The following is a 72,089-nucleotide window of genomic DNA, read 5'->3' as shown; positions in this document are numbered from 1 at the left end:
GGCACATTTTGACTGCTGTGTTGTTCACCAATAGGATTTAGCACCTTCTTATTAAGGCTGCGAATAACCAGGATGTCAGATGCTAGTTCCGGAATGCCGAGGGATGCCAGGACCTTTTCAACAAGCGTTCTGTGCGAATCCTGTAGAGTGGCCGGTAGATTGCGAATGATTATTCCAGGTGAGTGAATCTGTGAGTTCAGACTGGATACTATGGAGGAAATCCCACCCATCGTAGATTTGAGCTGAGTATTTTCAGCGGCGATATCATTGGTACGATTATCCAAGCCAGTAACATCGGTACGTAAAGTAGCGATATTAGGTGCCATATCCTCATTAGCAGCTGTTAAATTTGATACCTCAGAGCGAAGTTCAGTGATATCGTTGACAACACCGTTCAGAGTATCAGAGAGCAATTCAAATCTGGTTGTCATCAGATTTTGAAACGAAGCTAAGTTCGAGTTTATTTGGTCGGAGTTGATTTGAATCTGCCTCATAATGTGATCTAGTGTAATCGATGACATATGAGGATCTTGTACCGGAGCTTCTTGGTGAGATATTTGAGTTTGTATTTGGCATGGACCACATTTGAAACAATTAAACATTTCACTGTCATGTAGATCTAGTTCATACTCGGTCGAGGCACAATTTATATGAAATGTTCCTTTGCAGTTTCCTGTACATACAATGATGTCGTTTTTTGCCAGTCTTCCGCAAACTATGCACCGTTTGTTAGTCATATTCAAAAAACTCACTTGAGCAGTTGATTTAAGCAATGTTAATATCAATTGATACTGTGAGTAATTTTAAGGATAGCTATAGAGATCGATAAAGCAGAGATAATGCTTGCGAGAATCTGGGGTGGCTATGACCAACAGTCAGTAAGAAGGAGAGAAATTTTCAGTCCATGGAAATAGCCCACTTCAGAGAGAGTCGACGCCGAACAATTCACCATGTCTGATATGACATAGATCGATGATGACAATCGATAATGATAACAATATCAATGCCAATTTTAGGTTAAACAACGACAATCCACAGATGATGATCAATTTAAATGCACTGAAAGTCTATATGAAATTAGATAAACACACTGCACAAGGCCACATTAAGTAATAAAATTCGGTGATGAAAGACAATTAAATAGAATAGATCGATAAGCACGAAATTACTCCGATTGAGTAATCAACACTAACCGAAACGCGAACAACTGAAAAGGCGGGATCACGCTCAGTCAGATCAATGTTGTCACAATTTTGTGAAATAATAGGCACACTTGAACTAATTATACACAGATTATTATCACAAAACGTACAGAACACTTGGTTTTTGACTGTTGAACCAAAATTCAAGAAAATTGACTAATAGGTATTTTGTAAATAATACTTTAAAGTGGACGCAAAATATACAGTACTTTCTCAATCCGAGAGAGAGAGAGGGAGAGAGAGAGAGAGACGGTGAGAGATGGAGAAATGGGTAGTGGTAAGGTGACAGAAAAAGTTAGAGAGAAAGGGAGATACAAAGATAGAGAGAAAGGGAGATGCAAAGGTGGAGAGAGAGAGAGAGAGATGGAGTGACAAAGAGAGATATAGAAGCGAAGTGAGAAAAAGATAGCTAGAGAGGGATAGGAAATGATAGAAATATAGAAAGATAGATGGATAGATAGAAGAATAACGAAATGAAGCGAATTGAGAGATAGAGAAAGGGAAAGATAGAGAGAGATGGGAAGAAAGATGAAGAGAGAGACAGAGAGAGAGAGAGAGAGAGAGAGAGAGAGAGAGAGAGAGACGGCGAGAGAGAGAAAGAGACGGTGAGAGATGGTAGGTAGTGGTATGGTGACAGAAAAAGATAGAGAGAAAGGGAAATGCAAAGATGGAGAGAGAAAAATGAAGTGGCGAAAAGAGATAACAAATCGAATTGAGAAAGAGATAGTTAGAGAGGGATAGAAAAAGATAGAAATATAGAAAGATAAATGGATAGATAGATAGAGGAATAACGAAATGAAGCGAATTGAGAGATAGAGAAATGGAAAGATAGAGAGAGATCGAGAGAGAGAGAGATAGAGAGAGAGAGAAAGAGAGAGAGAGAGAGAGAGAGATTGATTGATTGATCTAGTTTATTCAGCGAACGCGCTGTTACATACAAAATTTGTACAAATTTATTCTAACAACTAATTAAATGCAACTATATCTATACTCTATTATTTACATTGTTTGGGTTTGTTCCTTTCGTTTTGATCTCTTCTGCCAGCAGTCTTTTGAAAATTTTTACATTTCTTGCGTTTTTTATTACTTCGGGTAGTTTATTATATATTTGAAATCCTTTGTACGTCAAACACTTTTGACCATTTTTCGTTTTCGCTCGATTCAAGTAAATATCATTCTTTTGTCTTGTATTATATTGATGTTTCTCGCCTACTAGCTCGATTTTATTGGTCATGTACATGGGTGTCAGTCCATTTTTCATTTTATAAATCATTGTGCATACATTGTATTTCAATCTTTGCCTCACTGACTGGAAACCTAATACCTCTTGCATATCTTGCACTCTTGTATATTTATTACATTTTAAAATTGCACGCATTGCTCGATTTTGACATTTCTGTAATTGTTCCATCCAGTAATTGTTCAGATTTAAAAGTATTGTGTTACAGTATTCAAGGTGTGGAGCAATAATAGTTTTATATATTGTTATTAGTGTATATGTACTCACATATTTGTTCAATCGATACATTATATTTACTTTTTTTGCTACTTTTTTTACTATATATGCTGCATATCCTTCAAAGCTTAGGTTTTTATCGATTATCACCCCCAGGTACTTCATTTCTTCAGTTTCTTCAATTTTACCGTTTTCTATTTTAATATCACAACAGTTTTTAGTATACGGTTTTCGTGTATCATGTATCACCATAAATTTAGTTTTCTGCGTATTCAGTCTTAATGCATTATTTTGTAGCCATGTCGCAATTTTTTCTAAATCATAATTTAGTTTATATTCAATTTGGGTCAAGTCTTGTCCATTTACATATTGTAACGGTACGTTTGTGCTTATGCACACCGTCACGCCAAGATTCGAGCAATTCTATAATAAAGAAGAGCGGGCATGAAGGAAAAACAAAAGTAAAATGAAATTAGATTGAAATGACAAATGTTTTATTCAATTTTTAATTGTTTCAAACCAAATTACAAAAATAAAGGCTTTTTATTTGAAATTGAGTTTTTCCGCTTTATTTTAATCGCATGTAAAATTTTATTTCCGGTATCTTTCTTTGTAAAAAGAATAATTTTCGCAGAATTAATTATCATAAACTTCGCATGAATTTACGCTAGCTTTTATTAGAATAATAACAATTAATAGTATCGCTTGCAATAATAATTTTTCAATAATTCTCGCCAACGCTGGCCTTGATAAATTTTTAATTAATTTTGTTTGATAATTCGATCATTTGATAATTTGATAATTGAGCTATAATTGTTAGAAACTCACTTTTTGATTCTATACAATCCAAATTAATTGTTCGAGTGGATTTTTCTGATCGATCTCACTCTTTTGACTCGATATAATTCAAATAAATTGTTTTCAGTGAGTTATTTCGCTTTTTGAAATAATTTAATTGGCTCTAAATGACTCGCAATTGTCTCGTTATGAGAATAAAGAAAACTTGTTTGGTTTTAATGATTTTTAATGAATTTAAAAGAGAATTAATTGAATCGCCACTCAGAAAACAATGACTCATTGATGGAAAAGAATCCACCCAGAGTTCTTGAGACAGAACGAAACCGAACTGTCCCGGCCCCTCTGGCGTGGAAAGGTAGGAGTCCTACCCAAGAATCTTGTGACCGAACGAAATCGAACGGCCACGGCCCTCTTGGATAGAAAAAGGATTGGAAATCTACCAGGAATCTTGAGACAGAACGGAATCGAACTGTCCCGGCCCTCCTGGATAGATCGGAAACTCTCACCTAAGAATCTTGAGTTCAAACGAAATCGAATGAACCCGGCCCTCTTAGCGTGAGAGAGGAAAGGTGTTATTCTGTTTGAATTCTGAGTGGGATAATAGCGATGTTATTTTACTCTTTGTTTTTAGAGCTATTTTTGAAATGAGTGAAAATTCTATGTTTCTTTATTCTCGATTTTATGGCGAGTTCACGCGGCGAGATCCGGAGGCAAGACTGGCTTTTTGTTTTGGCATGCGAGTCGAGCTCTCAGGGATTCGAGACGTGACTGGCTCTTAGCGTGGCGAGATTCGAGACGAGACTAGCCCCTTGAGCTTCCGCGCTCGGGTTTTTATACCCTCTCAAACAAAGGAAATAATAATAATAATACGATGGACTTTGTCCCGTTTCATGATTCGCTCAGTGATTTAATCTTGAACCAGGGACTCCTACTCTAAATTCTCTCATTGGCTCGGTGAGGCCCCGCGTGAGTCCCAATTCGTTGAATTGAGCTAGAGTCACAATGCGCATGTGCAAAAATTCGATATAATTCAATAAAACAGTTTTTTGATCAATTTTAAGACTTTTCTCTATTGTTCTGTTTTATTTTCAATTGATTTTATCCACAAGAACCTTTTTATTTAATTTTATTTCATTATTCGTTCAAAGTTACGTTCTTGCATGTGGCTGTGGAAAGTAGGTCATCGCGCATGCGCACTGTGCACGCTCGATCTTCCAAAAAAAAGTTTTCTTAAAAATTTGAGTAATTTTGACCTGAAATTTACACCCATTTGTTCAAAATATGTTTCTTTAATAGTTCGCATCATTATTTTTAATAAGAAAAAGATTATTTAATTGATATTCAATAAAATAAAGAATTTCATGAATCTAGGGAATTTTGGTGGAACGAAATTAAGTTGGCAGCGCTGAGCGCCTCACTTCCCGAGCGCCGCTCAGCCCCCTGACACTGGCCTCGGTAATCGACTCGAGAAATGTAGCTCTGAATTGTCGCCGAGTTTTGCCGCTTGTAGCGCTGGCAGGCACAAGACCGCTGCAATGGAATGGAGAGGGGATGGGTTTGCCAGTAGGGGCGGTAGGGGCTGTAGGATGTAGGGCAACACAAAAAATATTTTATTTGTTATTTTTGTATGTAATTTATTATTTGTTATGTATTTATTTTTTTTTATATTTAGTACGTTTAGGATTTAGAACCTAGTTTAAAAAAGGGAAGACGGATGAAAGAAGACAAAATATATGAAAACAAATAAATATTTATTTATTTACATTTAAGTGGTATGAAATTTTGAATGTTTTTTGCTGGTTTGGTTATTTTTTTTTTGTTCAGCGTTGATTCTCGTACAATATTGTTGCATCCTTTTCGTGACGAAGTATTTAATTATTTGATACAAAATATCATGAGCATGATCGGGACAAGGGAATGACAGGCTCCGATAATTAAGCACATCGTCAAGAATATTATCAAAAACATGCGGGGAATCACAGTGAGATTGGAAGCTTTTCTCAAGAAATACTAAAAAATGGTATAAACGTGTGTTCGGGTGGACCAGCCCGTCGCGTTGTTGCCAATTACTCAATAGAGCTTCGGGGAGAATTATGCCATTGGCATCTGATCGTAATAATGCGTCTTTGCATTTGAGACACTTAACTGTGTTACAAATTTGTTTTGAAAGGTCAGCAGTTAAGCAGTACATAACGCAACTGGCAACTTCAGGCACACTGTAATCGTGCTCCGATACAGTTTCGAAGTCCCATTCTTCATGCTGCACAATACGTTGCAATTTTTCTTTGATTAAATTTGAGATGTTCACAGAAGTATCAGAATTGTGGTATATCGATTGAAGATCGGCAAGCGTTACCAAAGGCAGGGTAGGGTTTTCTTTTGTAATGGAACAATTTCCCGTTTTTGGAGGTTTGAGAATACTGTACAAAGACAAAATTTTATAAATATTCAAAAACGTTGGCATCGAGGGATGATCATCGCAACCACCCACTTGTCGAGAAGTGCCAAAAAATTTCTGCAATTAACACAAGAAAAACAAAGACACATGCATGGATTAACGTGCAAAGAAAAAAAAAGAACCATAATTGTGGAATCCTGAATCTGATAAGTTTGGATCGCATGCTTTGTTGATAAAAGAAATTGAAAATTCATGTTGTCAAATCTTATAAATACACGAAGCCTGTTAATAAAGGAAGTAATTCATAGGAAATTTCTCGACGAGAGGACTCTGTAAACAAACCTCCAGCGGATCCTGGTTAACTCGACCGGTTAGTACACTGGGAAAATTACAGTGCTGCGTTAAATAATCTACAAGATCTAACATCGATTGCAGTGTAACGCGAAGACCCTCTGCAGTTTGTTTCGTTAAGAAGAGATTCTCCGATATTCGTTCTTTTTCCACGTGGTCCTCCCAAGCGTCCAACTTTCTCAGCGACTCTTGAATGTTCTATCACAATAATGATTTATATTTGATAGAAAATTATATTTATATAAATATAAATTTAGATAAACAACAGTAACATCGCATAGCTAATTATAATGATATCATTTATTACATTTACCTTGTAGTCGATATTGCCTGATTGGACACCGTCGATCAGGTGTTTACGATTTAGAGCGTCAAACATATTGTTGACCCACTCACAAAATGAAGCCGTGGCTTCACAGTTACGAAGTTCCGGTACATACATTTTGAAAAACCGTAGCCCTCCTGCCACTGATTTGCTGAAGACCTGTAAGTCAATAATTAAATCAATTCAGTTGGTTTACTTTTTTTTTTGAAGAAAGTTTGTTTTAGAGTAGACACAGTTGATTGTAAGAATAAAGAGGCTTACTTGAGTTGCCAAGCGCACACGCATTTTTGAAGAGTTGTTCAAATTGACGTGATTAGATGTTAACCTTGGACAAACTAGAGCTTGGCCGGGACCTGCATTTTCGCGGTCTTTTTCATAGAGAAGCTTGATGTGCTCCCACTTGATGAGTGGTTCTGAAGGATCGATCTGAAAAATGTTTACTATAATGAATACAACAAATATATTTATGCAGCTATTTACTTTTAATGCATATAAATATACATACCTGTAAAACTCCTTTATTATGCAAACGGTTTCGTATAGTCTTTACAAGATGAGGAGTATCGGAAAAGACAAATATTTTGCGACCTTCTACTAAAGGATGCTCAAAGTAATTGCGCAGATTCTCTTTTTTCCCACTCACGCCGACTTCAGACCAAAATTTTCTATTCGTGCTGGCTCCATCGCCAACAACTGCGTGTATTTTCGCGCCGATATTTTCAAGCAACACAATTGCTTTTACGATGAGTTGTGCGAGCACTTCGCCTTTTACGGGTCCTCTTGAGGCAAAAACTGCAACAGGCTGACAATTCGAATCGGTTAACGACTGGAACATCAAAACTAGTGCATGGTTCGCTTTTTCCGTGAAATTCGACGATTTGCAACCGTCATTCCCGAAGTCGATTAATCCTTTATATGTGAGGTTTTTCGTGTCAACACTGACGCATTCCCGAACAGAAATTTCGTCGAATAAAAGAATCCCATGTCTTTGTGATTCATCCAGTTTGTTCAATGCCACTTGAAACACCTCGAAAAATTCCTGATCAAAACCACAAGTGGTCTTAATTTTCGATAAATATCTGGAAACAATTAGCGATATTTAGTTCGTATTTATACATGTGAGAAAAAATACGAAAATTATAGTTTTCAATATTTCGAATTTTTTAATTCCATATCTCAATAATGTCAATACATAGTATAACATACCTGCGAACAGTTCTCTTACATGGAAGAGGTAAAATCTCGTTTAATCGCAGAAACTCATACCCTGCTGGTGATCTCATATTCAGGAGCATGCTTAGTAACATCCATTGCTCCGAGTAATCGCGTCCTTTCGAATTGTTATGCTTTGCGGCTTCAATTATTTGAGTCAGCACGTGAAGTTGGTTTTGAGGAATATTTCCATTTTCGATATGTCGCTCAAGATCTTGACTGGTACATGATGCCATTTTCTCGCGAATTTTATGAACCTCCATTTTCAAACTTTTCACTTTTTCCCGTGCAAGACGTTTGGCCTTCACTGCTGAGCGGTATCTCGATTGCGACCTCAATAATAGCCGTTGTTGCTCCTTTAAAGCGATAATTGATTTCTTTCGAATTATTTTTACCTCGCCTTGCATGTACCTGCGAAGATTTGTAGCCAATGATTTTTTTGCTCGGTTACAAAATTCGCACATCTTTGTATTATGCAATAACAGCGAACATCGAGCGTGACGCCAAGTACTAGAAACGTCTTTTTTTAATGTGATACAGTTCAGCTGCTCCGGTGGTTCACCACAACCGCGACATACGTTGAGCCGATGCATCGTTCTCAGTAAAATTTCCAACTGTTCAAGGTCAGTTATATAGCGAGGCAAGTTGAGATCGAGATGATGACTAGGATTGAGCGGTACGCCTAAAACTCGCATTTGGACAGACATTTCTTCTTTCAGTGTGATATCTTTCAATATATGCGTTTCATATATTTCACCAATTTCCTCAGTTTTGTGGGTGAAAAAAAATATGACCTTGGCATGGCCGCAGTCTACAACTTGCTTCATCCATCCGAAAGGAATTAGTATTTTAGCTGCAAGCAGTTTTGTGAAATCCAGAGTACTTATACTTTCCATTTGTGTTGATCTTTCTTCTGCCGGAGCAACGTGGTCCGATTCATTTGATGTACAATGTTGACTGTCAGAAAAAATCTCTTCTGCAGTGGCAGCGATGGAAATAATCTCTTCGATATTTGATTTGTTCTCTCCTTCTGCCAGAGCAATTTGGACAGATTCCTTCGATATGGAATATTGACTGTTAGAAAAAATCTTTTCGGCAATACCAGCGATGGAAAAAATCTCTTCGATATTTGATTTGTTCTCTCCTTCTGCCGGAGCAGCTTGGACAGATTCCTTCGATATGGAATGTTGACTGTTAGAAAAAATCTCTTCGGCAATACCAGCGATGGAAATATCCTCTTCGATATTTGATTTGTTCTCTCCTTCTGCCGGAGCAGCTTGGACAGATTCCTTCGATATGGAATGTTGACTGTTAGAAAAAATCTCTTCGGCAATACCAGCGATGGAAATATCCTCTTCGGAATTTGATTTTTCGCCTTCCTCTTCCTGAGAAACTTCATTGCATTTGTTCCATGGAAACTGCGAGGGTACAGAGCCTTTCTTCAAACGCGGGATTTTGTACTGTGTCTGTAATTATAATTACAATCCCAATTATAATAATGTGAATGAAAAAAAATGAAATAAACCTATCTGAATCTTGCAAAGCAATTATGAGTCACCAATACTTACCACTCCAAGTACTTGACCATCGGAACCAAGTAGTTCGCGTTGCCAAACAATTTGGTCTTTTCGAAAATGTTTTTCGCATACCGCTCTTCCGGCTTTGACCAAATTATCCGTTCTTCTTGTTGCCACTTTCCACAATTTTTCACTTTCGGGATTTCGGGGTAAGGTGAAAAAGTGAACTTTCTCACTATTTGAAACATAACCCGAAGTACATCCCGGCACAATACACGTCGGCATGACAAACTATGCAATATTGTTCGTTTACACTGTTTACCATTACCGATTTTCAGATCACTGCACAAAAAAACGAAAAAACCACTATGCACACCGAATATTCCGAATGCTCCGAAAATCCCGAAAATGCCCGAAAACTAATGGCAAAAATAACCTCGAACGCTCAAGTAGCTCAAATGGCTCAAATGAATTAACAACATGGCTGACCGGCGAAGGGGAAATCGGGGGGGGGGGGGGGGGGGTGAAGTTTCAGACGGTCACATCGGTCACATCACTGCCAACGCCACGTACAGGGCGCTAGCAGAACTAAGAAACAGCATCAAAACGCGAATTGTTTCGTCGTATAGGAAAAACCGGCAAGTGTCAGCCCCCTGGCGCCGCTTCGCGAAGTGACAGTTTTTCATCATGGCCGCCGGTGTAAACACTCGTGCGTGCCATGTCGATAAAAAGATAAAATAAAGAGTTAAAGTCAGTGTATTTCGCTTCAACGCCCCCCAGAACAAAAAGAAATTTTGAGACTCGAAATTGATTTTTGTTCTCAACAGAAAATAACTAAAAAAAATGAAATTTAATTTGGGATAGTGGGAGGACAGGGCGATGATCTTGAAGATGTTTTCTTGAAGATGATGTTCTTAATGTTTTTCAGCTGAGCGTTTCTATTTCTTTCTCTTGCTCTTCCTCCAGGTCGATGATTTCCAGATGTTCTAGTTGTCGAATTTCAGCAGCGATAGGATCAGACGGTTCCAGAAGAGGTTCACCATTGGCCAGACTTTCGATTTCTTCCGGAGAAGCACATTTGATGTCATCCCGGAGACTGAAGGCGTAACTTCCTTCTTTGGCGTATTGATGCTTAACGAGGCTCTCTCCCAAATTGATTTCGAAAGGAGTGATGAATAATTGTACTTCGTGGCCCTCGAGGGTTGGATGCTCCCCGACGATGTTGATTCTTGCTCTTTTGTTGACGAGCTTTCGTTGATAGTGCATGCTGCACGTCATTTCCCATCTTTCTCCATAAAAAGGTTTGATATTGGAGATATAGGCCTTTGTGCAAAATGATGGCACGTTTGCATATTGGTAAGGAAGATTGAGAAGCTCGTAGATAGGGTGCATCAGAGTTACCCCTCGATCTATTAGCAATAGGGTAGCCTCACTATCTTCCACATTGATTAATTTTGCCCGATAAGCGCTATCTTCGTTAATAACAGCGTAAGTGTTGTTAATGGATGGATAGACCCTTGGATAATGGTTCTCCTCGATGATATCGAGGTATAATTCCTCCTCGAAGATGCACAACTCCTCGAATTTTATTGGAGTTGTGTAAGTAAAATTTGTTGGATTTAAAAACTCCAAAATGATAACGTCTAGTTCGCCCTGCCAATACGCTGGCCATGGAGAAGGCATGGAAATTCCAGGTACCACTGTGTGGATCATTTCGTGATAGGAGCTGATGAAAGCTGGTTGAAAGTTTGGCTCGAGGTGTTGCTTGCTGCTTGTCTCGATCCGGACTGAAGAATCGCTGCTCCGCTCGGCTGCTTTTATACTGTTCCGGCGTCCCCCACTCCTGGCTCGACGGTGCTGCCCTCTGGTGGCCCATGATGAGTCGAGTTGGTGGTTTGGGGAAAGGGAAATTACATTTTTCTATCCCTACTCCTACTTTTGAGTACTGCCCTCTTATTGTCCCCCACTTTTATAAAATTTCCCCCTTAAATGTTTCCCTTTATATTTTTTCTTTTCTTTTTGTTCTTTCAGGTAGCGAGGTAAGTATAATTTCTCCCTTTTTCATTAAAATAAAATTTGTTTTTTAGGTTCAGGTGGAAATTTCAGGTAAGTATCGCTTTTTATGTTTCGTTTTATCATAATTTTAATAATAATAATAATAATCCCTTTTTTTTATTTTCAGGTAACGCAGAAAAGAAAAACACCGGAAATTTCGTGTGTAACAGAAACAATAATAACAGTATTTATTCAATGATTTTGTTCAGAAACAGTAACAATAATAGTAAACTTTGTTTTTCTTGTAACAAAAATAATAAATAATTTGTTCTGATTAACACTTTGTCAACAAATGGTGCCTTTTGGGCAACCAAAATAAAGAATTTGTTTAAGAAAATAGTTCGAAATCCTTATTCTATTTTGCCGTTTTGTAAACAATTTTTTATTTGTCGGCGTTTAGCAGCCATGTCTGTTTGGCAAAAATCGATCCCACGCCCCGCAGCCTCATATTCGGCAAAACAGCAAACAAATACCCCACAATCATAAGTATTGGTTTGTTTGGGGATATCCTTCATTAAATTAATTTTCCAAATATTTGGATCGAAAGAGCTCTGTTTTTTATGAGCTGCCTCCATTATTAAATATTCAAAAATAATCGTTGGGTACTCTAGATTGCTTCCCAACAAACTATCAAAATAGTTAATTTTCTTTTTTTTCAAGTCGATCGTTGAGAGGCACCAATGTCCTCCAAGATGGAGGGGGATAAGGATAAGATTAAAATCAAAAATATTAAATTTCTTTGTCCATCTTTGGACTGCTGCAAATCCTCCTGATAATAATCGAGAGAAAAAGAAAGTGCCAAAAGCAAAAGTTTTTTTGTATCTTTTTACAATTAACTCCAAATATCCATTTATGACCTCATCGTTCAGCCATCTTCTTCCATCTAATGTCTTCAAGTCTTCCTCTCGAATCTTCCGACCCTTATTTCCCCTTTTGCTTTCGTTCTTGTTTGAGTCCTCCTTCTTTAACTCTACGTTCTCCGTCTGCTTTGTTTCTACGTTCGCTTCTTCTTTTTTGATGTTTGTTTCTTTTTCCCTTAGCTCGATGTTTTCGTTTTCTCTATTGTTTGATTCTCTCTTAATTTTCTTGAGGTTTTCCTCCTTCTTAATGCTGTCATCGTTCCTTTTCCTTCTTCGTTTTTCGTCTTCATTATCATTTAGCCTTTCGTTTTCCTTTCCCTCGTGTTCCCAATGAAACTCTCCTATCTTCCAATCTGTCCATAGCTTCCCATTTTTTTCGATTTCTCTTTTATATCTCTCTCGTTCTTGTTTTTCCTCTTCCCTTTTTCTTTGTGTCCACTCCTCCGTTGTCACCGGCAATTTGAAAGTCTCGTTTCCGTGGGTGTCTTGGATCGGAGAAAGCATCTTTGGAACGTAGAACTCCTCCTGAATTTTGTTCAGTTTTTTGAAACTTTGAACGAATTCTTCCACCTTTCGCCTATTCGACCTCCTACTTTCATCAATATCGATGCGAATCAGATGCCACATAAATACTTGCGTGGCTTTATTTTTAGACCGCGCAGTCTGCGTTCCAGTCGACTGTTTAGCGCTTTTTATTTTATTTTTCAAAAAGTTTTTCGTTGTCTCACAATGCTCGACCTCTTGTACCGCTTTGGATTCATTCATTTTTTTCCATTCGCCTATTTCTCCTGTTTGCATGGAGAAATGCAGCTTTGGACACATGTCCATCGTTTGCGTGGCCGCATCCATATTTAGCTAGTAAATCATATAATTTCTATTTCAGATTGATCCTTATTATTTAAACAAACATTATTATTACTTTTTACAGCAAAATTTTACCTTATTCCGTCCGTTTCTCGTGTTTTTATTCGAAAAGAATCGCTCCCGCTTGAAAGATACGCGTCGTTCGAAATTTTTGGATGAGAGTATGCAAATTTTCCCTAGATGGGTAGACTCGCATGTAAATACAGGGTTCGCTAGTCGACTTCAGCGACGGTGGCGAACATGGGAACTACATTTCAAGAACTTTTGACCAGATGAAATAAACTTTGTTTTCTCTTGTTTTGATCGTTAATTTAGATTAAATAAATGTGTTTTTTGATAGTATTTATTGTTTTGAGCATAATTATCAAGAGACTCGGTAGAGTCTCGGGACAAGTACATTGACAGCCCTGTCGTCTGCTGGCCCGAGGCTCGCCGAGTATACTTTCTCTGAATAAAACGATTCGCGGTGGAGGGGGTAAAACTGACATGTCATTTTCTAAAATTGCAGAGCTCAGGAGATTTTTTATAAATCAAAAATTGGTTTGGAGACTAATTTTCAAAATCCCTTTCGAATGAGCACGAAACCAACACGATCAGTAGCGTGAATGCTGAGAAAAAACTTTGCACAGGCTCAAGATTATGCAAAAGTTACTAACTCATTTAAGGATTTGCCGTGTCTGTACAGAACACCATCAAAGGCCTCTTGATGCCAGCTATAACCCATTTCTATGGAAGCTCGAGTACCGGGATCCCGGCTACAGAAATAATGAGTTGTGATTGGTCAGGATACTCGCTGTACCGTTCCAGCGGAATAAAGTTTATGAATATATACCTATATATACAATCCCATCAGTCAGCTGTCAGCTTTTGATGTTATAATAATCGGATTTCCGACATTACGAAGTGCGGCGTGAAAAAAAAATATTTTTCATCTAATCAAGTGTTCAATATATATTTATTTTATTCAAAGTAGTGGTATGTGGTGTCATACATGCAGTGTATTACGAAAACCAGATATATAGTGACTTTGGCGTGATATATTGTTCAACCATCTGTCAGTTTTTGATGGCATGATCAAATTAATAGCAACAGCGATCTAAATCATAAAATTTCGGAGAAACAGTGCGAGCTGTATTCAAAATTCTTATACGACTATAAAAAAAAATGTTATGTAAGTTTTGTGAAAACCATGTGGGTTAGTTTACCCTCATCGCAATCGGTTCGCGAGTATTTGTTATATAGGACATATATTAGTATTGGGAAATTTCTCCTTGTATAAATTTTTTGATTTTACGTTTATTTATGACATAATTTTGTTGCAATCCTGGTTCTAGTTCTTCAAACATTTTCAACGGGAGTTATGTGAGAAAAAAGAACTTTCGCTCATTATAACCTCTCAAACGTTCTTTAAAAACAGAAAATTTATGTTGTGTAATTACATTATAGAAAAAATTTGCGTGGTTGTATGTGAATGAATGCAAATAAAGTTTGAAAAACTTTGGTCAAGTAAGTGTCTAATTCATTGTATTGTTGTCATATTTTCTTTCATTTCGTTTGGCTGTGTTCACCGGCCCCTTTAATTTTCCAACCTCCTTAGCTTACAGTATATCCATATCAATTTAATTCGAGTGACTTTCGTATTTCTATTCCCTCATATTGATTTCAATAAATTGGAAAATTCATAACAAAAAGTTTTCATGATTGCTTGTTCATACACCCGAGTTTTAGAAAAATCTTTAGGCCATGTAAGTGCATAGATATATTCACTTGAGTTATTGCATAATGAATTTGGAAATTTATTTCAATAAGTCATTGGGTGGTTAATTGTCATGATATCAAAATTCGTATCTTCGAAATGCAATGAACACCTCTAAAGTGCGACAAAGTCATGAAGCGACATGTATGTTGAGTATTTCCAGACCATGTTTGCGATTGGCATCATGGGTTGAAAAATTCATGTGTGCAAGTCTACGTCTGATAATTTTTGGATGTCATCAAATATTTTGTCTGCGTATAACCATGGAGACATACAGAAATACAGCATTTTGCTTGCTTCAACATGCAGCATATCTGTCACTTTGTTTCTTGAATGTGACATAATAAGTTTCAAGAATGTGGTTCATGGAATTTTGAAGTGGTTTGCCCCATAGCACCAAAGTTTGTATTACTGGTATGCAGCAAATATCCATGAACTTTGATATTTCTGTGAAGCGTAGGTGTGCCAATCTTTTCACTTTTTGGTTCCGACTGCAATATATAAACGAAGATACATGAAACAATTTTGAGTTCTGTTCACTTTGAAGTGCGCTGTCTTTTTTCCTCTTAGTTTTGGCATAATGAATTTTATGAATCGGTGGCAATTTTTTCTTTCTGTATCAAAATAGATTGCAGCGGATACTTGCAAACTTTGAAAATTCTGTATATTGACATGCACGCTAGGTATTAGCACTTCCTATTTTTGATTATGAAATATGGATACTTACAATTAATAAAAATTGTAGAAGAATTATAGAATTACGATATGGATTACTAGTAATAAATAACTCAAAATAATGATAAATGATACAAGAAGTCAGCGATGGCCTATTTATGAATGACATAAGAAGTTATGTTTTCAAAATGCAATGGACATATTAATAAATAAGCAATTCTGTTGGTCTTGACGCACTTCATAGTTTATCTTTTGTCCGGTTGAACCTTGGTGGCTACATGCAGAGTTTAAAAATTTTGTGCATCGACGTGGGTGTGTCAACTTTTATCTCTGGGTATGATAATACGAATGAAAAAGATTGCTTCAAAAAGTCCTTGGAAACACGTTTTTTAATGAAATAAAAATTGGTAGCATTAGAATTCAATAAGCATATGTGAAAATTGCGAATTCTGGTGGACTTGGTGAACATTGTATATATTTTTTTCTTTCTCCTTCTATCCAATTTTAAAGAAAATCAATCAAAAAATTCATTTCATTGAAAAATCTTCATATTTTCTTTATTCACAATGATTTCATCAAAACTATTGAAAACAAAATTTATAAATGACGGGGGAAAATTCCACAATGATACAAAATATTGAAAAACCTTACGGAATATGATTTTAATCCCACAAAATTATGGACACATTTGAAATAGTTGAAAAATTGAGGGTATATATCACTTGAAACATTCGAAGAATATCAAACTGTTATAAATTGTACAAAACTTAAAGAAAATCATTGGAGAACTTATTTTAAAATATCACAATAGAAACATTGGTTAACTTTAGAAAATCTTATTTAAGAATATTTTTTGTCGTTTAGAACTGCCATAGAAAAAAGATTTGATATCAAGCCGTAAAAATCCTCACTCGGAGAAAAAAAATTTGGACAATTACATTGATGATCGCCCGTTTTCTTATTACACCACAAAGAATGTAAACAAAACTTCTTAAGTCACACAACGAAAATGATTTCGAACCGTAAGAAAATATCAAATATATTACAATCCTACAGCATTCGTGTATAATACTCTTCACTAGTATACTGATTGTGCGGTATCAGTCTTTTTTCGACGAATCAGATGTTACAAGCCAAAATCATATCTCGGCTTCCAACCTGCTTTCCACTATGTTCTTGGGTTCCTAATTGACAAAACATATTAGAGTACAAGGAAAAAAATTGCCAAAGTCCAAGGATAGACCTGTGACGAAATATTTCCAGTACAATTTTGTTGAAAAATAGGTTTTTTTTCGTGGAAACCAATGTTACAAGCATTAAATCGTAAATAATTCATAGAAATTAAAATTAAAATTATATAGTCGTCAAAACATAAATAAGGAACTTTCGAGAAAAAAGACGTGATATCAAACCATAAACTTCCCCTAGGGAAAAAAAGGTTGGGACAAGTACATTGATGGTGTCGTGTTTGCTGTCAAGAGACTCGGTAGAGTCTCGGGACAAGTACATTGACAGCCCTGTCGTCTGCTGGCATGAGGCTCTCGCCGAGACTATCTTTTCTCTGAATAAAACGATTCGCGGTGGTGGGGGTAAAACTGGCATGTCATTTTCTGGCATTGCGGAGCTCAAGAGATGTTTTGTTAAGCGAAAATTAGTTTGGAGACTAAATTTCAAAATCTCTTTCGAATGAGCCCGAAACCAACACGATCAGTAGCGTAATTGCTGAGAAAAAACTTTGCACAGGCTCAAGATTATGCAAAAGTTACTAACACATTTAGAAATTTGACATGTCTTGTGACGTGACATTTCTGCCCCGCCACTCGTACGGACGTTGTCGACCAGTGGACCGGGTTTACGGCCCCTTTTGACGCCCCTCGACTCGTCGGGCGATGTTCGGAGTGAGACTCAGCACCACGTAGCTCTTAAGTTTAGCTTAGAATGCGCCTATATTACCGACCGAGCGTTAATTACCTTCTGTGACTACCTTTTACCTCTGAGTGCGGGGTGGAGAGAGAATTTTAGTTTGTCTGTTTTTGAGTAATAATGACGTTGCGTTTTGACAGTGGAGTTCGAGATTGGAACGAGTTGGTGTTGTCGCTACCACAGGGGCCTAACAATGAAAACTAGTCGGCTGTCTCTCCGGCTGTTCGAGCCGATCTCGCTCGCAAGAACTCGTCCTCCCACACCGTCTACGAGCACCGAAAAACAATCTCGACCTGCGGGCGGTTGAAATAACACGCTGGCATTGGCCATTTCATGAACGCCGCCCGTGTATTTCCCGCCGTAGCAACCCCGAGTTGCACCGCCCGCACTACCGGAGATTCGGGTGTCAAAGTCCGCGTGAACCGGCGCCTCGTCAGGTTGGATCTGGGGGAGTTTTCCGGAGGTGAGGTGCTGTTTTACCTGGTGGTTATTTTGTGGGCCCACCACGCATCCTAGACGTCAGGAGTCGTGAGGGAGGCCTCCCCTCAGCCTTTCGGAGCTGCCCGCCGGATCCCCAAGAGGAAGGACACCCGGATCACGGTCATCTTGTAGGGAGGAGTGTTTCGAGTGAGCGGGAAAGGTGAGAGCAGTGGAGGAGTCAGTATTCGATCCGATCGTGCAACAAACGTAACAGCAATTACGACTCTGACGCAATCCCCGTTTAAAAATTCCGCGCGGCAGCGCGAACCCCGAGTTCGCGCTCGGGTTCGCGCCTAACGCGTGAAGCGCTGCAGTACCTGGGCCTCGTGGTGGGGATAACGCCGAATCGCGAGGACCGCTCGCACGCACCAATGAGTCTTTCTTCGAGCATCGTTACGACGAGTCCACAACCGAGCCTCCCCAAAGTCGAGTTTTCATGGTCCTGGTGCGGCGAGCGTGTTCCTCGGTAAGTCCACGTCTCTTTCTCCATCGAGTTCGTTAGATAAGTCGAGTCCTTTTCGAGTTTCGGAATCTAGTTCCGGTTTTTGTAGAGTATTTCGTTTTGGCCGTTGTAGTCGGGCACGGGGCCGAAGTATCGCGCGAGATTGTGGCCGATACTTCCCGTGTTCATTCTCTAGTACGGCAGTTTTGCGTGGCTTGACTTGACTATCGAACTCACAGTCCATTTGGTCTTCGCGTTAATTAATTAAAGTCTTTTCCGTTCAAATATTTCGAAAATATCGGGTTCGAGTCTGATGTAATGTAATATTAAGCGCTGGAACCTTCCGCGCAGTAACGTTATTCTCTCTCTCTCCCTCCTTGCACGCGCTGAGGCTCTCGCCGGCCTGTTCGTTCGCGCCTTTGTTTTCGTTCCATCTCTCTTGCTCGCGTGGTCGCGCGTCGTTATACGGCAGTACCTGTTATCTTTTGTGTTGAGTATTTCGCGATTCTTTCTTTTGCCTGAGCCTTCACGCTACGATGTCTACTGCGTGTCGTATTTTAGTCACTTTCCGATATATTTTTGCGAGCGGCGTTACGCCCTAAATTTCAATCCGTTTTCATACCGTCTCAATGTTAATTCTTCCATTACTCTATTTTCTAACCCTCTCTCGATCGACCGGGTGCCGCTACCTTTTGCCTTGCATTACCTGCGACACCGTTCGTTCTGACGTGGGTTATCTTTTGCCTATTACCTCCAGCCCCGCTTGTCGGGTTACTGGCTACCTGTTACCTGCCATGTCAGAGCATCGGTTGTCGTCTATCTACGGCACCTGTGAGATCGCGGGGCGAATCGCTAATCGTTTTCACCCGGCGGATTCGCGCCCGCCGTACGCGAATTTCCATCGTCGCGGCGCAAGACCTAACCGTTGTACGCTCGGACTCGTTAGCGACTTACTTCCCCCCCCGGTTTTGTTTTATATCGCATCCACTCTATTTCTAATATATCTCTCGCTGTATTCTGATCTATTCATCGAGCTTTCGAATAAATTGTGAAACCTTTTCTGAATTACTTGATTTGTGTCGGCTATATTTTCTTTGTTGCGTTATGAATTGTTACTCTCTCCCAAGAATCCCCCCCTCTACCTTTTGTAACTCAGCTGAGCTGAGTAGCCGGACCGTCCTCGGTCACTTGTTTCCCTCGTGCTCTCTACATTCTAATTTTGCCTGACGTTACCATCGCGAGATCCGACGAAATTCAAGTCGATTCATTCGGCGGTACTTTGTACCTGGCGCCCAGTCCGTTCTCGCAGCCGGAGAGTAGTGCGAGGCGAGGTGAGTGAGCCGGGAAGGGACGAATCGTACCTCCCCGGGAAAAATTCGTTACAGTCTGTATATAATACCATCAAAGGCCTCATGTCCCTCGGTCTAACTTCGCGGCGGTGTCGCGGACTGACGTCACATGCCGAGAGCTCGAAAGTCACCAGCCGAAGTTTCACGTCATGTTGACGTTTGGGGTTATGATGTTACGAAGTGCGTGCGGGATAACTAAAAATAATTTTCGTCATCTAACGAAGTGCATATTACTATTTATTTCGTTAAATTTTGTGATATACTAAACCAGTATCAAAGCGACCGCGTAAATGTAGTCTGTGATATGTGTGCGAAAAAGGATATAAAAAATGCGCGATGCATATGTCAACGAAAACTGCAAGATTTCATGATTTTGTTCGACTGGAAATAAGCGTTAACTAAAATAATCTTTCAATTAAAACAGAGTGCGAGAAATATTGTCCAGTGTAAATATATCGTCAGTAGGCTAGGTTATATATATGAAGGCGTCAGATTATATATATGAATAAATACAACAAAAACACACAGAACTGTTAGAATGATGTTGTAAACTTTAATTGAATAAATGTTTTCTAATTTATTTCTCATGTTTCCCATATTTTGCTTCATATTCAGTTTGGCTCTGCCCTCTCCGATCCTTGTTTTCACTCCATCGGTTTGCAGCGGATCGATACATATCATTAATTAATTGCTTAATATGTGTCCTATGATTTTCTACTATTTCTTCATGCTGATTGTAGTAACGTGATTCAAGAGGTTTCCAGCTATGATCATCAATCTCACATTTTGTACATCAGATTCTCAAAACAGTTTCTGGTCTTGATATAAGTGTAGTTATTCTTTTTCCACCTGGTCTGTCGAGTAACAAATTTTGAAACTTATTCCAAAAAGTCTTTGGATGCTTTGTTTGCTGATCATATGAAAAGTCGAATCTTTGGAATGCAGTAGGCAAACACAAATTTTGACAACAATACTTATGAAATGACATGTATGTTGAGTATTCCCACTTTGCAAACTACAAATGTGGAATTATTAGTGAAAAGATTCATTACACTAAGTCTACAGTTGCTCCGTTTTGGATGCGATCAAATATAATGCCTGCTAACATCCATGAGAACATACAGAATTTCTGAATACAATGTTCGCTATGTCATTTCAACGTAAGATCATGACTTTTGCCAACTTTTCTCTATAATACTATAGATTTGGATTATTGAAATACAGCAAAAATCTGCGAATTATAAAATTCATATACTGTGCCACTCATTTTACTTTTTAAAACTAACTGTAACATATATATGAAGTAAAAAACTCATCACAGAAGTCTTCAGTTGCTCATTTATCGATAGATTTTAAATTGCTGTCTTCAAAATTTATTGCGCAGATATATTGAATCGCAGCAGATACCTGCGAACTCTGAAATTTCTGTGCATAAATATGTGTGTTAAGTATCACCCCCTATCTTTGATTATGAGAATGAGTAATAGAACTTGGTTTAGCAAGTTTTAAAGTATTTCTTTTTAAATACTATTGAAGTTTGTATTACTGCGGTATGAAGCGAATACCTCCAAACTTTCATATTTTTGTGTCGCAGCATGTGTGCCAATCATTTAAATTTTTTACTCCAACCGTAACATGTAATCTCAAAAATTCATCACAAACGTCTTCAGCTTTTCTAAATTCCTAAATTTTCCGTTTTCTATTTTATTCTGAGTTTTTAAACTTTTAAATTCATTCCTGAATTCTCCTGAAATTGTTTTTCTCCAAAACCAATGCAGATACCTTAAACGTCTTTGAATTCCGTTACTCCTGTTGAATTAAGTACACTCAGTTTTTTTTGCTTCTTTGAGTTCTGACATAATAAATGTTTCCGGGTGCCTTTTTTCAGCAACTATCAAACTGTAGATAATTGGATCTCAGCGGTCACTTGCAAATTTTGGAAATATATTTCATCGGGGACACGTTTTGAATGACACGAAAATGTCTAGATTCAGAATGCAAAAGCAACATTTAAAAAGGGCCAATTCCGTTGGATTTGTTGTGTCTTGAATTTGATCTATCTTTCCTCTTTTCCTTTATTTTTCCTAACGTTATCAGCTCCATGCTCTTGAGTTCCCAATGGACGAAACATATTAGAAGACAAGGAGAAAAATCACCAAAGTCCAAGAATAAACCTCTATCGAAATATTTTCAGTATAATGTCGACGAAAAATAGGTCTTTTTTCGTGAAAACCAACGTTATACGCCGAAAATTATAAACAATTCATAGATATTTAAACTAAAATCTTATAGTCATCTGAACATAAATAAGGATCTTTTGAGAAAAAAGACGTGATATCAAACCATAAACTTCCCCTAGGGAAAAGAAAGGTTGGGACAAGTACATTGATGGTCCCTCGGTTGCTGATAATTCCACCCATACAAAAACTTTAAACAAATTTTTTTTTTAATTGTAAAAAAAAATTATTTCATAAAAAAAAATACAGAACAATTCGAAAAAAATTTTACAAATCTTGAAAAAACGTTATGTTAAAAAAAAACTAATCTGCATCTATTTTTTAAAGTGTCAAAAGAATCAAATAACAAGTAAAAAATAATAAACCGAAAAATCGCGCTTGAAATCATTTTGGAAAGCGATGCCTCATTCTTCTTATGAGATTCGAACAGCTAAATCAACTGAAAAAAATTCCATCTAATTTACGTGCGGCATTAAAATTTATTATATTAATTCGAGGCCAAGTATTTTCTAATGAATTGAAAAAAGTTACCATTTGAATTACGTGCAGCACTAAAATTTATGATATCAATCGGTGGACAAGTATTTTATTAGTAACTCCAAATTTTGACATTATTGAATTGTTCTAAGAAGCTTTCAAATCCAAAAGAATCACATGCAAGCTAGTCATTTCTTACTCTATGGTGGCAGAGACTTATAAGAAAATCGATTCTTCTCAGACTTTCAGGATCCTCTGGTATTATTCACAAAATTCGACGTCGATTGGATCGATACAAATTATGTTTAAATATGTGTTAAAAGTACTTGTCCGGCCCATCATTATTCATTCAATAAAGAATCAATCATAAAAAAACGAAATGGCACGGCAGAATCTCGTTAAAAGTTTGTTGAAATGCGATTCATTATTAATTTTATGTTTTTAATAATAGTATAGGTTAGTTCTTATTCCGAATGGAACTCGTTCGCTGGAAGAATAAGTGGGAAGTAAAAATTGCCCGCATCGAATGTAAACTGCAGAGTTATTTTGGAAGCTTGAACATATACATTATGTACAATTTTTTTCATTTATCGATGCACAATAATATCCCTTCTATATTGCGGAATAATTTGTTTCCGTTTTTTATTAAATTAGTGCAATTAAGTAAAAATTACTTGAAGATAATTCTCTCAATTCCCTCTGCATGAATGCTTGTGATCCATCAGTTCTAGACAAGCTCTGACTTTTATTTGGATAAACAATTTAAACGGAAAGTGATGGGCCGGACAAGTACTTTTAACACATATTTAAACATAATTTGTATCGATCCAATCGACGTCGAATTTTGTGAATAATACCAGAGGATCCTGAAAGTCTGAGAAGAATCGATTTTCTTATAAGTCTCTGCCACCATAGAGTAAGAAATGACTAGCTTGCATGTGATTCTTTTGGATTTGAAAGCTTCTTAGAACAATTCAATAATGTCAAAATTTGGAGTTACTAATAAAATACTTGTCCACCGATTGATATCATAAATTTTAGTGCTGCACGTAATTCAAATGGTAACTTTTTTCAATTCATTAGAAAATACTTGGCCTCGAATTAATATAATAAATTTTAATGCCGCACGTAAATTAGATGGAATTTTTTTCAGTTGATTTAGCTGTTCGAATCTCATAAGAAGAATGAGGCATCGCTTTCCAAAATGATTTCAAGCGCGATTTTTCGGTTTATTATTTTTTACTTGTTATTTGATTCTTTTGACACTTTAAAAAATAGATGCAGATTAGTTTTTTTTAACATAACGTTTTTTCAAGATTTGTAAAATTTTTTTCGAATTGTTCTGTATTTTTTTTTATGAAATAATTTTTTTTTACAATTAAAAAAAAAATTTGTTTAAAGTTTTGCATATTTTGAGTAAATAAATGTAAAAATTAGATGATTTTCTGTCAGATTTTTGACTTTTGAAACTTTTAATAGACTTCTAGGGTTTTCCTCATGAGATTAATTCTTCCTTGTTGTTTTCTCGTAAAATTTGTGCAACAAGGTGAATTTTGCTATTATGATCATTTTTACTGTTTTTCCGATTTTTCTCTTAGAAAATTCTTTTCCCAAATTAAATAAATAACGTCATTAATTGTCTTATACTATTCCCAAACTATTTGGAGTAATTTGAACAAAATCTTTTTAGTAATTTTTCAGATTCATGACCTATGACTAAATTTATTTTTTCTTTTATTTTCACTTTTATAAATTTTTTTCTTGTGATTTTCTTTGTTTTCTATAAAATTGGTAGCGTTTTGAGTTCAAAAATAGCAATGTAAGAGAAATAATCGTAATTTCGATTCTATTGAACTAATTATTATTTGATAATAAAAATTTTTACTTTTTTATCGAATTTGTTTGTTATTCTTTTGTAAACAAAAGGTAGTTTATTCGTTTTCATTAATCTTCCAAATCCTGATTGTTGTTGTCGTTTTCGGCTTCATTTTTGTATTTTTTCAAATTGGCCACATGATACATCCCTCTTTCAATGCCGTTTTCAGGATTTTCTAAAATATAAGTTGCGGCTGCTATCTGTTTTTTGATCCTATAAGGCCCCTCGTAGATCGAGAAAAATTTGGCCATTTTTTTATTGATTGGGTCGCTTACGTTGCACGCTTTTGCGAGTACTAAATCTCCTACCTGAAATTGAATCAATTTATGTTTTTGATCAAATTTTTCGGCTCTTTTTCGGCCTTTTCTCTCTATTCGATTTCTTGCAAGCATTAATTTGGCGTTGATTTCCGGTTCGTCTAAATTTTCATTTTCTTTGATTTTTAACCAGTTTTTCCAAATTCTTTGAGGTTTTTGATTTTTCTGAATTTCTAGTGGGGTCATTTCGGTTGTTTCATGGTATGTCTCGTTCATACAGTCTTCTATCACTTTTACCCATTTTAACCAATCGGTGTGCTTGTCTACTAAGAATGTTCTAAAGAATCTACCGATTTCTCTATTGACCCTTTCTACGATATTTCCTTGCGGATGTCTTATTGACGAAAAGACTGGCTGAATTCCCTCGCTTGCTAATTTCCCTAGCCATAAACGCGATGTAAATTGAGTACCGTGATCGAACTGTAATTTCCTGGGTTTGCCAAATTCTGGAATATAATGATTGAAAATTTTGTTTATTGTCGCTGGAGCAGTTGCGGCTTTTAAGGGATACAATTTGACGAATTTTGAAAAGGCATCGATTGTTACTAGAATGTGTTTCATTCCACCTTGAGAGGCTGGCAAAGGACCGAAAAAATCGATTGACACAATATCTCCAGGTCCTTCTGGAATGATATTTTGCTGTGCGGCATACGAGTGTTGATTTGGAACCTTATTCCTTTGACAAGAATCACAAAAAGAGAGAATCTGTCTTACAGAATGGTACATTTTTGGGTAAGTAAAATCTTCATCAATTATTTTCCAAACTTTTTTAGCCCCAATGTGACCGTACATTTGATGTGTTTCAGATACTAAGCGATGGAAAACTTCTTTTGGCAATACGACTTTGTAAGAATTTTGATTGGTTGATTTTAATAAAATGTTATTTTTGATCTGAAATTTGTCGTTTTCTTCATTTTCAACCCTTTCCTTCATTTCGCGAATTTTATTGTCTCTAGTTTGAAACTCATCGATATTTTTAATCATTGACTCTAGTTCTTTCGAAGGTTTTGATGCCAGCATTGTATTTATTATTAATTCTCTGCCTTTTCTGCCACCCGTATCAGGTGGATTTAAACGACTTAAAACGTCCGCAACAACGTTCCTTGCTCCAGGACAATACTCAAAAGTGATGTTATAATCTTGAATAGCTAGGATCCATCTGGTTAATCGTTCGCTCAATAATTGACTGTTCCTTAAGAAAGTTATAGCTTGGTGATCGGTAATGACTCTGATTTTTGCTCCCAGTAAATAAGTTCTCAACTTCTTTAAAGACCAGACTATTGCAAGTAATTCTTTTTCAGTTGTGGTGTAAGCTAACTCTGGCCCTTTTAAGGTTCTACTCGCAAACATTATTACTCCTAAATCTCCGTTTTCATCGTATTGAGCCAGAGTGCCCCCCAAAGCATAATGGCTTGCATCGGTTTGCAAAATATACTCCTTTTTCGGATCGGGATGTTTTAAAAGAACGTCATTTACAAATAAATCTTTAACTCTCTGGAAAGCAATTTTCTCATCTTCACCCCAATGCCATTTAGTTTCTTTTCTCAAAAGCTTCAAAAGAGGTATTGTTTCCTCGGCATGATTTTTTGTAAATTTGGTGTAATAATTGATTAATCCCAGAAAACCCCTCAATTGCTTTAAATTTCGTGGAGCTGGGAAATCATGAATTGCTTGAATTTTTTCGGGTTGCGGTTTAATACCCTCGGTTGTCAAAATATGCCCCAAAAACTCTACCTCCTTTCTGAAAAATCTTGCTTTCTTTAACTTGATTGTCATCCCGTGATTTTCTAATCGTTCAAGCAATTCATCCAAGTGCTGCATATGTTCCTCGAAACTTGTGGAAATGCATAATAAATCGTCAACAAAATTTATTACGTGGTCACCGAGACCATGAAGAACAATATCTAAACCTCTTAACAAAGCAGCAGTGCTTGTTTTTAGACCAAAAGGTGTTACGGTAAACTCGTAAACTTTTCCGCGATATCGAAATGCAGTGTACTTCATAGAATCTGGATGTAAAGGAATCTGCCAAAAACTGTTGGTTAAATCAAGTGTTGTCATTATTTTAGCCGTGTGGCATTTTTGAAAAACCTCTTCGATATTCGGTACGGATTCATGATCATCTTGCATAACTTGATTCAATTTTCTCGCATCAAGACATAATCTAACTGAACCGTCTTTTTTGATAACTGGGATAATCGGATTGATCCATGGACTACTGGATCTCTGAATAATTCCATAATTCAATAATTTTTCAATTTCTTTATCAACTTTTTCACGATGCATTAATGGTACCTCGTACGCATGAGCAACGATCGGTTTATCCGTCGTAATATTTAATTGATGCTCATAAACGGAAATTCGGCCAGTGTCCTTGCGAAAGACATTTCGTCTATTCCAAAGCACCTGTTTATGAATTTCTTTTTGATTTTCAGGGAGACCGGTTTGATCTACGATTTCTTCTATCTCTTCAATTGTAATTTCATCATTGTTATTTTGATTATCATTAAAAATCAAATTTTGTATTGGCTGAACATTTTTTTCACTAATCTTTGTTGTTTCTAATCTTGGCACTGGCTTAATAGTTTCCATTCGACTTTTGATTTTATCATTTGATTCTCCCCTTAATTCATTATTTCTCTTTTCAATTGGAACAGTTTTGATTATCTCTTTTTCAATAACATTCTTTTCAACATCTACTTCTCCCCTTTTAACTTCATCAACTTCAATTACTTCTACTTCTTCATTAATAACATTATTTTCATCAATAACTTCATCATTAACTTTTTCTCCCTCTTCAATAACTTTTTCAATCTTTTTAATTCCTCCCAAAACATTAACTTCATTTTCTCCCATCTCAACTACTACTTCTTTTCCAAAATCTTCTCCCTTTTTAACTTTTCTTTCTCCAATCAAAATTGTTTCCAAATTTTCCCCAATTCTTTCTTTCTCTTCTTTTTCAATCAATTTTTCTTTTTCAAAAGATCCCACTGTGGGAATCACATCAACTACATCATTATATTTGACCTGTAGATTCATTTCTCCCAAATCAATCAAACTTTTCAAAGGTTGGAGAGAATCTACTCCCAACAATACATCTCTTATCAAGCCAGGCACGATTAAGAATTTAATAAATGTTTCGATTTTACCAATTTCAGTTACAGCCATAATTTGATGTTTAATTTTCGTCAATTTGCCTTTTATGGCACCTTTTACCGTGACTCCCGTCACAGGCAAAAGAGGACAATTTTTCAAAATATCTCGATTTTCGAGGTAAAATTCTTCCGAAATCGTAGTCACCTTGGATCCCGAGTCAACGAGAGCTGTCACCTGAATGCCTTCAATTTTTGCGTAAATTTCAGGACATTCAATAATCGGGACTGCTTCTCCGTTGATCTCTTCTCCCATCAAAAATTCTCTAGTATCCGTAAAAATTGTATTGATCGGAATTTGATTTTCACTGTTGAGGTCCATTTTTAATGCATCGTACGTTTTTACTTCTTTTTCAATTTTATTCTTCGTTGTACCACGCAATTGATCGCCATTTTTATTGTTTTTGTCGTGATTGTTTGTTGCGGGTACAACGTCTACGCGTTTCCCGCTTTTGATGTTGATGGTTGAGATTCTACTTGAGCCTCAATTGTTTGAATCGGTGGTTGCTGTGCGTTGTTGTTATTCGGAGTCGGGCGATATCCCCCATTGTTTTGAGGTGATCCTCGATTTTGGTTTTGGTTTTGCTCACGGCTGTAATTTGGGCGATTATTTCCGTTTTGCCCTCCATTTTGTTGATTCCGATTGAAATTTCCATTATTCGGCCGTTGATTTCCGTAATTCTGTTGATAATTGAAATTGCGATTTTGTTGATTATAACCGTTAGTGTTTTGGTAACCTCGGTTATTTTGGAATCCTCCATTGTTCTGATTCCAATTCTGGCGATTATTTTGCCAGTTTTGATTCCCGCGATTGTTATTGTTCTGGTAACCATTGTTGTTCCAGTTGTTTGGCGGAGGCATTTTAAATGGCCGTTGCTCATTTTTGTCATTGCTGTTTGGTTTTTGATTTTGAGGTTTTCCTTCCTCAGTTCCTGTATTTACAGGCCCACTTTGATCGAGTTTCTCCAGGAACTCGATCAGCTGCTCGAGGGTTTCGAACCCACGACTTATGATTGTCGCTCTTATCTCCTCGGTAAAGTGCTGCGAAAGGGATGCAACAATGTCCGGATCGCTCGGTGGCGGAATCAAATCACGGGCCGCTCCGAACGTCCGAGTTGCATATTCCACTTTTGTTAATTTGCCTGGCTTTTCAGGATATTTCCCGAATTCCAGGTCTTTACGCACTCTTCGTTGCACGTCGTGACTCCAAAATCGATTTGTAAATCGTTTTTCGACGTCTTCAAAACTATTAACCTGGTCCTCGACCAGTTCCCACCATTCCTTGGCGGCTTTCTCAAGTGATTGGCTGAGTAAGTACTTCATTTCGGTGAACGTTGGGTTCGTCACCTCGCAATAATGTCGAAATTCTTTTATGAATTTAATCGGTCGTTTATTGCTCGATCCATCGAATGTTGGAGGCTTGATTTTAATTTTGTTGGTCGATGTCATCTCGTTCCGGAACGTTTGCCTCTGTTGTTGTTGCTCCTCATCGTCATCCGATTCTTCATCTTCGTTTTCTTCCGGGATGTCCGTCAATCGTGGATGAATCCGGGTGCTCTCGGTATTTGGACTGCGTAATTTGTCCGTATTCTCCAAATTTTCGACCTTTTTTTTTATTGCGTTGACATCGAGTTGAATTTGGGCAATATTAACCTCCATTACGGCACTTTTATTCTCATTATCTTGGACTATCCTCGTAAGACCCGTTATGTGACGCTAGTAGTAGGTGGTGCACTATGGCGACCCCCACTCCTATCCCCACTCCTATCCCCACTCCTTTCCCCCACTAGGCCGAGCGGCCGGCGTTGTGGGCGAGAGGTTTGCGGGTGTGCGGAGGGGGGATGAGCGTGTCGCCATAGTGCACCATCGTTTTTTCAGGTATATATATTTTTATTTTATATTTCTGAAAAAATATAAAATAAAAAATCTCTCTCTCTATATTAATTTTATTTTTAAAAAGGGATAAAAAAAAAGCAGAAAATAAAAAAATAAAAATTAAAAAGAAAAAAATAAAAAATATATATCGAGAAACTTACCAGGGTGACGTGCCTCTCTCTCGCCCCGATCCAGACTCCACGGCGCTGGCTCGCACACCACTGTTTTTTCACGCGCGCGCGCACACACACACACACACACACACACACACACACACACACACACACACACACACACACACACACACACACACACACACACACACACACACACACACACACACACACACACACACACACACACACACACACACACACACACACACACACACACACACACACACACACACACACACACACACACTACTCCTCAGGGTCGTCAGGGGCTGCAGCAACGCCGACGAGCCCGTCTTCAGCCCCTTCGTCGTAGCCGCGATAGCCGTCCGGTAACTCGTCCACGAGAACACCCCCGAGCTCCCGGCCGTCCTCGTCAAACAGCTGGATGCTCAGGGGGTGGCGTGTAGGAGGGCCCACGGCCCTAGCCGTAAGAGGCCCCTCGCACAGCACCTCCATCTCATGGGCCGGATAATGGAAGGCCTCTAAGTAGGCGACGCTGCGGAGGGAGCACTCTAGCACGAGCGCCGGTATTGCCTCTAATGCCGCTGACGGGTGGTACAGGCAGTTTAGCTCGTAAAACTCACTGTCACCATGATCCACCAGATGCACCTCGACAAAGTCACCGCTATCGCAGTACACGACCTCCCCACGGTACGCAATACGCGAGCCCCGCAATACCACCACACAGCACACACCCGGCGTTGCCTCCTCGCTTTGGACGGGCCGGCCCAACCTCCCGTCTATAAACTCACTATACATTAAACCTACCACGTGGCGGTACAATTGTTCAAGAGCGTCGGTACGGACGTATAGGGACGCGACGCTCAAGAACCGTATGACGCGGCACGTAAATGAGTGGCACAAAAACTCATAATCCCGGTAGCGCGGATACATTTTTTGGCGAAAAAATAAAAAAAAAAGAAAAAACTTGTAGAGGAGCGGTATATAAACGAGGCCGGGACGAGATACTCGCGCACGGTTCGGTTGAAGACTGACGGCTAAGACGTTCATGCAAATACGTGCTTATGGTGAGCACATCATTGCAGGGGCAAAAGAAGGACCGGAGGGGTGTAAAACAGCTGACACGTCGGCCCGATGCAGTCATCCTCGTATACGGGGCAAAGGAATCACACATGCCCTCTCGCTCACTCTCGCGCTTAGATAAGACCGTTCGCGAGGCGCGATGCCTCGCGAGAGCTTGAGGTATTCGCTGCTTCATCAAAACTGCACGTGGCGGCAATCTCGACGGCGTACACCCTCTTACTCGCTCTCGTGCTAGCATACGCGTCAACGTATACGCTCTCGCTCGCTCTCTCTCTCGAGATACGGTACCTCGCGCTCACAGTGCACAGCCTCTAAGCAGGCGGGGGAGTACGTCATCGTAGCATTGACCTTAAGTCATAGCATCGCGCTGGTTCTTTAAGCAACAGCCAGCAACGATGGCGCATACCGTCTCCCTCGCTCCAGCGTCATGCTACATCCTCTTTCTCTCTCGTGAGGCACAATACTCGAACATTTGAGAGTCGTCGCAATGATAGCGCATGCTATCTCGCTCGCGCTCGTGCAGTGATAAGCCCTCTCGCTCGCTCTCTCATGAGATGCGAGGCCCAGCGCTCTCGCGACACCGTCGTGCAGCGTCATCAGAATTGCACGTGCATCGGCCGAGCGCTCCAGAGCTGTAACGAGGATAGAGCACAGCCTCTCGCCCACACCTGGAGACATGATACATTTTCTCGCTCACTCTCTCTCTTGTGAAGCGCACGAGCGCGAGAGCAGCAGCAACAGCATATGCCCTCTCGCTCACACTCGCGACACCGTGCATTCTCTCACTCGCTCTTTCGCTAGATGTAGAGGCACAGTGCTTCAAAGCTGCAGCAGTGATACCATATACCGTCTCGCTCGCTCCAGCGTCATGATATATCCGCTCTCTCTCTCTCGCTCGTGAGGCCCAATACTCGAGCATTTGAGAGTCGCGGCAATGGTAGTGTATGCTATCTCGCTCGCGCCCGTGCCGTGATAAACCCTCTCGCTCGCTCTCTCATGAGATGCGAGGCCCTGCGCTCTCGCGACGCCGTCGTGCAGCGTCATCAGAATTGCACGTGCATCGGCCGAGCGCTCCAGAGCTGTAACGAGGATAGAGCACAGCCTCTCGCCCACACCTGGAGACATGATACATTTTCTCGCTCACTCTCACGCTTAGATAAGGCCGCTCGCGAGGCGCGATGCCTCGCGAGAGCTTGAGGTATTCGCTGCTTCATCAAAACTGCACGTGGCTGCAACCTCGACGGCGTACACCCTCTTGCTCGCTCTCGTGCTAGCATACGCGTCAACGTATACGCTCTCGCTCGCTCTCTCTTGAGATGCGGTACCTCGCGCTCACCGGGCACAGCCTCTAAGCAGGCGGGGGAGTACGTCATCGTAGCATTGACTTTAAGTCATAGCATAGCCAAGGTATTCGCAGCGGCATCAAAATTGCGCGTGGCTGCAGCACCGATGATGTATGCCCTCTCGCTTGCTCTCGCGCTAACGTATACCCTCTCGCGAGATGTGTTGCTTCGCGAGGGCGTGAAGTGACCATCTCGCTCGCTCTCATTCTTAAGACGCAGCATCTCGCTCGCTCTTTTGCGCGCTGCGATGCCACAGTGTTTGAGAGCTACAGCAGCAGCGATATTCTATGTCGTCTCGCTCGCTCTCACGGTAGTATGTACCCCTCACTCATTCTTTCTCGTTAGATACAGAGATCTCGTACTACAGGGTTGCAGCAGAGATGTCATACGCACGCTCGCTCGCTCTCGCTCATGTGGAATAGCACACCTCTCTCTCACAGAGAATCGTTCTGCTTCGAGCAGTCAATCACTATGAGAGGTGCAGATATGAGAAAATGAGATACGAGAACGAAATTTTCATAAACCGCATATTGAAATTCAAAAAATTATGATCAATGGCAGGAGAGTATTTCAAAACTTTCCAAACACACAAAAAAGTGGCCAAAACTTCCAATGCTTCAAAAAAGAGATTTTTTAAACCACATGGAAATTTTGAAAAAATTGTAATCGCTGCGAAGAGAATGATTTTAAAACTTTCCGATTATTCAAATAATTTGGCCATAACATCCATCGCTGCAAGAAAGAAACTTTCATAAACCTCATATTGAAATTTTGAAAAAATTGTAATCGCTGAGAAGAAAATGCTTTAAAAACTTTCCGATTATTCAAATAATTTGGCCATAACATCCATCGCTGCAAGAAAGAAACTTTCATAAACCTCATATTGAAATTTTGAAAAAATTGTAATCGCTGAGAAGAAAATGCTTTAAAAACTTTCCGATTATTCAAATAATTTGGCCATAACTTCCATCGCTGCAAGAAAGAAGCTTTTATAAACCTCATGGAAATTTTGAAAAAATTGTAATCGCTGCGTACAGAATGATTACTAAGCTTTCCGATTACTCAAATAATTGGGCTATAACTTCCATCGCTGCAAGAAAGGAGCTTTTATAAACCTCATGGAAATTTTGAAAAATTGTAATCGCTGCGTACAGAATGATTACTAAACTTTCCGGTTATTCAAATAATTTGGCCATCACTTCCTTCCCTGCATAGAGAATAATTTCAAAAATGTTCAGCTACTTAAAGAATTTAATCATACCCTTCACCGAGCATTCCGACTACACAAAAAATTGAATTATAACTTTCACCACTGCAGAAAGAAATTTTCTGCTTCAGAGCTGTAACAGTGATACCGTATACCGTCTCGCTCGCTCTCGTCATACCGATCCTTTAGCGAACTATCCTCTCTCTCTCGTTCTCCCGTGAGACGCGATGCTTTATACAGAGCTGTCAAAATCACGCATACGGATGCAGCCTCTTGATGTCTCTAAACAAACCCCATCGATATATATTCTTTATTATATGCTATTTTTGCGGATTCAACCGATTCACTTATGAAGGGCGTATCTCCGCGAGCTAAAGACACAGCTCGGAACAAGAATGTAAAAAAACAAATGAAAACCCAAGTGATAAATTTTTTATACTGAACAGTTTTTCAAAACCTCATTTTCAAAGTTGATCTCAACCCCGATAGCCAAACGTGGCGTTGAAAAGAGCCGAACGCCAAGATGGCGCTAGAGTAGCGTCATATTTTGCAATTCTGTGGCGTTAGAAACGCGATGGTTGCCGGACCATATGTCTGCGTTCTTTGCGTTACAACGTGGCGTTAGCGCGTGGCGCATTAATTGCACAAAGATGGCGTTACTCAGAGCGGTCGTTCGAACAGCATTCTAGCGTTAGGTTGTGGCGCAAATCTGGCGTTAGTTTTGACCAGCATTCTAGCATTAGTTTGTGGCGTAAATCTGACGTTACTTTTGACCAGCATTCTAGCGTCAGGTCGTGGCGCAAATCTGGCGTTGTATTTTAACAACATTCTAGCGTGAGATTTCATAAATATCTCGGATTCATTTTTAACAAAAATTTAACTACTTAAACCTGATAAATTACGAGAATGTGAGGTGAGAAGGAGATAACAATACGCGTTAAATATTGATCTCGGATTCGTTTTTAACAAAAATTTAACTACTCAAACCTGATAAATTACGAAATGTGAGGAGAGAGGGAGATAACAATACGCATTAAATATTGATCTTGGATTCGTTTATAACAAAAATTTAACTACTGAAATGTGATAAATTACGAGAGTGTGAGGTGAGAAAAGAAGATAACAATAAGCGTTAAATATTGATCTCGGATTCGTTTTTAATAAAAATTTAACTACTGAAACGTGATAAATTACAAGAGTGTGAGGTGAGAAGAAGATACCAATACGCGTTAAAGATTGATACAGAAATCTGCGTGTCAAAGTATTAATAAAAAAATTTGCAAATGCATTATTTGCAAATTCATTAGTAGTTTATTTAAAACGACGCCGGCTGAAATTCATAAAATTGAGGAGTGGGGAATTTTTGCTTCATTCTAGAAATGCGAGGCATCCGAAGAACTGAAAAACAGTACCGGCAATGCCTTTCGAGAGTAACCGAAAAATGCTACAAAGGTGTTTGAACATTTCGCAACAAAGTTCAGCACTCTCTCGTGCGTCAAAAACTCGTAAGAATTTTTGACAGGGTACGTGGTGGTCGGCCAGAAGCCAGACAACTCAAGCGAATCAGCGTCGACAATATATAACCTGTAGGGGTACGATGCGCGTACGAGAAACGCCTCTACTCTGCGCGGTGCTGCGGCCGAAAAACGAAGCTCGACGTCCGTGCTCGCTCCACCGCCTCCATCGCAAGTGAAGCATCATTGCGCTAGATTTGCGCACTCACGTGGCGTTCGCCTATAACGTCACGTTGGTGCAATTTTGCCGCAATTTCATTTTTTTCGACCGTCATGGATGAAGCATATCGACTTTTTCGTGATTTCACCGTGACGTGCAAACCAGGCTAAATGATGATTTTATATTTAAAAAATCCAGAAACCCGTGAGCTCGTTTATAATGCTCTTCTTTCCTTTCCAATCTTTTTCATTATCATCTTTTCCAAAACGATAACATATTTTCAAAATAATATTTTTTATGGTTAAGGTTCATTCGTTTCGGCATGTCTCCCTCAATGATACTTTGCAGAATTGTGTCAACAAACGTAACTGACACGTGAGAATTAAAAAAAAAATGCACGTTTCTCACCAAGGATCGAACATGGATCATCGTACGTCACGAAGCTCACACGCTACGACCTGCGTTATCTGAGCAATTGGGTGAGTGCAAACACTTTCGAATATATGACTTTTAATTTTAATTGCATTATTCGTGATTATCTTACCAGTAAGAACGAGAACAACGAATCTGTTTCGTTTTCGAAGTTGACAAAATTATTATTCAAATTATTTCAAATATTTCGTTATATATCGATGCCAATAATTTTAATAATTACTCTTTGAGGGTTCTATATATTTACCTTTCGAACTTCCCATTCGATAAGTCAATATTATTTTTTGGCCTCTTTAAAAAATATGACATTTCCACGTTTTTTCATAAAAATTTCACGCAAAATTCTTATGAAATATACACTTGCATTGTAAAAAAAAAAAATCATCTCGAAACTTGTGGACAAGATATAACTCGTAAATTTTTTTATAGAAATTTTTATGGTGCATAATCCCCCAAAACATAGGGTAATGGGAAACGTTGTTGTGCCATTATCAGATTCATTTTCAATTGGTTTTTTATCGTCTTGTCAGTTGATATTGTACAAATCCTGTCAGATTTTTACAATGTTTGCAAAGAATGAAGTCTTCACGGGCATTTTCATCGAAAAGTCGTACATATGGGAAATTTTTTACCAATATTGATATTTTGTCAGAAATTTCCTTTTATTAAAAAAGGAAGTCCCAGCATCGAGGAAAAATTGAAAAATTTCTCTTCGAGGGTAACGTAAAATCCCAAACTTTACAATTTTATGAATTTCTCACGATTGTTTTTTAATATCTCGAAAACCATTTTAGTAACAAAATTGGAATTGAGTCTATAAATTGTGTAAAAAATATAATACTGAATTTTCATTTTTATGATTTCGCGAATTCAAAAAATCTGCAAATTCATTATTGTTTGAAAATTTCTTGCACAATATTTTTTTTCCATAGCCCCAAATACCCCCCTCGAAATAGACCCAATCCCATTTTTGTCACTAGAATAGTTTTCTTGGTATTCAGAAAACAACCTTGAAAAATTCGTAAAATTGTAAACATTGAAATTTCGCATAACCTTCGAAAAACCAATTTTCAATTTTTTCTTTTTGGCAGGACTTTCTTTTATAAAGGAAGGAAACGTCCGACAAAAAATCAGCCAATTCGGAAGAGATCGATTCCAATCATTAATATATAGATTTGACACGGAAATGCCAGTTCACCACGTAGTATTAATTCTAAATTACCGAATAGTCGACGATTAATTTAAAGGTGTCCACTAATTTTATTCCAGTCAACGGCCACATTTTTTTCTATTTGCTTTCGGTTTTGTATGGATATTAAATAAAATGTTATAGCAAACAATGCCAGACCGCTACAATGATACCCATTTTCGACAACCTCATGATGAAAATAATTGGTCGTTATGCCATTGTATAAACGGAATATGCCAGCAACGCAGAGCATTGTCGAATTTCCCAACATTCTCGATAACGATATTTAATTTCGAACATACTTCTTCCTCTTTTCAAGACAGTTCGAAAGTATTATTTGAAAGTATGGAGCATTCCATATCAAATTTATCTATGACATGAATTTGCATCTGCAATTTCGTTGCAATTAGGATATGTTTCAGTACTCATCAAGAAACACTTCTGTGATTTTTGTTCTTTTTTTATTTTCCTGGTCGATAGTTGCTGAGATTGTTTTTTTCAAATTCGACGATTTTTATTCCAATCATCCATAAAATTTCAAAAAATTGATCCATTTGGACGGTCTTTTCATCTTTATTGTTGCAATATGTTATTTGAAAAAAATCTTTCCTCATGACGTCGTCGTTTTTTTAATTCAATTTTGTGTTGAAACTCTATTTTCAAGCATGTGTGGCTTCTTCCATTTTTTTTTATCTCAACAAAATATTTACTCAATTCCGAATTTTTTAGGCTTATTCTCATCGCGGGCCAATTACTTTTACTATTTTTTCCGTTTTTTTCAAATATTCGAAAATTCTTTATTTTGTTAATGGAAACACATATGTTCATCAATTTTTTTTGTCGTTCAAATAGTAGATGTATTTATTCTTCATCGAAAATTAATAATCGCTTTACTATAATGGATTTTTCTCCGTTCAGAAAGACTCAATTGAATTTCCGAGTCCTACTCAGTGGCTTTACCCGTATATGTCAGGATTGTAGTTTGTTTGTTTTTCTTAATATATATTTCTCAAATATTTTCTTCGATAATGAAGTATGAAACAAAATACTCTGCAGTCTTTATATTTATGAGCAAGAACAGTAAAGGGAATTAAAAAAATTGCATTGTGTAATTCACCACAGAGATGAATTCATCAAAGTGAAGCAATTTTTAGCCACCGATGACGAGCAATTATATATACTATTTCAACGACAAAGAAGGAGTTAATAAATATTAGTATTTTGAATAAAAATTTTTTCATGGAAATTTATTTATTTTCCAATAACCTCGTGTGGTACCTTCATAATACTTTCCACAGTATTTCCAAGAAAATGAAGATTTTTTGAATATTTCATAAATGCGCATAAAATAATAGAAATAGTCGGCCCACCATATATGATACTAGGTCTAAAAATTCTCGAAATAAATCGAGTTTTCGGAGTAAAAAAAAATTTTGAAGTACCCGCAGGTGCTTAAGAACGGGGTTTCAACCCAAAATTGGATAAAAAACGAAGATGATTCCAGAAAATACTTGTTTCAATTTTTTTTTTGAAAACTACATCTTATAACGAAGAATTAAAACATTAAAACAGCCAAATCAATCAATTTTTCATAATGTTAAGGACAATTAAATAAAAAATAAAACTTGAAAAAATCGATAACTCAGAAAATACCGACCAAAAAATTGCAAAAAAAACATGAGTGTTTTGTAATGGGTACTACAACATGTGCTCATTGCAACGAAGTCACAAATGCAAATATATTGCACAGGGAAATCTTATAATAAGGAGTGCCTCATATCATTGTACACATCAGCAAAGTGTACACCTTATTGTAACAGAGAGTACAATACCCTACATAACGAGATTAATTTTCAGAAATCTCCCTACTCCTAATCGCGTTGGTTGGCATTACTTTTGCGATATGAGCAAGCGGGCTCGCGAAAATTCCGAACCGCAAATAGTGACACTTCAAGTCTCTCTGTCGTGCCATCTTACGCTAATCCACAATTAGTCCCTGTCTCTTTCTGTGTGTGTGTTTGTGTGTGTTACAAGTACCGGACAGTGTGAATTCTTGGACATACATTGAATTTTTCATTCATCAAAAATGAGGTAAGTACAACGTTCTTCTCACGTAATAGAAAACGACAGGCATAGCTGTCAATGTACGTGTTCAAAGACTCTATCGATTCTCTTGATCGCAAGAGTTTCACACTGTTATTTACACTCGAAATCAATTCGTTGGAAATATCTCGAATTTTATATACCACTACACTGAGAAAAAAAAGTAATTGATCCAAAAAAATATAGCATACAATTCAATAAAATCAGTAATTCAATAGCGCCACCAAAATGTAAGATCGTTACAATCATAATGAATATAAAGCCAAATGTAGTTCATTAATTTTCATATTTTTTTCATTAAATAGCAGATGTTCTTGTCCGAGTACTTGATATTATTAATCGAACAAAATAATTGCTCATAAGGACAGAATCTGTATTCGGTACGATAACGCTGAGCACTGAAACAAACGTATATTAGATTGAATCAAATAAATATCTATTTCAAATGAATAAATATGAAGTTCACACTATATTTGTATATACTTCGATCAATTATCAAATCGCATAAATAGAATAAGTGAGATAATTTAAAAAAAAAATTGATTGTATAACAATCAAAATGTGATTGGATTGAAAAATATGATGTAATTCATTGATATATCTATGTGGTTACATCAACCAAACGGGCTTTATTATATCAACTATTACGTGTTCAAGTTTAACTATAAATTTGATCAATTTCAACACGCATTTTCATTTATGGCATTCGGTGAGTTTGAATTACTAATTTTTTTTTTCAGTGTATAAGTTCTAAAAAAAAAAATTGATTGTAACAATCGATTTGTGATTGGGTTGAAAATATATTAAGTAATCTATATAAATCGAATTATGTAGTTACATTAACCAAATCGGTTTCATTAGATCAACTATTGCGTGTTCAAAGTGCACGACAAAATTATCCATTTTCGTGGTTTAATGATATTAATGTTTATCTAGAGACGCGGCAGCGTCTTTATGTAGTATAACAGTAACAACTATACAATTTAACATTTTCAATTGATAACACATTCAATTTTTGTGATAAATAATGCTATCAAAAAATTGATGACTTTGTTTATCAAATGAATTAATTCAATGAAAACATTTATTAGATCCGAAAAACAATATATTTCAAGCCCGATTAGAGGTATTTACTTGGCTGAATCATGCATGTGTTGTTATTCCAACAACATATTTTTTTATCACGTGTTCGAATTTAAAATCACATACTTTTTGAAACAACTCAATATTTTATTAATTCATCTACATATGTTATTCAATAGACAAAATGTCTGGTTGAATCAATGAAAATTTTTAATATCATCGTGCTATCGACAGTAATTACATTTGCTTTGAAGCAATATTTAATTCATTTCGATCGAAAAACCTTTGTTTGAATGAATCAATTTTTTTTTTTCAATAACATCAATGTTATTGAATCAACATTATTTTTTTCTCAGTGTATAAGCCGTTAAATCTCAATTGTGACACATCTCAGCTCCAAAATATCTCTCTCCCCCCATTTCCATACTCTGACACATTTCTATTCGTACGGAAACAATTGAAAAGCAAAGAGCTCGATACTATGATAAACTGTCCACGGTCGATAAAATGAAATATCTATAAATTTTGATGATCGGAACGGGGAAAATTGACGTGTAAGTATATCGTAGTGATACATTTGTGTAGTAGACATTTGTGTATAATTTTGCAAGGATCATCCGTGCTAATCTCACTTGCAACAATATTTTTCCTGTTTTTTTGAGATTTAATGCAAACGAGTGAGATTATTAGACGACGGATCTGGTTCCCATGCATCGAAATACGTGAATTACATGCATACTTGTCCCACATCTAAAAAAGTTTTCTCATATTTCTAACTGCGATTTTTTTGCTCATTTTTCCCATTCCTAACCCTTTTTTTCAAGTTCGATAAAATTTTAAGAAATACGGGCCCAAGACACTAGTTCACATTCACCACCCAAAATACCCAAGGAACATACTTCACGTGGATGAGTATAACTTTTTTCATACTCAAAATAGCGATTTTTCGGAATTCCCGACCATTGGCTTTATTCTGTAGAGTCTGTAGATTCGCCAAATTTTAAGTAAATGGCGAGAAACCGCTAAGAATCGTTGAAAATAACGGGAAATGCTATTTTAAATACGGAAATAGTTATATTGACCTAGGTCAAATACGTTTTTCGTGTATTTCGATGTACTGGATCTGAATCTGGAGTGTCATCAGCTTGTAGATTCTTGAATTTTATCAAATTGGAAATAACGAGTAAAATTTGCAAAAAATCACTTTTATTGGTATGAGGAAACTTTTTTAGAATTTGGTCGATTATGCATGTAATTCACATTATTCGATGTACAGGATCCAGATCCGTTGTCTAATAATCTCATTCGTGCATACATTTGTATTCAACCTCAAAAAAACAGGAAAAATGTTCTTGTAAGTAAGATTAGCACGCATGAGCCTTACAAAATTATATACAAATGCCTACAATAAATTCTACATGCAATGAATTGGCAAATGGAAAAAAATGGCACGAAAAACTGCATAGTGAATCTATCATAGACATGATTTCGCTCAATTTAGATTCAGGGCATTAAAATACGCGATATCCATAGAGATAGATGGACCGGTTCAAGAACAAATCACTTTTTTTTGCACGGGTGTGTTTGTCAAATCTTATAAATTCTTATTTTACAAAAATAATTACAAGAAATCCTTGGCAAGTTTATTTCTATTATGTTTTATGTAAATTTTAACATAATTATGCATGAAAAGAAGACTGTACGAGCTTTGAAATTACTGGAAAGCCGAGTAAAATTTTTTTAAAATATTTCTTAATATTTTCCAAAATTTAGAAGGAAAATACATATTGCAAATTGACGGTAGTGCACTCAACTTATGAAGCGATTAGAAATATTCGAACTATTCGAATAATATGATTCAAGTTGTCTGGAAGAATTTGTAAACTCGAACTATCGCACACCCTTACTGATTTTCATAACGATTCCTTTAAAGAGAACAGCCTTTTTTCAACCTTTTCAGTGACGTAATTTGAATTAAGAAATATCGTTAACATATGTGGGTGCTTTCTTCACATCTATTTTTGTTTTGTCGTTCCCCAAGCAAAATTTTGTTGAAAATGTTGAAAAAAATTCCCTTGAAATTTTAGTCGTTTATATTGACTTCAAATACTTTCCCAGCGCATGGAAATATTTTATATTGAAAACAAACGTTAACTTTGATTTCTTTTTCAAAAGTCTACATCTCAGCAACATTTTATGACATCATATTGCACCAAGACGTCATTTGCTCATGATTAAATTCACTACAAAAGTTTCCATCGTCACGCAGCTGTAATCTGTACCTGTAAGATTGTACGGGTCGCTAAATCTGATTTTTGCTGAAAATTTTCATTTTTCGACGTTATTTCACTAGTGAATGAATTTTTGCAAAAACAGTAAATGGCAAACTTGTGAAAAACTAATTTCCTGCAAAAAAAGTCCTACCAAACCGAATCGCCCAGTATGATATTTGTTGAAATATAAAACGTTGACTCTTTCGTTGTGTGAAATATTTGAAAATTGTCGAATCGAAATTTTTCATGAATACTGGTTTTTTCGATTTTTTATTACTACAGTTTCATGTAATTACCTTTTTGCCGTAGCCGAGTGAGTAGAAAAATGAACCAAAAGAATTGCCAAAGAAGAAAAATTGGATACAAGAAATTAAAACCACAAAAAATACAAAGCCAAAACATGACAAAAACGAATTACGACCGAAAAAATTGAAGACACAAAAATTGAAAAAAAAAACAAACGACAAAAAAAAATATAAACGTAAAAATTGAGACAAAAAAAATTCAGCCGTTGTACGTGACTTTTCACTTGACTTTCGAATACATGAGTATAAGATACAGGTAAATTACATGATATTAGGGTTATTAGGGAAAACTATAGGAGTAAGGATAAAGGGTTTGAAAGGAAAAATATCTTTTCGCTTTCAAGTTCATTACCGATGAGAATATTTTGCGAGTTTACAGATAAAATTGTTTTTATGGTAGAATTTGAAAAAAAAATAAATACAATCAATTTGAAAGATCGGTTGATAATGTATCGTATTGAATCACAATTCCACCTCTACATAGCTCCAAATCATTTTTTTACCATTCCTCATCGCTTATGTTTAAACAGAAAATGAGATTCGAATCGCTACTTATGAGTAGAATTGTTCGATTGATGTAGTGGGCACTTGTTTATTCTCGGTGTTGGAGAACTTTGGTATTTCTCCAGGTCCATTCCACGTTCGACGTCATCTGACACGTCTTCCTTGGGTTGCCGACCGAGATGAATTAACAAATTCGTTATCGAACTCCATACAGCTCCGAGCAGATAAATTGACCACCCGTATACTGTATGCAAAGCGTATCCATGTACGATGGTATCCACGATAAGCTTAATCGCTCGAAAAATGAGTAGAATTCCAATGAATCCGGCACTAGCGGTGCCGAATTGGATAAACCGCCCCCACGTGTGCTTCCATGCTGATTCCGCAATATGTTTTATCGAATTTTCGTCCAAAAGATTGACAAACCGTTCGCCTTGGTTTACGGTTGATTCGCCGTTGATACCTCGGACAATGTTATCGATCACTACCGGTTTCTCGAGGGGAAACATTATGCGTTGGCGTAAATTATCGGTATCCTCTTTCGTGTATATTCCACTGGCCGCGAGTGATGCCGGATTTGTATATTTCCATGTTTGTTTCGTGGTTGGCCTCATAATTTCAGGTGGCAAAGCTGCTTCCGGAATCGGTGTAAATTTATACCATGCATCTCCGAAAAGATAATAGGGTGGCAGTAATCGGTTGCACGTTGTCTGAGTTCCTTTATGCGACAAGATATGTGTACGTGGGGTAAGAAAAAAAGTTTCGTTTCCACGTGCAACTGGTAATTGATTATAGCATTCTTCAAGGCGCAATAAAGTTACTTCTACGGGAATGCACTTAACAATATGCACAACTTCGCCAGCCACAAGCGCCATATAGCCTGGTCCTTTCATCAGTCTAAATGCAAACTCGTCTGGAGCTTGACTCGCGATAGCTAAACTATTTTGTAAAATCTGCCTTTCTCTGTCGCATTGTCGTTTCAAAACATCATGGTATAGTGACTTCATTTGTTGCCTGATATGTCTTTCTACGTATAAAAATTTCGAATTGACGTACGCAAATATGTCCAAGTTAGCTACCGAAACTTTTCCATGAACAGCAAACGAGGTTCCCGGTGTCGTTTCAAATATAAACAGCTTAGGATGTTCGGTACTAACAACTTCATAACCGCAGATGTTATGAGTTTCTCTACTCGTCAATGCAAAAGTTACATCCGTTGTAGTTACGGAGTAAAGACTACGCGATACGTCCGAATCAACATCTCTTATCTTTTTCGCAATGCCATCGAAGAGAATTCCATAGCGATCAAATTTACAATTGTCGAGCGGTCGCGAATCCCAAAAAGTGTTTCCACCGTCAGCATCCTGGCAATTTGTTTCGAGCAGCGCGCATACAGTTCCGGAGCGTAAATAGATTTGGTTCGATTCCAAACTAACTTGAGCCATATAGTTTCGCAAGGAGATTTTTACGGTACCCTGTACAACCACGTTATTCCAAGATCCATAAGGGTCAGCATACGATGCCCCATAGCATGTCCCGTCGTTTTTCACGGAGCCAGCAAAAGTTATACTAGTCCTCGTTGTTCGATTGGGTTGTATTCCGGTTATAATCGTTTGCCCTATCATTGCTTTTCCGAATTTGTGCATGTCCTTGCATGCATCACGGCTTACCATTTCGATATATTCCAATTGCGCGTTATCCACGGTTGCAATATGAGAAGACATACCACAATAAAATATAACGCGAAAAATTTCGATTTTGCATTGCAACACTTCCGTTTCCGCGAATTCGTTGAGTTGCAATAATTCAATATATTGTTCATGGACTTCCACTTCTGGACTTGGTATGTTGCATTCTCCGACGGTCAACAACGATACAGTTGTAATATTCATTGCGCTCGATCCGCAATCGTATCCCACCATGGAAAAAACGGGATGGGCGAGAGCTGCGATCATCACCAGCGCGAGATAGGCCAACATCTATAAATGAAAAATAAACAATCAATGTAAAATAATCGTAGAAATCGGTATCGAGAACAAAAAAATATAGTTTTGCAAATGAAGTTGGTTGAAGGTTATCTTGCACCATTGAAAGTCTGAAAATAATGTTCAACTCCACAAATTATTACAAGGACCCGTTTGCAAGAAATACCTTTAAATTGTCAACAGTGAAAGTTAGGTTAAAAAATTTTGCAGTTTTTATGCAGAATTCAATAAAACCTTTTTCAATGTAGAGAATAAAGAATGTTGCAATCCATTGAAGTTAGAAAACCATGGTGCAAGGAAGGTACGAAAATATGTTCCGATAATATTTCAAAAATTGTTATATATGGGACATTCCATGCCAAGTCGGGCACTTTTCAAATTCCCATTTTTTATTTGATAGATTTTTTTTTCTCAAAAAGAACTCCGTCACAGGAACTCACCTGATTTATTTCAAATTTTTATCTGAACGTTTCTGTCAGCTACGAATTTTTAAAGAATATTGCAATTTTTTCATTTGACTATATAACTTTGTGAAAAATCAATTGAAACTAATGCATCAGGGGGTCAAAATCTTTGTTTTAGGATAACCTTTCATTTGATAATAGGTTAAAGATCATAAAGGAATCGATCCAAGAAAATTGATCTGTTTTGAGACACAATTTTCTTTTTTCACGGTGTTAGTCCCCCTCAATTTTCTTCGTAATTTTTTATAGAAAACGTTTATTTTTTTGATGAATTTTAAGCTTAGTTACATCGTGGGAAAATCCTTCGTTATATTTTTTTATAATTGTAACGATGGTTTCATTTCCAATTATATTGTAACGAGTGGAGATGAAGGAAGCAATGAAAAAAAGGAGGGTGCGAGGGGAGAAAGAAAAGAATGGGAGTGGAGAGACAACGAGGAAGGGAAGTAGACTTGTCTGCCAAAGTTACGAGTATATTTAATTATCGGAGTCCGGATTTCCACTTTTATTTGTAACAATATGCAAGGCGTTCATAAATTAATTGAAGCGAATGCATGAAAGACTTAAAACCTATGATTCAGAAAGTACTTTTACTCGAACATACGTGAGCAATTAAGTGCTCAAATTTTAACTGGTGTCTTTTTACACCAAAAAGAAACTTTTCATCCCATTGGCAATCAAAAACAAAAAAAATTTTTTGAATCACCCTAATATATATATTAGGGTGTGTCGTTTTAGGGCAATATTTTTTTTTTTCAATTGTCACATCAACAATTTTTAGTTCATGCTCAAAAACAAAGCCTCGCGCAAGGAGACTGTTGTTGAACAATATTTAGAGGTCCCTCATCGACCTTGAAGTTTTTCCATTTGATTAAAATTGAAAATTCGTTGATTTTCATTGTTTTAGATTCTTTCCAGCCTGGATCCATCCCACGACTTTTACCAAAACGAGTGATTTCTACATACTTATCGTTTTTCCTTCTTTATGCACCGATCTCTTTGACGATGTATGATTCAATTCAATTAATTTTCTGAACGTAGAGTAGACTATGAGATATATCATTAAATCTATATTACCCTGTATCATGAAATCTTGACATAATATTTTCGAAACGAACGAATTTTTCACAAAAAAGAATCGTCGTGAACAGAATTTCTTCCATAATTGTTATATGAAATTTTTTCATACAAAATTGAGTTTGATCATTAATTACTCGAAAATAGTTGTTTTTTCAGAGTTCGATCAAGAAACTTTTTTTTGTATAGAGAAATTTTGTATAGAGAAAGCCGTGGGATGGATCCAGGCTGAAAAGGATCTAAAACAATGAAAATTAACGAATTTTCAATGTTAATCAAATGGGAAAACTTCAAGGTCGATGAGGGACCTCTAAATATTTTTCAACAACAGTCTCCTTGCGCGAGGCTTTGTTTTTGAGCATAAACTAAAAATTTTTGATGTGACAATTGAAAAAAAAAATATTTCCCTAAAACGACACACCCTAATATTGTATATACGAAAGCTGAAAGAATCAGCTTCAAGAAACTATGCGTAAATCTCAAAAATATTGAGCCGCTTACAAGTATTTTCATATTTGCCGAAAACTAAAATTTCCCCATGTCAATTAAACAGAAAATTCGAGTGAGATTAGCGACCTCTAACAAATGGATTAGAGGGCTCATTTTTGACAGGATTTTTTTTTCATCGAATACTACAATGTGAAAGGGTAAGAGCGAGAAAAGAAAAAATCAGATTTCTTTTTTGAAGCACCCTAATATATATATATTTGTTTTTATTGACTTTCACTGGTCTCACACTTTATGAATTTTTAAAAAATTTGAGATTAACAAATAAATTTTAGATGTGGTCGTTCAAATAACTTATTTTTTTTTTAGGCCATATCATCTTATAGGTTTTTAGTATATATAGGTGTATAAAATTCTCCAGCGAAGGGAGAATTTTCTAACTTTTACAAGTCAATAACTTGTAAAACATAGAAAATACAATCTGCCCACTATGGATGATGGCGAAGTTTCCATCGGTGGAAAATGACGAAATCGAAAATTTATCAGAATTGTCACGCTATCTTTTTTATTTCATAGATCAGTTCGAATGGTCATAGAAATGAGATGGACAAAGTTTGGCAGACTTTGAACTTCCGGAAAAAATTATTTAAGGGGGTTGAATGATTGAGTAATTTTTATCACTCGCCCTATGGTTTACGCTATTTTTTTTTATTTCACACAAGGTTAGAACATCTCAAGCTGCAGTTACTATGAAATAAAAAAGATAGCGTGACAATTTTGAAAAATTTTCGATTTCGTTGTTTTCCAACGATGGAAGCTTCACCATCATCACTATGGGTGATGGCTCGAAAATTTTAAAATCTCAAAATTTTCCCTAGGGGAAAAACAGTTGGGACAAATACATACATTGTCGATCCCTTGTCACCTGATCATATCACGATAAATGTAAAACAAAAATTCATAAAAAAAAATTATTTAACCAACTTTAAGTAATTTCAAGACAACCACTCGAAAAAAATTTCACAAATCATAAAAAAATATTATATTTAAAAAATTTCAAATGCTAAAATGACCCGATGGATAAATAATTAGCGGAGAAAATAGGAAAAAGAACCTAAAAAAATGCTGGTTTAAACATTGATCTCAAGCGAAATTGAAGAAAAGATAAAAATTAAATTCTCATTTTTTTTATTATATCTATCGCTTGTCGAAAAAAGATATGCCGAATTTTGTCAAAAAAAAATCATTCCCAACACCCCGTTGATGAAGGTTGAATTTTCGATAGAGCCGTCTCAAAAACTCGTAATATAAAACGCATGAACATCACGGCAATTGAGAAAAAAATCGATATTCTTGCTTGCTCCATTTTTTTCTACAATTTTTTTCGAATTCTCGTTAGTATCTGCATATAGAAAAAAGATTCGCGTTGTGTTGCGGGTTGATATGTTAGATTTTCGTGGGAAAATTATTTCGCCAAAATTGGATTCGTAAAAAAGTTTTGAGAGCCTCCAATAACGTTCAAATGTTTCTTTATTTATTTTTTTTAAGAATTTTGGGTAAAAATTGAGATATTAAAAAGTGAGTTACGGCTCATGGAAAGTTGAAAATTAAGACGATCAAACAGTAGGAATTTAGTAAATAACATTGATTATTGGGTTTTTTTGCTCTTACCTTTGAACGGAAATTCAAATCGATAACTTCACTGATGGCGATGAATGTTGGTGGCGATAGCTGGTGTCTCGTAGCTGTTGACCCAAAGTTTCCAATCACAATCACTATATCAAAACTTGAAATGAAGATTATAAAATGAAGGCCGGGAATGCAATCAACTTTTCGCTCAGACGACACCTTGAAGAATAGCGCTCTCGATATTTTTGAAGTGACCCGTATAGAGTAATTTTTAACCGATCAGGGTGGGAGTGAAAGTAGGAACCTCTTGGATTACTTGGCAAAATGGTGAGGGCCTACTCCGGTCCTCATTGGTTCAGAAAACAGTAGAAGGGTGTGTGTAGTCAAATTGTATTTTCCCGAAATGGGATTGGTTCTTAAAAATTGGTGCTCCGTAGCATTTTCGTAAAGTTTGGCAGATAAAATGCTGATGAACTCTTGAAAGATTCGAAAATTTGAACATAATCGTATGAATAACCGTATGAATAAACAATGAAAAATAGTACTTTTTTGGGAGCGTTTTATAAAGTTTCAAATGAATTATTCTTGAAAGTACGAGGGACCTTTTAATATTTTTTTTATAAAATTTTGATTCACAAATAGTTCTTCGAAACAAAACAACATATTTTTCCCGGAGCAAATTAAAATTTTTGTAAAAAGTTTTTAAATGCATTCATTTAAAACCTGATGAAGCTCGTATAATTTTATGAAAAACAAACACACATGATTAAATCAATCAGGATCGGCCATTTAGGAGTAAAAAATAAGTTAATTAGCAAACAATCCAGATAGTAGATGACAAGATCATAATTGCCGAATTAAGCAAAAAAACAACCATTCTTAAGTGTTCTTTTTCATTGATCGATGATATTACTTATTTATTCTCTTTTAGCATGAATCCCTCCTCCTCTCGCCCATCGCGGACCACCCAACCCCCTGGGTGGTTCTCGCAAATGGTGGCGCAGGCCTCAACATCTTCCGATGAAATCGAGGAGAGAAGGAGGCCATCGCAGCTCAGTCTTCAGACTCAGCTGGAAAACTTAAAAAAAATAATGGAAGAACACACAGACGATTTGGGAGAGACACAAACGGGACAAAATAACAATGGGACAGAAAATAACAACGGGACAGAAAATGACAACAACGGGACAGAAAATAACAACGGGACAGACGATACAAATAACAATAACGACGGGACAGAATACAATAATGACGGAACAGACGCTGACAATTTGGGCGGAACAGGACATGACAACAACGGGACAGAAGACCGAAATGACTCTGAAAACGAGACAGAACGAGACCGTGACGTTGACAATGAAAGGGGACACAGGCAACCAGCGGCGGAATCCGTCGACAAAAAAATAAAAAAGTTGTCGAAGGAAGTCAGGTATGATTAACTGTGGGGATATTACGATATCTGTGGCCCCAAGTTTTGGCCATGCAGTCTTTATATTTCACCGAAAAAATAAGACTTTTTTGTGGAGTAAAAAAGATCGAAATTCGGCTTTTAAGGATTTTGCACCCATTTCAAAAAATATATTACTTTTTTCGTGATCTCGCACTAAAAATTATCGTAATCTCCAGTTTTTCATTGAAAACGATAGAAATGTTCATGCGAGCCTTTATGTATTGTCGATTGGACATTTTCCGACGTATCATTAATTTAGACAAATAATCAGTGTTGGAACGTATCGAAAAATCTTGTAAAGTACACGAATAGCTGAAAAGTTTTCTCTGATTGCGTACTATTGGCGAGAAAATATTGGAGTAAAATCGATCATAGCCGGAGTAACAGTCATGGAATATTGTTAATTGATGTTATCCAGAAAATGTACTAATAAGTTTGATGGGTTTGTTTCTCTGTCTCATATGAATATAGTCAAGCAATCATAAGTAGATTGCTGGAAATTTGAAAAGTGCTTGAAGTAAAGTTTTATAATACAGAGCTTGAGCAGCACACGATCGCCCGGACGCCGGCTCGGCTAGACACTTATAAATACAAGGTGAGGCTATTATTTGCAAACGAGGTGTTTTCAAATTTAATTGTTTCATTAATCTTATGGAAAATCTATTACAAGAAACCAAAGATTGTCGGTCTTGCAACGTATTGGGTAATAAAATACATTTATTTTTCGGCCAATTCATGGAGACTGTTTTAATTTTCAAGCCTACCGACAGACAGTTTATTCAAAACAAAAATAAAGATTTCGTTATCCTCATTATTCGCCATGGAAAAAAAATTCCCCGAGACTAAGGGAAAATGTGTTCTGGAAATACTTCTCTTTCAAATTTTACCCCAATCGTATAATAAAAGCTTTTAACAAATAAGGTTTTTGAAAGGGCATTAGAACTGCTTATGGCGGTTTTCCCCGACGCGGTTCAAACTCAGTTAAATTTTTCTCATATAGTTTCGAGCTAGGATAGACCGGGTTTAAAATCAGATTAATGTTGGAGAAAACGGACATTAGACTTGCATATCAACTGGGATTAACCGTTGCAGGTCTACCGCTCGGCGACCTTATTGTACTGCTTAAACAGTATGAATGGCGTATAAAGCAATTTACCCCAAACCTTCTTTTTGTAACCATTTCCTCTTCTGAATTTTTTCGGGACATGTTAAATCAGACCATTACTTCGCCATGAATAAAATTGAAATCAACATTAAATGGAATATCTAACTATGTGGAGTTTAATTAATAGATTTTTTTCATAGTACCAATGTCAATAACGAGTAGAAGCAAAATTACGAAGAAAAAATCAATCTTTTGATTCATTTCTTGTACTTTTCAAATCTGCTCGCAGCACGATTAAGGAGCTACATATATCAGTGTAACCCATGAAAAATTTGGCGATTTTCAGGATTTTTTTTTAAATTAAGTACTATATAGAATGTTTTGAAGTTTTTTGAACATAATAAGGTATATTTTCAGCTGTATTTTCAGATTTTTTTTTTTACAAAAATATTGAAAAATAACGGAGTTGTGCTGTCTTCGGAGGTGCCAAAAAAAAAGTTCCCCAACTAACTGACATGTTTCCAGCCGAATGAGTAGTTAAAACAAAAAAATTCAAAAAGGTTATTAAAGTTGGGGTATTACGATTTTTTAAAAATATAAAAAATTAACAAAATGGCGTAGTTTTGAAAAAAAGTGTCGTTTTTTGGAGTAAAAAAATGGTCGTTTTTTTAATGCCAAATTGACAATTTTCAACCAATCAAAAAGATCGTAGGTCATTGTATAGTAAATATATTCAAGAATACTCAGTTTCAATTTGAAGTCGATTAGTCGATATCTCGTTGAGTTAACATGTCAGCAATTTTGAAAAATGTCGTTTCGAGAAAAACGCGTTTGAAGTTCCAGTTAGCGGCTAATACCTGCGAGCGGTCGCTCTTTAGAACGCTGCCATTCAAAAACTATTCAAGATGCGACTTTGCCGCTTTCACAGGATATTTTTGAAAGTAAAAACTATCGAATAATCCAAAAAAAACGATTTGAAAGTGTCACACTGGTATAGCTTCTTAATAATTTTCTTACGTTCTGGGCACAACAATCAAGTCATATCGAAAAACTACCGCAAGACGTTGATATCTACATTATTAATTGTGCCGACAACTTTGCAAGAACATTTCAGGAAATCCGTTTGAGAGCACCAATCTAATGTTGAAGAATTATAACCAGAGCGTTCCCACCATGAATTCCCGTTCAATTGGAAACAGCATATATATTCTTTTGTTTCCTGGCCAATACGAAAAGAAAATTTGACTCTTCACCCCTACCCTAGTCATTCAAAAATTACTCCAGGTAGATGAAATCCTGAGCAGCTTTCTTCGGTATTTTCATCGAGCAAACAGTTGGACGAAACACCTCTAAGCTTTGCGATCTTTGTGAAAAATATCAATTAAGAATTGTGATTATCATCATTCGATCGACCGCTACCACAATATTTCGCCACCAACATTGATCACCGAGTCAAATTGCAGTAAAAAGGTAAGAAACATGAATTCAGCATTATGTATGTGATCTACGATAAAAGTTCCGTTATTACTGAACGGACGATCGATACGGAGCATTCCGTGCCAACGCAAGTGACGGTGAAAATTCAATTTCTATTTTGGTTTACATTTTATTATCTAGAGTAGCGGCAGCGACTCTGAGACAAGTACATTTATGTTATGACAAGTCGCTGCCAAAGAGTCTTTACCAGAGCGATAGCGTTTCGAATTGTTTTCAAAAATTTTCAAATCTTTTCATACTCTGTGAGAAAGAGACTTTTCAATTGTTTGTTTTTTAATTTTTTTGTCAAACCGTTCGCGAAATATGGATAATAAAAAATTGTAGTGTTTTTTTTTTCAATGCCCATAACTCGTTCGAAAATACATGAAATTTATTATTATTCCAAACTTGTGTGTTTTCTATACAAAACAATATCATCGAATTGTTTTACTCGATTTCCTTTATTTGCTTTTCCGAAATCTTTCTCTTGTCCGTTTGGATCGTTCGATTTTTTTTTTAATTGTCATAAACTTCACTTCTCATTAAACGGATTTTGAGCCCGTCGTAAGAAAATAATCCTTTCTGTCTATTCTGTAATTTCCAAGAATATAGAATGTCAATTTTTTCCCATTTGGAACTTTGAATATGACTTTCATATCTTGCAAAAAGAAAAATCAATAAAAAATTGTAAATCAAAGCAATAATCAATTTTAGAAAAAATGAACCTACAAGTGCTTCAAGCTCTCAATCGAATATTGATGAAAAAAATTTTTTTTTTCAATAACTGTTACTCCACGGTGTTTAAAAATCCCATAAAATAAAAAATACTAAGAATCAGTGTTTTGTATTCACAATTTGGGGAAATTTTTAAAAATAAAATAACAAGTGTCTTTCTTTGAGAAAAAAAATATTTTTTCATATTTTGTCCTGAAACAGATGTTCCACTTAATGAATTCAGAATAAATTTTTTTCAAAAAGGTCATAAAGATACGCACATTTTCGTTTTCCATAAATGTAATTACGTCAAGATTTATCAAAAATACAGTCATTTGAATGAAAAAATGTTAAAAATGATGATCAACGAGAAAAACGGCGATTTTTTTCTTTGCCACTCGGTGAATGTTTTTCGATGAAGTGACTCGATTTTTTAAATATTTGTAGAATTTTTTTTTCCGTGGCTGAAGTGACATGGAATGCCCCATATATATGTTTACCCTGAGTTCAGTGCGGACATGAAAAAACAGTCGAGCGTCTAATAATTATGAATTGGTTTGGTAAATTGAAATCAGTCGACTCCCAGAGGATCCCGTCTCACTGAAAAATATGGCACTCAAAACTTCTAAGTGCAATTACTAAAATACCAATCATCTGGAAATGCCTGAATTTTGCACACCGAAGTATCTATCAATGTATACCATTGGGAACGAACACTTTAAAAATCGCAACGATACGAATGTTTAAAGAAGCGTTGTTTTTTAGATTTGCTCCCATTTTCTCTGCTAATTATTCATTAATCAGGTCGTTTCTGCATTCATTCTCTTGACATTTTCATTCTCAACATTTCGTATTATGATTTATTTTTCATAGCTTTGTGGGTTTTTTGTTTTACGAGCAAAAAACCGAAAAAAATGCATTTTTCATTAATTTGTTGATGAGAAAAAAAGAATTGCTAATTTTGCGTCTAATATTGATCATTTCATATACGGGGACCTTTCATTACTTATTACTTTCGTCAAAATCTGATGATCTTAGAACCCCGTTTGTTGGCCCGTTGTCCGCCTGTGCGAATTGCTCCGAACAGAAAATGCAAGGTTTTCATTTTTGTACGATCTTTTTTTTGCCATGCGTCCGTTTGGCTTGCCTCGAGGATCTCGAGACCGCTGCTATATAAAACCTACAAAAGCGTTTCGGAGTCCACTCTTGTACATGTATATATATTAGGGTGTGCGAAAAAAAACGATATTTTTTTTCCTTTGCATCCAGCCGAAAAAGGTAATTCAAGGTAAAAAAAAAAAGAAATTTGATATCGACAGCATTATGAAAATTTTTTTTCTAACGATCCAACTTCAAAGGGTGATAGCATCGGAATGGCTACTCCGAGCTGTACGTACATATGGACTTTTTTTGTAGGGGAATCGATTTTCTATAAAAATATATCATTGTCGTTACTGTGCGATTTTTTCTGAAAAGTTATGACACAATGATCATAGGTCTCAATCATTTCCTGGGTTATTCTTATGGAAAATCTTTAAACGCAAAGCACCATTCGAAAAATTTTTTGGTGAGCTCTCCTTCTGGGATTCTTTTTTTTCACCTTGAATTACCTTTTTCGGCTGGATGCAAAGGAAAAAAAATATCGTTTTTTTTCGCACACCCTAATATTATATACACATATTATATATAAATGTTTCAATTTAACTAACGGGGTTTTAAAGAAGAAAAAGTTACCTTTATATATATCCCTTTCCAAGTGTAATTAGGATTTTTTTATAGATGCGCATTTTCTGGAATGGTTGGAAATTTTTCTCGCTAAATTTCCTCTGATAACCTGATTCAAAGGAGCAACAACTTTAATTTCGTTAGTAAAGGCGTTTCATGTTATTTTTACCGCAGAGTTACCGTATTTTTGCCTGAAGAATATCATTTCTGGAAAATGTAGTAAAACTGGAAAATTTTAAAATATCAGTTAATTTTTCAAAGAGGAATTATCATAAGGATAAACTAGAAAACCATTGGGACCTCTGATCATCGTATCATAACTATCCAGGAAAAAAAAACGTGCAAAAATTCAATAATACGTTTTCATAGATAATCGATTTCTCTGCAATAAAGAATTATCTCGGAGAAAACGTTCTAATGCTATCACTGTTTGAAGTTGAATCGAAAATAATACACAAATACTTGGTGAAAGTACGAAAACATTCACATTTATCTTCCAGTAATTCGATTCACCCTGAGTTTCTGGTAATGTTAGTAAGAAAACACACGTTTTTTGAATCGACTAATTTTTTTTTATTCAACTTCAAGTGGTCGCTAATGGAAAACGGGTATATCTTGAAGATTGAACAAAAAGTATACGGAATTATCAAGAAAACCCTTATTCGATGACTTTGTTGATTTTTTCTCACGATGCAGAAAATGCTTCACGGCAAATTATCAGGAGTTTTTTTTTGTCAAATGAAAAATATGACTTCGACAGAGTTTGGGAAAAAAAAATTTTTCAACACAAGTCCTTGTTTTATAGGGAAATCAATTTTCTATAAAATCATATGATTGAATTTTTGGGTGATTTTTTCCTAAAGAACTGATTATCCTTTTTCCTGAATTTTTCCTAAAGATACAATGATCGGAAGTCACCATACTTTTCTGGATTATTTTTATGGAAAATCTTCAAATACGGTACCCCGTTCGAAATGATTTTATAGTGTGCTCTGTTACTGGAATTTCTTTTTTCACCTTTGTTCAACTTATTCTGTTATATCAAAAATTATTCTGCAAATAAAAAAAATACCATTTTTTTCCGCACTCCCTAATTGTGTGTGTGCGTGCGTGCGCGCGTGCGTGTGTGTGTATGTGTGTGTGTATTTGAGTACTCGAAAAAAAAAAAAATTTCCTATCAGCTGAGTAGTTTCGAGAAGGTAAAAAAAAATCTCCCGCAAGGGTATCTCCATTATTTGATTGTACGAGACGCTCAACGAATTTTCGTTTTTTTCATTTAATTAACACTTCAAAATGGTTTTTCGTTTTCTTCGAATAAAATGATTCGTAAAGGTTTTCTTGCAATTCCGACGCACGTATCTAGTTGTATGCAGCTGTTGTTGTATGTCACTGAATCTTAGTGTAATTCAAATTTTATAAAATTTTTAAGAAAAATCTTAAAACTTGTTTATAAATCGAGAACTCGAATGAAAAAAGACTATCTTTTAATATACTTGAATTCAAACCTCATGGTTTTCGAGTTGCAGACTCCAATCTGTAGAGTTTCGACTAGAAATGACGTAGAAAAAAAATTCGAACAAAAATTGTAGTCGCCCAAAACATTCTTAAGTATATTTTTTCTATTTTAAAAATTTCACTTCAACTTTGAATTTTTCGAACTTAGCCGTATTTTCTCAACATGGTCTTTTTCATGCGAAAATAAGAAAATCCTGAGAGAAAAAATTGCACAAGACTTTTTCCAAAATGAAATTGAAGCTCTTGCTTTCTCTTGCAAAGTGGTGATGAAAAACAATTAGCGAGAAAAATTTCCAAAAACCATGCCTCCGATTATCTGGAAACCATATCTGGAAACCGACCGGAAAACGGCTATTTTCAAAAAAATGTGCCAAATAAAAAAAATCACAAAAAATGTTTGGAAAATGAGATCTGAAGGTATATTTGTCCTCTTCAAAACGCCGTTTACTAAATTGATATTTGTTGATTTATCAAAAAGCTATGAAACTTGATGCGGCTCGAATTTTTGTCTGGTGATTTCATACTTTTCATATTAGATTCCATTTCATACAGGTTCATTAAATGTCATCCTAATGATCCTGTACTTTCATCTAAATTTTTATTCCTAAACGGATGTTATTGTTTTTCTTTTTCTTCGTCCTTTCACGCAATGGATTTTTTGTGTGCCTGTGATAGTCTCCGTTGAAATGTTGACGATTTCATTGAAACAATTTCTAAATATGCCAGAAATATATATCTCTACTCTGATGAAGCCCCACAACAGTTCAAATCGTACCCAGACTTAATAAATCTTTATCATCACAAAAAAGTTTATACCGAATAGCTTTTCCTCGCGAGCCATCATGGTAAAAGATTTTGCAATGGGCTTCGTTGCCATTCAATCGACAAATTTTAACCCATTAAGAATCATAGGAATGAGCTAAAAAGTCGTGCAATTTACCAAACGTTTAAGTGAAATATTCATCAATTGAGAAAAGATGGATTTCTCATTACGGGACTGATTTTTAGTGCAAACGAGCCTCACTCATGTAAAAGAATTTTACTGTAAAAAAAATAAAAAGCAATATCCGTTAACGTTTAAAAATTATAATAAAAATATAGGTCTATTATTTTTTAAACTGTATGCAAATGCGCGGCTCTACTTTGATTCACAATAATTCACCGATATATTATTTTGCAGGATTTGAAAGTCATATTTTGCATGGAATTCTTGGAAAGTCTATTGAATAACACAATATGAAGAAAAAAAATCAATTTGATATATTTTCAAACGTTATAAACATTTGAAAAAAAACCACGCCAATTTTCAAAAAACCGTACTTTGTCAGCGACTTAATAAAACAAAAATCGAAACAATCGTAAGCCTCCTTTCCAGAATATTAGAGACCAGCATAAACTTTTCAAAAGTGAAGGAAGAACACAAATGATTGAAAAGTCGCAACCTACTGTATAAAGTTGTTACTCGAAATTGTTGACATCACTTCGAAATAAAAACTGTTTCGTAACATCCATTGTTTTTTTGTTCGGAAAAGAAACCTTATATCTTGCTAATCAAGCCATGAACGTGTGATTGTATTATTCAACTTTTTTCTTGAAACATGCACAAAAAAATGTTTAATTATTGAAAAAAAAATTGACGTTTATGATTTTTCAAACGTCATTTGCCTTATTTTGAAAAATCATGCACTCCAAATTTTTGGGCAATAATAATTTGAAACTTATATATTGAAACGTAATCGAGCTGACGTTTCGTGTTTAAATTATATAAAATTGAAGTTTTTCATATGGGTCCAAAAAACATTGATGGAGCAAAAACTTATTACTCGTTGTTTAAATATCACGAGACTGTTTTTCGTTAATTCGAAAAAATGGAACAAAGATTTACAGCTTATTCTCATGCCATTAGCAAGTTTTACTCAAATCATTTCCGATTCTCAGAGAAAAATAATGTTTCTCGAATTCAGTAGTTATGGAATGATGAAAAGTGCATGGTGTTATTTGGATCAACTAGCAATAGCTGTTAAAAAAAACCTATAACATAATTTTGTTGATCGTAACAATTTATAATAATTTTAGGTATTGATCATCAGTGATGGCAAACATGGAAGGAAAGCGGAAAAAATTATTCGGTTGGAGACCGCGGTTGTTTAAACAAGTGGTGACCACCGATCCGGAGATAAAACTGAAACATACGCGAATTCGGAAACCTATCCGTCAGCTGGGCAGAAGTCAATTAAACGTTCTGGCGAAAGAACGCAGGGACCATGTGAAAAAAATGCAAAAAATTGATGATAAAATGGAGAAATTGGTTTGCACTTGTGAGCACGAAAATTCTGAGGATGAAAATGAATATGATCTCGTCCAAAGATCTGAATTGTCTCGCGACGTTGATTTAGTTTCGGCGAATGAAGAACCCACCAACGATTCTTTTGAATCTGGATCACCCGAACGGAATAACTCGCAGCTGGATGAAGCAGCAACATCTCCGCTACGAGATCCGAGTGCATTATTGGGCTCAGAAGCTTCTCTGTGCCATCAAGCGAATAACGACTCCAGCAATTTGGAAGAAAATAGCGAGGACGAGTATGATAATTCATTCAGCGATTGCTCCAGCGTCGATGATGATGATGATGACGATCTTTCAGAAACTGCTGTGCCATTTCGTGACCTTCTTGCGTCTTGTTTTGTAGAAAATAACATCAGCAATAAGGCTATTGACAGCATACTCAAAGTCATGAGGAAGCACCGTTGCTTCGAGAACTTGCCCAAGTGCGCTAGAACGCTTTTGCAAACTCCTCGGCGACCTGTTCCAATGACACCTATAGAGCCTGGCTGGTATCTGCATTTCGGAGTTCACACAGCGATTGTATCAATTTTGAACGGCGTCGAAATGAATTCAATCCCCGAAAACCTCGAGATAGATTTTAGTACGGATGGTGTAAGTCCGGATAAGTCTGGCAATAATCAGATGTGGCCGATTCAGTGTCGGATCGCCAATCTATACCCTAGTAAAACAGAGGTAATAGGCGTTTATAGGGGAAACGGAAAACCGAAGAGTGTGAGCGAATTTTTTCGTCAATTTATCGACGAAACGTTGGAAATCATAGGAGACGGCGGTATCAGTTTCTTCCATAACCATAAAATTCCTATAACTTTGAGATGTTTTATAGCCGACGCTCCAGCGCGAGCTTACGTATTAAATCATAAGGGCCACACTTCGTATCAACCCTGTTCGAAATGTAAAGTTTTGGGAGAGTATGTTGAGAATCGAATGGCTTACCAGAGCATTGAAAGTGAGAAGAGAAGAGACGAAGAGTATGTCAGAATGGTCGACGAAGATCACCAAAATGGAGAAAGTCCACTTTCCCGTTTGCCATTCGGACTCGTTACTCAAGTTCCTTTCGAATACATGCATCTTGTGTGTCTTGGATTGAAACGATTGCTCTCCGCTTGGACAAACGGGAAATTCTCGCATCAAAGTCAATTACCAGCTCGGTTAATTACTCTTGTATCAAACAGACTGAAGCTTTTGAGAGATTGGTATCCTCGAGAAATGGCGCGGTGGCCGATCACACTCGAAGACTTCCAACAGATGAAAGCTTCGCAGCTTCGTCAGTTTTTATTTTACAACGGACCTGTTGTCTTGTATGGAATTTTATCAAAAGACCTTTATGATCACTTTCTGCTTCTTCACGCAGCTGTTCGTGCTGTCAGTATCCCCTCTGCGTCAAGAATACTATTGGAGTTTGCAAGACTTTCGTTAATCTTGTTCGTCCAACATTGTCCAAACCTTTACGGACTTCATTTCATGAGTTACAACATTCACGGATTGCTTCACATAGTAGAGGATGTCGAACGGTTTGGTCCGCCTGATAACTATTCGGCATTCCCATACGAAAACAACATGAAAATCTTCAAGCAGTATTGTAGGAAACCGCACCTGCCGTTACAGCAGATAGCAAACCGAAGAGCAGAACGGGCAAATGTGCAACTTGCTGTGCTGAAACGAAAGACAAGCGTTCGAGTAGAAACCCTACAATTACACTCGACTGGGCCTCTTCCAGCAAACGTCCGCGAACGAACGGACGTTTATCAATATCGCCGTTTGAAATGTCCAAATTTTACTTTGACCGCTCTTCAGCGGGATTGTTGCGTCATTTTGAAAAACAACGACGTTGGCCTCGTCCGTAATATTGTGGTTATTAGAGGTATCATTTACTTGGTACTGCAAAAGTTTTTAATCGTGCAGCCATTTTACAATGTCGGAGTGTCGTCAATAATGTTAGGTGTTTACGAATGTTCGGTTTTGCAGGATGAACTAATACTATCTAAGTTTGACGAAGTAAATTCTAAAGGCTATAGAATGCCGTACTGGGATCCACGTGGCATTGATATGCCCGATGAACAACCGTTGAGAGATCGATACATTGTCGGAAGTCTGTCAAACACCGTCTATTATTAAGGAATAATTGAAAAAACAGCGAATCTTTAAATAAATGTTTTGCTATGTATCATGAAAATTCTAACAGTTTGGTTATTCTTTGGACTCAGTATCAAACTTTCCTCTAGTATTTTTAATTTATTTGCGCACCTATATCGACAGCTGCGAGGGATCATTACACAAACATACAAAATATATAAAATAATTTTCTTCTGAATTATTTGAAATGATTTTTATGAGGTAACATTCAGTCGCAATGATATGTATCGGCCATTTCAGGCCTAATCGACCACTTTTGAACCCAAACCCTTTCGCGCGATTTGATAGATAGAACAAAAATTTCTCTAATATTCAAGAGCACAGAATATGTAAAATATTTAAGCGCCGAAGAAACGCAAAATAAATTTTTTTATAAAATTAGTCGTATAAAAAAACAATTGGTTAATCGTATCACCCATAAAATCCGTATCATATATATCACGAAATTAGATTATTAATTAGGTATGAAATATCTTTGAATCATATACCACGACTGATTTGATATGGAATAAAATTTTCAAATGTAAAGGAGTTGAAAAGTAACGACGAATGAAATTTTTTATTTCGATCAAATAAAACAAATAGAAAAACATTCGGCCGACTAAGCCAAAAGCGGGGTTATTTCTGAAGTAAATTGAATTTTTGCGAAGATAAAAAAAAATTCAAAGTGGTGGACTCCAAAAAATTGTTGGCTTTTTTTTTGAGAAACAGAAATTTTTCATAGAATTTGACTACCGAAATTATTTTTGTTTTTTTTTTCTGAAAAGTTCATTTAAGAAAAGAAGTGTGTCATTTTTATCAAAAAAACTTGTGGCTATTAAAAAAAAACAATTTTTTTGAAAAATTCATAACGGTTTTGGATTGTATAAAAAAAATATTGTAATATCCTATTTCGTTGAACGTCAATAATAATAACGAATAAAAGAATAAAACGAGATTTAATTGATATATGTATACGATATCAGTGAAGACGTCTGAAAAAAAATGCTGCGTGATGTTTATAGCGAATTGGTAGTATTCGTTATCAGTCAGATGAGACATTGCAATTTGTTTTCTATAATATATATGAATTACTGCCGTACAACATTTTCGTGTGCAAAACAGCTTGAAATGTAGCATATTAACCGGATAACATGTTATTATTTCAATAAAATTGAAACAATTTTCTTCGGTATAATGCGATTGCAAAGAGCAATCCATAAAAGTGTTTTTTTTTCGCATAACAACCTGCACCACGGCAACTAAAACATGAAGTTGAAAAATTCTGTTACTGTGCTATTTATAAGATGATTCAAACAACAAAATATAAAATCACAGTATTTGAAAAGCAAAAGCAGTCGAACAATCAATTGGAGTAAATTTTAAGTGTTTAAATAGGTAATTGAAACTTTTTTCTATCTCGAAATTTTATAACAAAACTGATGGTTGTAAAGTTATGGCAATCAAATTTTAAGTTTTAACGAAGCAAAGTTGAAAAAAACGAAACTATTGTTTTTTCTTGATTGTGAAAATATGCTCGGGGTTGAAAAAATTATTCTCTTTAAATCTATTTTTCTAGCTCGAAATGATTTTTGATAAACTTCTATGGGGGACTGTTGTCTATGACTTCATCCGCAATCGGAACAAAAAAACATAATTGCCGATCCGGTCATTAGAAACTATAACTTATAGTCATCTATGATCTCCTACTATAATCGAGCTGAAATTTTTTTTTATGAATTTCCATAGAAAAAAAAAATTTATACCTCGCGTTATTATGGTAGTGCATAACCAAAAAAAAATGAAATCAACGAAAAACACCGGTTCTAATATTTTCAAAAATTTGTTTTACAGAATTTCACGAACGAACACACATACGCATTATGCAGAAGTGTGTGTAAAATAGCTCAAAAAATTTGTATGCATTCAGAACTATACTATGGCATGGGAATATGTATTTTATGGTGGCGGAAGGTGACTAAAATAATTTAAAATCCTATAATTTGCGAATTTATGGAATTATGAGAAATTCTGATAAATTCGTACTTGCAATCAGAACCCTAATTCAAATGAACGTCAAAATTCGCGTGACGATCACTCCAGTCTAAATTTATTCTATCAGAGAATGTTTGTGCATAATTTTTTGTAATAATAAGGCCAGCGAAACTGTTTGAGAAAATGTTTAATATCAATGAGCTTCAAAATCGTAGTACATTTCTTTTTTTCAACCTAACGGCAAAAAATTTCCTTCTAGTTATTTGAAATACTTACGTGAGGTATAATGTAGTAATAATTGAATTTGTTTAACAAAGAATTTATTTATTTTACTTATACTTACAAATTTTTTTGAATGAACTTATTCATAAAGTTACTTTAAATTATTAATATTGGAGATTTTCTTTCAAATAGTCTGGATAATGCAGCCGATGCTTTCGAATTATTTGTAACAAATTTTGCAGTTTCTCTTCATCTTTGGTGCGGTAATTGCTACAATCTTCAATTAACGCCACTCCTCTTCCGGCTACGTCATTTGTTACTTTTAATGTTTTAAAAAATACAGGATTTGTTTTAAATAAAAAATTTTCGAAATTTCTACTAATAAGTTTTTCTAAACTATTCCATTTTTTTTGTATTAATTGTAAAATGTGAAATTTTTTACCGTTAGATTGTAAAAAAAGAAATGAACTACGTTTTCGAAGCTCATTGATACTAATCATTTTCTCAAACAGTTTCACTGGCCTTATTATTACAAAAAATTATGAACCAACATTTTCTGAGAGACTAAAGATGAACACAAATTTTTCCAATAAGACTATTAAATCCGCTATAATGTACTGAAAACGGTCGAATTTGCGATAAGATAAACTTTGACCTCTAATAACTTTTTAACTATTAGGTTTGATGAAAAATCATAAGAGACCTTTTTTGTAGAGCGTGCGATTTTATATGAGAATAAGTAAAGGCATTTTTTTATGACAGACGATGGGCTTGCAATAAGAAGTAGAATGTGCAAAAAAGAATTTTTCAACGTTATTCTTATGGAAATTAGAAAAGTGTTTGCAATCAGAAACAGAAAAAATTTTTTTTTGACGCATCTTAATAAATATATTGTAAAAACACTTAAAATGTATTTCTTTATTTCAATTGTGTACTACACTAATATAAAAAAAGTTATTCTCCATTTATGTTTGTTAAATACTGTATGTAGTTAAATAAAGGTGTATAATTTCTATATTTTTTTCGCCCGCCTTTGCAGCTGAATGTAAACAAAAAATAATTTTTCCTTTTCATTAGAATTATTTATCGAAATTTTGATGGGACCTTTACTTTTCAAATTCACGAACTGTGTGGTTTAATGTGGCCATAAAAACTACTGGCCGACCCCAAAATTATTTCGGGTCAATATACTGATGATTGGGTATATGAATTAAAAAAATTAATTGGTTTTTGGAGAGAATGATAAATAAAAAGGAGCGGTGGTTCATCTCCTGATGTAATGCTTGCAATAACAATGATACGGTGTTGTGAGAAAAAATGAATTTTGGGTATAATCGTTTAGAGGATGTATATAAAAAATCAACAATTCTATTTAAAATCGAAAAGTAGAAGAACCCTCAAAGAGTAATTATTAAAATTATTGGCATCGATATATAACGAAATATTTGAAATAATTTGAATAATAATTTTGTCAACTTCGAAAACGAAACAGATTCGTTGTTCTCGTTCTTACTGGTAAGATAATCACGAATAATGCAATTAAAATTAAAAGTCATATATTCGAAAGTGTTTGCACTCACCCAATTGCTCAGATAACGCAGGTCGTAGCGTGTGAGCTTCGTGACGTACGATGATCCATGTTCGATCCTTGGTGAGAAACGTGCATTTTTTTTTTAATTCTCACGTGTCAGTTACGTTTGTTGACACAATTCTGCAAAGTATCATTGAGGGAGACATGCCGAAACGAATGAACCTTAACCATAAAAAATATTATTTTGAAAATATGTTATCGTTTTGGAAAAGATGATAATGAAAAAGATTGGAAAGGAAAGAAGAGCATTATAAACGAGCTCACGGGTTTCTGGATTTTTTAAATATAAAATCATCATTTAGCCTGGTTTGCACGTCACGGTGAAATCACGAAAAAGTCGATATGCTTCATCCATGACGGTCGAAAAAAATGAAATTGCGGCAAAATTGCACCAACGTGACGTTATAGGCGAACGCCACGTGAGTGCGCAAATCTAGCGCAATGATGCTTCACTTGCGATGGAGGCGGTGGAGCGAGCACGGACGTCGAGCTTCGTTTTTCGGCCGCAGCACCGCGCAGAGTAGAGGCGTTTCTCGTACGCGCATCGTACCCCTACAGGTTATATATTGTCGACGCTGATTCGCTTGAGTTGTCTGGCTTCTGGCCGACCACCACGTACCCTGTCAAAAATTCTTACGAGTTTTTGACGCACGAGAGAGTGCTGAACTTTGTTGCGAAATGTTCAAACACCTTTGTAGCATTTTTCGGTTACTCTCGAAAGGCATTGCCGGTACTGTTTTTCAGTTCTTCGGATGCCTCGCATTTCTAGAATGAAGCAAAAATTCCCCACTCCTCAATTTTATGAATTTCAGCCGGCGTCGTTTTAAATAAACTACTAATGAATTTGCAAATAATGCATTTGCAAATTTTTTTATTAATACTTTGACACGCAGATTTCTGTATCAATCTTTAACGCGTATTGGTATCTTCTTCTCACCTCACACTCTTGTAATTTATCACGTTTCAGTAGTTAAATTTTTATTAAAAACGAATCCGAGATCAATATTTAACGCTTATTGTTATCTTCTTTTCTCACCTCACACTCTCGTAATTTATCACATTTCAGTAGTTAAATTTTTGTTATAAACGAATCCAAGATCAATATTTAATGCGTATTGTTATCTCCCTCTCTCCTCACATTTCGTAATTTATCAGGTTTGAGTAGTTAAATTTTTGTTAAAAACGAATCCGAGATCAATATTTAACGCGTATTGTTATCTCCTTCTCACCTCACATTCTCGTAATTTATCAGGTTTAAGTAGTTAAATTTTTGTTAAAAATGAATCCGAGATATTTATGAAATCTCACGCTAGAATGTTGTTAAAATACAACGCCAGATTTGCGCCACGACCTGACGCTAGAATGCTGGTCAAAAGTAACGTCAGATTTACGCCACAAACTAATGCTAGAATGCTGGTCAAAACTAACGCCAGATTTGCGCCACAACCTAACGCTAGAATGCTGTTCGAACGACCGCTCTGAGTAACGCCATCTTTGTGCAATTAATGCGCCACGCGCTAACGCCACGTTGTAACGCAAAGAACGCAGACATATGGTCCGGCAACCATCGCGTTTCTAACGTTCAAAAATGAACGGCACGTGGCGCTGCGAACGCAAACTTTGTGCAATTCTAACGCAATTTGGTTATCGGGGAAGATGGATAGACGTGCGAGTATGTATGCAATTCATCCATCGAAAGAACCTTGGACATTGACTAAAAATGAACTCGAATCGGTTCCTAAGGTTTTGCTCATAAAATATTATAGCAGATACATTCCTTCATTATGGGAGCGATTACCTGAACATTTGCAAAGTGATAGTGAAGTTCAGTCATATCAATATTGTCACGACCATTTTAATCCACCATGGGTGCGCTCTCATATCGATAATCTAGGACCGCTACGTCGAAACTGTGAAACATGTTCGATCATGGAGCAGCTAGTGAATATTTACGCAATTTATTGTATAAGAAACCCTCGCGAAATGACGACAGAAGAACTCCTGATTATATCTCCATCTACGTTTAAGAAATATTTCAGTGCCTATACGGATATTCTGTGGGAGCGTTTACCATATTATTACAAATCTGATGATGAAATTCAATCGTTCCGCCGATGTCATGATCACTGGAATACATCTTCGATGGAAGATCACATTGATGCTCCTGCGCCTTTACGAAAAAATTGTAGAAAATGTCAAGAGAGTGGAAAACTTGCATGAACCACTATGCACGCATACGTGAGCGCTGTAAAAGGATGAGGGAAGTGACAGCAGCACGTTTGAACCTGATCCTAGGATGCATAGTGAAGGACATGGGGGAGATTTTCGTCGCGTTTGAACTTATCCAGAATTGCAGCTGAATGCGCCGATAAGAAAAAAGTAGAGGGGGTGAATAGTCATCAAGTTCTACAGGAAGAATCGACAGCAACGTCGTAATTCAGGCACCACATTAGTCAGAAAACAGACGAGTTTCTTTTCTTGATCACCCCAAAGAAAAAAAGACAAAAATCACTCTTCAAAACGGAGTTCACGTCATTGAACAAAGTTGCTACCTTGGAAAACAATATTCCAACGAAAAAGCTGATTGAACTTAAGGTAGGGATTGATCATCCAATTCATCATATTCGATCAGTGAAAACCAAATTTGGAAAACGTTACATCGCTAACATCGGAGACCAATTTACGGTCTTTTTACCGGGGAGACTTTACGAGGCCTTCGACCAAAACGAGGACGAATTCGAAAAGCTGTTGGAGGCGGCTTAAGCGAGGGAACTCTTCATGGAAGCGTTTGCCGACAAGTGGAGTAAAATTGTGTTCAAACATATTCCAAAATCTTTGTGAAAAAGAAAAAAATCTATAAACATCTATAATCGTGATCATTTTTTGAAAATCATACTAATAATATGAAATATTGTATGGTGATTGGAGGAAAAGGAGATGAGATGTGAAATAAAAAATATGAAAAAAGATATGTATTATAAAATATTATGTTTATTCAAAAATCCCTCGTTCACGCAAAGCTAGATATACATATAACCAACTTCGAAGTGATTTCACATTCGCTTTCGCACAATTATATCTCGAATTCGGATTGTTGTGTCGGTGGTGGGGACAGTCGAGGTGATTTCTCGGCAGCTTCTGCAACGATGGACAGTCCAGACTCTCCATATCGATAATCTCCTTTGATAGATCCAAGAAACTTCTCAGCCGCAAATACTTTTCGCTTCCTTTCACGTATATGACGCGAGCTCGTTGTAAGATGCTTTGAATTATCTCTTTCGCCGTATCGTATGGTATACTTCCATAGTCCCATGACATCCCATGGAAATTTCGTTCCAACCATTTGTTTGTCATTTTGTATTGACCGGGTAGAGCGTTCCAATTATATGGTGACTCGAAAAACAGCGTCAGAGGTTCAGCTTTCTTCACGTCTGCGCGAATGATTGAAATTTCTTTGAGAATGAACTCGTTGATAGGTCCTTTGAAGCCTTGTAGATCGATGACAAAATCCATGTTGACTGCTGGCTGAAGAAGTTCATGGTACGGTTTATACCAATTTTCTCGCCCCACTACTCACAGGATTGTGCTCAACAATGCGATCGTGCAGAATGAGGCAGTAGGCGCATGTTTGTTCTGGAATATTTATGCTTGTTTCAAATTCGAGGCGCACATCAGCAGGCCCAGACTTGAGAGAATCGTTCTGCCTCGAGCAGTCAATCACCATGAGAGGTGCAGATTTGAGAAAATCTGTTTTGTAAGCCATGGTTCGGCCTCCTTATTGTAACCGGACAGGTTCGCGCAAGTTTTCTACTCTCTCGACATTTTCTACAATCGTAAAGAAATTTTCATGAACCTCATATTGAAATTCAACAAAAATATGATCAATGGAAAGAGTGTTTTCAAAACTTTCCCACTACCCAAAAAAAAAAAATTGGCCAAAACTTCCAACGTTTCAAAAAAGAGATTTTTATAAACCTCATGTTCAAATTTTGAAAAAAAGTCCATCGCTGCGAAAAGAATGATTTCAGAACTTTCCGTCAACACAAAAAAAAATTTAATCACGACTTTCACTTCTACGAGAACGAAATTTTCATAAACCTCATATTGAAATTCAACAAAATTATGATCAATGGCAGGAGAGTATTTCAAAACTTTCCAGCTATACAAAAAAAAAACTGGGCAAAACCTCCAATGCTTCAAAAAAGAGATTTTTATAAACCTCATGTTTAAATTTTGAAAAATTTTTAATCGCTGCGAAGAGAATGATTTCGAAACTTTCCGATTACTCAGATAATCCGGCAATAACCTCCATCCAACAAAATTATGATCAATGGCAGGAGAGTATTTCAAACTTTCCAACTACACAAAAAAATTGGCCAAAACTTCCAACGCTTCAAAAAAGAGATTTTTATAAACCTCATGTTTAAATTTTGAAAAAACTTAAATCGTTGCGAAGAGAATGATTTAAAAACTTTCCGATTACTCAAATAATTTGGCAATAACTTCCATCGCTGTAAGAAAGAAACTTTCATAAACCTCATATTAAAATTTTGAAAAACTGTAATCACTGCGAAGAGAATGATTTAAAAACTTTCCGCTTATTCAAATAATTTGGCAATAACTTCCATCGCTGTAAGAAAGAAACTTTCATAAACCTCATATTAAAATTTTGAAAAACTGTAATCACTGCGAAGAGAATGATTACAAAACTTTCCGATTACTCAAATAATTGGGCCATAACTTCCATCGCTGCAAGAAAGAAACTTCTATAAACCTCATGGAAATTTTGAAAAAATTGTAATCGCTGTGTAGAGAATGATTACAAAACTTTCCGATTATTCAAATAATTTGGCCATCACTTCCTTCCCTGCATAGAGAATAATTTCAAAAATGTTCAGCTACTTAAAGAATTTAATCATAACTTTCACCGAACATTCCGACTTCACGAAAAATTGAATTATAACTTTCACTATTGTAGTAAAAAATTTTCTATGAACCTCATATTGAAATCCAACAAAATTTTGATTGCTGGAAAGAGAGTGTTTTCAAAAATTTCCAACTACTTAAAAAATTGGGCCAAAACGTTCATCGCTGCAGGAAACTTTTATGAACAACAGATTCGAATTCAATCGAAATTTTGATCGCTGTCAAGAAAATGCTTTCAAAACTTTCCGAGTACACAATATTAACCTGCACTGTGAAGGACCGTCCTTCACCGAATTCAATCTGAATTCTAAGGACGGTCCTTCACAGTGCAGGTTAATATTGTGTACTCGGAAAGTTTTGAAAGCATTTTCTTGACAGCGATCAAAATTTCGATTGAATTCGAATCTGTTGTTCATAAAAGTTTCCTGCAGCGATGAACGTTTTGGCCCAATTTTTTAAGTAGTTGGAAATTTTTGAAAACACTCTCTTTCCAGCAATCAAAATTTTGTTGGATTTCAATATGAGGTTCATAGAAAATTTTTTACTACAATAGTGAAAGTTATAATTCAATTTTTCGTGAAGTCGGAATGTTCGGTGAAAGTTATGATTAAATTCTTTAAGTAGCTGAACATTTTTGAAATTATTCTCTATGCAGGGAAGGAAGTGATGGCCAAATTATTTGAATAATCGGAAAGTTTTGTAATCATTCTCTACGCAGCGATTACAATTTTTTCAAAATTTCCATGAGGTTTATAGAAGTTTCTTTCTTGCAGCGATGGAAGTTATGGCCCAATTATTTGAGTAATCGGAAAGTTTTGTAATCATTCTCTTCGCAGTGATTACAGTTTTTCAAAATTTTAATATGAGGTTTATGAAAGTTTCTTTCTTACAGCGATGGAAGTTATTGCCAAATTATTTGAATAAGCGGAAAGTTTTTAAATCATTCTCTTCGCAGTGATTACAGTTTTTCAAAATTTTAATATGAGGTTTATGAAAGTTTCTTTCTTACAGCGATGGAAGTTATTGCCAAATTATTTGAGTAATCGGAAAGTTTTTAAATCATTCTCTTCGCAACGATTTAAGTTTTTTCAAAATTTAAACATGAGGTTTATAAAAATCTCTTTTTTGAAGCGTTGGAAGTTTTGGCCAATTTTTTTGTGTAGTTGGAAAGTTTGAAATACTCTCCTGCCATTGATCATAATTTTGTTGGATGGAGGTTATTGCCGGATTATCTGAGTAATCGGAAAGTTTCGAAATCATTCTCTTCGCAGCGATTAAAAATTTTTCAAAATTTAAACATGAGGTTTATAAAAATCTCTTTTTTGAAGCATTGGAGGTTTTGCCCAGTTTTTTTTTTGTATAGCTGGAAAGTTTTGAAATACTCTCCTGCCATTGATCATAATTTTGTTGAATTTCAATATGAGGTTTATGAAAATTTCGTTCTCGTAGAAGTGAAAGTCGTGATTAAATTTTTTTTTGTGTTGACGGAAAGTTCTGAAATCATTCTTTTCGCAGCGATGGACTTTTTTTCAAAATTTGAACATGAGGTTTATAAAAATCTCTTTTTTGAAACGTTGGAAGTTTTGGCCAATTTTTTTTTTTTGGGTAGTGGGAAAGTTTTGAAAACACTCTTTCCATTGATCATATTTTTGTTGAATTTCAATATGAGGTTCATGAAAATTTCTTTACGATTGTAGAAAATGTCGAGAGAGTAGAAAACTTGCGCGAACCTGTCCGGTTACAATAAGGAGGCCGAACCATGGCTTACAAAACAGATTTTCTCAAATCTGCACCTCTCATGGTGATTGACTGCTCGAGGCAGAACGATTCTCTCAAGTCTGGGCCTGCTGATGTGCGCCTCGAATTTGAAACAAGCATAAATATTCCAGAACAAACATGCGCCTACTGCCTCATTCTGCACGATCGCATTGTTGAGCACAATCCTGTGAGTAGTGGGGCGAGAAAATTGGTATAAACCGTACCATGAACTTCTTCAGCCAGCAGTCAACATGGATTTTGTCATCGATCTACAAGGCTTCAAAGGACCTATCAACGAGTTCATTCTCAAAGAAATTTCAATCATTCGCGCAGACGTGAAGAAAGCTGAACCTCTGACGCTGTTTTTCGAGTCACCATATAATTGGAACGCTCTACCCGGTCAATACAAAATGACAAACAAATGGTTGGAACGAAATTTCCATGGGATGTCATGGGACTATGGAAGTATACCATACGATACGGCGAAAGAGATAATTCAAAGCATCTTACAACGAGCTCGCGTCATATACGTGAAAGGAAGCGAAAAGTATTTGCGGCTGAGAAGTTTCTTGGATCTATCAAAGGAGATTATCGATATGGAGAGTCTGGACTGTCCATCGT

General features: G+C 36.2%; 3 protein-coding genes across 3 annotated transcripts; all 3 read right to left on the bottom strand.

Annotated features, from left to right (window-relative positions):
* Window positions 1–5,025: 5,025 nt before the first annotated feature.
* Window positions 5,026–5,920, bottom strand: LOC122407533 (uncharacterized). The gene has a single exon (XM_043413826.1). The coding sequence runs from the start codon at window positions 5,918–5,920 to the stop codon at window positions 5,222–5,224; it is 699 nt and encodes a 232-aa protein (XP_043269761.1). The 3' UTR covers window positions 5,026–5,221.
* A 22,237-nt stretch (window positions 5,921–28,157) lies between these two features.
* Window positions 28,158–29,381, bottom strand: LOC122408498 (nuclear transcription factor Y subunit gamma-like). Its single transcript, XM_043415293.1, has one exon. It carries the CDS (start codon window positions 29,379–29,381, stop codon window positions 28,158–28,160), a length of 1,224 nt encoding a protein of 407 aa, XP_043271228.1.
* A 13,473-nt stretch (window positions 29,382–42,854) lies between these two features.
* Window positions 42,855–64,843, bottom strand: LOC122407900 (uncharacterized). Its single transcript, XM_043414375.1, has 2 exons — window positions 64,774–64,843; window positions 42,855–44,909 (listed from the first exon to the last, which is right to left on the bottom strand). The coding sequence occupies exon 2, from the start codon at window positions 44,907–44,909 to the stop codon at window positions 42,975–42,977; it is 1,935 nt and encodes a 644-aa protein (XP_043270310.1). The 5' UTR covers window positions 64,774–64,843; the 3' UTR covers window positions 42,855–42,974.
* Window positions 64,844–72,089: the final 7,246 nt, after the last annotated feature.

The sequence above is a fragment of the Venturia canescens genome, chromosome 3 (genome assembly GCF_019457755.1).
Source record: "Venturia canescens isolate UGA chromosome 3, ASM1945775v1, whole genome shotgun sequence".
Classification (NCBI taxonomy): Eukaryota; Metazoa; Arthropoda; class Insecta; order Hymenoptera; family Ichneumonidae; genus Venturia; species Venturia canescens.
Note: the sequence above shows the minus strand (reverse complement) of the source record. Positions and strands in the feature narration are given on the sequence as shown.

Excerpts from the sequence above, each read along its gene's own strand:
- LOC122407533 (XM_043413826.1), bottom strand. The coding sequence starts at position 5,920 with ATGCCAACGTTTTTGAATATTTATAAAATTTTGTCTTTGTACAGTATT.
- LOC122408498 (XM_043415293.1), bottom strand. The coding sequence starts at position 29,381 with ATGGAGGTTAATATTGCCCAAATTCAACTCGATGTCAACGCAATAAAA.
- LOC122407900 (XM_043414375.1), bottom strand. The coding sequence starts at position 44,909 with ATGTTGGCCTATCTCGCGCTGGTGATGATCGCAGCTCTCGCCCATCCC.